The sequence below is a fragment of the Nomascus leucogenys genome, chromosome 19 (genome assembly GCF_006542625.1).
Source record: "Nomascus leucogenys isolate Asia chromosome 19, Asia_NLE_v1, whole genome shotgun sequence".
Taxonomy (NCBI): Eukaryota; Metazoa; Chordata; class Mammalia; order Primates; family Hylobatidae; genus Nomascus; species Nomascus leucogenys.
This window is the reverse complement of record NC_044399.1, coordinates 33,680,094-33,734,070: the sequence shown is the minus strand read 5'-3', so window position 1 is coordinate 33,734,070 and position 53,977 is coordinate 33,680,094. Positions and strand designations below refer to the sequence as shown.

Genomic DNA, 53,977 nt, shown 5'->3' with positions numbered 1-53,977 from the left:
CAGGAGATCGAGACCATCCTGGCCAACATGCTGAAACCACGTCTCTACTAAAAATACAAAAATTACCTGGGCGTGGGGCCAAGCTCACACCTGTAATCCCAGCACTTTGGGAGGCAGAGGCGGCGGATCACTTGAGGTCAGGAGTTTTTGAGAACAGCCTGACCAACACGGAGAAACCCTGTCTCAACTAAAATACAAAATTGGCCGGGCATGGTGGCGGGCCCTGTAATCCCAGCTACTTGGGAGGCTGAAGCAGGAGAATTGCTTGAACCCGGGAGGCGGAGGTTGCAGTGAGCTGAGATCATGCCACTGCACACCAGCCTGGGCAACAAGAGCAAAACTCCCATCTCTTAAAAAAAAAAAAAAATTACCTGGGCGTGGTGGTGCGTGCCTGTAATCCAGCTACTCGGGAAGCTGAGGCAGGAGAATCACTTGAACCAGGGAGTTGGAGGTTGCACTGAACCGAAATCGCACCACTGCACTCCACTCCAGCCTGGCAACGGAGCGAGACCCTGTCTCAAGAAAAAAAAAAAAAGAGCCAGGCGCGGTGGCTCACACCTATAATCCCAGCACTTTGGGAGGCCAAGGTGGGCAGATCATGTCAGGAGATTGAGACCATCCTGGCTAACACGGTGAAACCCCGTCTCTACTAAAATACAAAAAAAAAAAAATTAGCTGAGCGTGGTGGCGGTTGCCTGTAGTCCCAGCTACTCAGGAGGCTGAGGCAGGAGAACGGCGTGAACCCGGGAAGCGGAGCTTGCAGTGAGCCGACATCCCGCCCCTGCAGTCCAACCTGGGCGACAGAGTGAGACTCCGTCTCAAAAAAAAAAAAAAAAGGAAAAGAAGGAAAAGGATGTAAGGCATGTCATGTCTTTCTCAGAGAGACTAGGGTAGTAGAAGTGGTTGAATTGAAAGTTTCCATTTTTTTAATAAATGCTTAGTACTTATTGGAGAAGTAGGGTAGTATTATATTAAGCCAAATGTAAACCCATGTAGGTTGTCCTAACATAAACTGGAAAAGGTAATTTCTTGTGCCCGATGGTCAGAATCATTGCCAGACTTCTCCGGGGAGGCTGGCTGGAGAATGAAGGGAATGAATGAAGTGTCAGGTATTTATGTCGTATATGTAGAAAGGACTACATGTAAATTCTTGGCAACTTAATTTTAGTACTTTTCTTTCTTTTTTTTTTGAGACGGAGTCTTGCTGTCACCTAGGTTGGAGTGCAATGGTGGGATCTTGGCTCATTGCAACCTCCACCTCCCGGGCTCAAGCGATTCTCCTGCCTCAGCCTCCTGAGCAGCTGGGATTACAGGTGCCCACCAGCATGCCTGGCTAATTTTTGTATTTTTAGTAGAGACGGGGTTTCACTGTGTTGGCCAGGCTGGTCTTGAACTCCTGACCTCAAGTGATCTGCCCGCCTCGGCCTCCCAAAGTGCTGGGGTTACAGGCATGAGCCACTACGCCCGGCCCTTAGATGTGTCTTGTGCTTTGCATGCAAGTGTGTGTTAGTAATGGACTTCTTTTGTAAAATAATTTTATTATACTAGAAAAGTGTGTGTGTGTGTGTGTGTATATATATATATATATATAATTGTGTGTGTGTGTGTACATATATATATACTTTTTTTTTCTTTTTCTGGACAGCGTCTCCTCTCAGGCTGGAGTGCAGTGGTGCGATTCCAACTCATGGCAACCTCCACCTCCTGGGTCAAGTGATTCTCCTGCTTCAGCCTCCTGAGTAGCTGGGGTTACAGGCACCTGCCACCACACCCAGCTAATTTTTGTATTTTTAGTAGAGAGGGGGTTTCACCATGTTGGCCGGCTGGTCTTGAACTCCTAAACTCAGGTGTTCCACCCACCTTGGCTCCCCAAGATGCTGGGATTACAGGCGTGAGCCACCACCTCAGACCAAGTATATTCTTTTGATTTTAAAAATTGAAATCAAATTAAAACCCAAACCACAATGAGATGCCACTTCACATTCACTAGCATGGCTGTAATTGTTTAAAAAATAAAAATAAAAATAAAAAATGTTGGGGAGGATTTGGAGAGATTGGAACCATTATATATCGTTAGCGGAAAGTAAAACGGTGTAACACTGTGGAAAATACTTTGGCAGTTACTCAAAAAGTTAAACTTAGAGCTACTGTATGACCCAGTAATTCTATTCATACATACATAGTCAAAAGAATTGCAAACAAATGGTCATGCAGAAACGCATACACGTATGTATACAGCAGCATTATTCTCAATGACCAAAAGGTGGAAACAACCTACATGTGCATTAATTGATGAATGGATAACGCAAATGTCATTGATCTATAGAACAGATATATTATTCAGCCTTGAAGGAAATTCTGACGCATGTTACAACATGGAGAACCCTTGAGGGTATTATGCTAAGTGAAATAAACCAGTCACCAAAGGACAAATACTGTGTGATTCCACTCATATGAGGTACTTAGTTAGAGTGGTCAGATTCATAAAGACAGAAAGTAGAGGGCGGTTACTGTGGGCTGGGAGAAGGAGAGAATGGGGAGCTAGTGTTTAATAGGTACAGAGTTTCAATTTGGGAAGATGAAAAAGTTCTGGAGATTTGTTGTACAACAGTGTGAGTATACTTAACACTACAGGATTGTACACTTAAAAGTGGTTAGAGACAGTCAGGTGTGGTAGCTCATGCTGGTAATACCAGCACTTTGGCAGGCCGAGGTGGGAGGATCACTTGAGTCCAGGAGTTCGAGACCAGCCTGGGCAACATAGCGAAATCCTGTCTCTACAAACAATGCAAAAATTAGCCCGATTTGGTGTGTGCCTGTGGTCCCAGTTACTTGTGAGACTGAGGTGGGAGGATCACCTGAGCCCGGGGAGGTTGAGGTTGCAGTGAGTCATGATCACATCACTGCACTCCAGCCAGGAAGACAGAGTGAGACCCTGTCTCAAAAAAAAGGTGGGAGCTAACATGGTGAAACCCTGTCTCTACGAAAAATACAAAAAAAAAATTAGCTGGGTGTGGTGGCGGGCAACTGTAGTCCCAGCTACTCGGGAGGCTGAGGCAGGAGAATGGCGTGAACCCAGGAGGTGGAGCTTGCAGGGAGCCAAGGTCACACCACTGCACTCCAGCCTGGGCGACTGAGCAAGACTCGGTCTCAAAAAAAAAAAAAAATGTGGGGAGAGGGGACAGTGGTTAGAGTGTAAATCTTATGTTATTCCTACTTTACCTCAATTTTTAAAAATTGTTTGAAGCCATACACAAAAGTCTTATTTAGTGAAATCATGTACTGTATGATTTCATTTATATGAAATGTCCCAAATGGGCAAATTCATAGGAAGTAACTAAATACTTGCCAGGAAATAGGAGAGGAAATGGGGAGTAGGGCCAGTGATTCTGGGACTTCTTTCTGGGGTGCTGAAAATGTTCTGGAATTAAATAGTGGTGATGGCTGTACAGCCTTGTGAATACTATACTAAAACCCACTAAATTCTGCACTTATTTAACAGGGTGAATTTATGGTGTATAAATTATATCTCAATAAAAATTAATAACAAGGGGTGGTATGAGGAATTGGGAAAATATATACACATATATATACACACACACATATATATATATACACATATATATGTACCTTAACTCTAATCAGTTCCCTTTGTCCTTTCTGCAACAAAGTTATAACCAACTGATAGTATAAGGTGTCTAGTCCAGATATCTTTCTCTCTCTCTCTCTCTCTATGTGTGTGTGTGTGTGTGTGTATGTATCTGTATCTTTCCAGAAAAATATGCAAAATGGCTTGGTGAATTTTCTTTTTGATTTTAACACTTAACTTCTTTTGGCCAGTCTTGGTGACTCACACCTGTAATCCCAGCACTTTGGGAGGCTGAGGTGTGTGGATCACTGTAACCCAGGAATTCAAGACCAGCCTGGGCAGCGTATCAAGACCCCTTCTTTACAAAAAATACAAAAATTAGCCACGCTTGGTGGCACATGCCTGTAGTTCCAACCACTTGAGAAGCTGAGGCAGGAGGATCGCTTGCGCCTGGGAGGCAGAGGTTGCACTGAGCCAAGATTGCACCACTGCACTCCAGCCTGGGTGACAGAGCCAAACCTTGCTTCAAAAAAAAAATCTAGCCTGACAGTGGCTTATGCCTTTAATCCCAACACTTTGGGAGGCCTTTATGGCAGGAGGATGCCTTGAGCCCGGGAGTTTGAGGCTGCAGTGGGCTATGATTATGCCATTGCACTCCAGCTTGGGAGACAGAAAGAGACCTTGTCACAAAAAGAAATTTTTTTTTTCTTTGCTTTCTTCCTTTTTTTTTTTTTTTTTGACAGGGCCTCATCTTTCAACCTGTCACCCAGGTTGGGGTGTAACAGCTCAACCTCAGCTCACTGCAACCTCCACCTCCCAGGTTCAAGTGATACTCCCACCTCAGCCTACCAAGTAGCTAGGACTACAAGTGCACACCACCACGCCTGGCTCATGTTTTTTGTGTATTTTTTGTACACATTGGGGGTTTTGTCATGTTGACCTTTTTTTTTGTAGAGATGGGGGTTTTGTCATGTTGCCCAAACTCCTGGCTCAAGCGATCCACCCACCTCAGCCTCCCAAAGTGCTGGGATTACAGTTGGGAGCCATTGCGCCTGGCCAATTTTTTCCTTTTACTGTGTCTGTGGTTCCACAACTTCCTTTTTGCCCATTCTCTATGGACTTTCTACTTCATTTGGACTCTGCTTAGATTGGCCTAGTTTTCTCTTTAGTCAAATCTTCAGGAACCAATTAATTACCATTAAAAATGATTTAACAAGCTATTTTTATTGTTAAAAAATCCTCGTTTTGAGGAACACAACCACAAAGTAATCGTTGATTTAAGTAAAAAAAAAAAAAATACTTAATAATAAAATTTTAAAAACGTGGCTCCAGGCCATCCAGATGCCTTAACTTGGGCTCAGGGGTCTCACACTGATGAGTCTTCTTCATGTTTCTTTGATGCCCTTTTGTGGGCAAGAATCTATTTTGGGAGAAAACAGAATTAAGGTTATCTATCACAACAACCACTATCTCCAAATGCGTATTCATTCCTTTTATTCATTTTAAGTCTCATCTACCTGATGAGATAACTTATTTGAAGACAGGAATTGTATGCTGTTTAACAGTGCTTTGATTCTTCCACAGTTCAGTCATCCTTGCTACCTTGCAGGGGACTGGTTCTAGGATATCGCCCCCACACCATACCAGAATCTGTGGATGCTCAATCCCTTACATATAATGGTGCAGTATTTGCATATAACCAACACACACACCTCCCATATACTTTATTTACTTAGAGACAGGATCACCCTTTGTCACTCAGGCTGGAGTGCAGTGTCACAATCACAGCTCACTGCAGCCTCAACCTCCTGGGCTCCAGTGATCTGCCCACCTCAGCCTCTTGAGTAGCTGGGACTAAAGGTGTATACCACTACACCTGGCTGATTTTTCTATTTTTATTTTTATTAAAGACAAAGTCTCACTATGCTGCTCAGGTTGTTCTCCCAAAGTGTTGGGATTACAAGTGTGAGTCACCGTGCCTGGTCCCATGTACTTTAGGTCATCACTAATAAAATGTATAGATATTGTATAACAGGCAACAGTTGTTATACTGTACTATTTGTATTTTTATTGTTTCTTTTTTCAAATATTCAGCCTCATCTAGTTGAATCTGAAGATGTGGACTTGCTGATGAAGAGGGCTGACTGTATCTAACTTCGGGTCTTGCATGCAGCTGGCACTTACTGCATTTTATTGACTGTTTTAGCTAACATTCAACGGACAATTCCTAATTTAAAAAACTCTTAAAAGTATGAAAAAAAAAGAAACCTGCTCTAAAGTGGCAGGAAAACCAGCCTGGGCAACATAGCGAGATCTTGTCTCTAGAACAAAAGTTTTAAAATTCTCTGCCTGTCTGTAGTCCCAGCCACTCTGGAAGCTGAGGCAGGAGGATCCCTTAAGCCCAGGAGTTTGAGGTTACAGTGAGCTAGATCACACCATTGCTCTCCAGTCTGGGTGACAACAAGGCCCTGAGGAAGAAAAAAAAAAGAAAGGAAAGGAAGGAAAGAGTGTAAGTATTGAAAAGGAAGAGACAAAACTATCATTATTTGCATATAAAATAATAAATGTTAGCCAAAGAAGACTAAGAGAATCAACTAAGATTTTACTGGAAGTGATATGAGAATTCAGTATGGTGGCTAGATACAAAATCAAGAGAGCAGCACACAAACCTCAAATACTTTTCAGATGTGCCACCAATAACTAACTAGAAAATGGAAGAAAGATCCCATTTACAATGGCAATACAAATGTCTGAAGTATTTAGGAACAAAAATACAAATATCTGTTATCTAACAAAAGACGTGTGAGATCTATATGATGAAAACCCTAAAACTCTTCATAAAGACATTAACAAGAAATGAATACATGACATGAAATACGGTGTTCCTAGAATGTCGTACAGATGTCAATTCTCAAATTAATCTACAAATTTAAGGTAATCCTATTCAAATCCCAAGATAGTTTTCAGTGGTGGCTGTTTTTGAGACCGGGTCTCACTCTGTTCCCCAGGCTGGAGTGCAGCGGCCTGATCTTGGCTCACTGCATGCTCCACCTCCCAGGTTCACGCCATTCTCCTGCCTCAGCCTCACAAGTAGCTGTCACTACACGAGCCTGCCACCACACCCAGCTAATTTTTTTGTATTTTTAGTAGAGACAGGCTTTCACTGTGTTAGCCAGGATGGTCTCGATCTCCTGACCTCGTGATCTGCCCGCCTTGGCCTCCCAAAGTGCTGGGATTACAGGCGTGAGCCACTGCACCTGGTCTATTCAGGGAAGGTTTCAAGCAGAAAGATGAACTGAGTTGGCTTTGGAGAGATTCACAGGACTCCCACAGGCAGAGTGAAATAAGGGAATTTTAGATGGACAAAGGCACAGACGAGCAGAAATGGGGATGGTGTGACTGGAGTATGGTGAGGGGCTGCTCTGGCTGGAATGGAGGGCTACCACAATAATGGAAATAGTAAATGAGGCAAATAAGGTTGGATTAGGAGCATAGCATCAAGGTTGCCACCTTATTAAGTCACTCTTCCAATATGCTAGCACTGGCCTGTTGGGAAAAGTAATATATCATGTAGTCAAACAAAAGGCAAAAAGAGGCAAGCTCCAGGAATGGGCACTGTAAACAGGACTCGCCCCAGAGTAGCCAGATGCAGGCTTTAGATATGTTGATGCAGGTTGAGCATCTCTAATCTGAGGGGGAATGTCTCATATGGTGTCCAAGAAATGGTGACACGTCTCACAGAGGGTCTAAGCTCAGGAGGGCTGGAGTATGAGACATTCCCCCTCCCCCATGAATTTAAAGATATGGCCAAAAATTTTTTTAAAAAATGGCTACCGTGTAGTGCTTTAACTGGACCTATTTAGACAACGCCTTACACACTGGAGAAGGACGATACTATGTGAATCTAATAAGTCCACAAGACAATACTTCTCTCTTTTTGCTGCCTTCTTCCTCTCCAGGGTGATGACAACTCCGTGAGGGTGGAGATTATATGTCTCTCATCATTTAAGCAACAAGGAAATAAATTAGTGGCAGAGTAAGGGGTGACTCGGTGAGTACAACCAATTGTTGACATAGTTTTGGGTGGGAGAAAGTTTGCCATTATGTCAACTTAACTTCTTAAAATAGTCTAGTGGAATTAACTTGGTTTCATTTCACAGAGATCTCCTGGAAGCGAGGATCCTTTAAAAATCCTGGAATATACATTGCAGTAAAAGAACAAAGCATACCTCAGCCTTAAACGACAGAAGAAGAATGTCAAGTGGGAAAGTGACATTGGTTTTCAGTTTGTGGGTTCTGAATCCACACAAAGACAGGATTGTATTCTGAAAACCTGAATTAATTATTGTCCTTACCTCAATCAGACAAATCATTATAATCCAAAGTGTTAGTATTACAGTCACAGATATTGCCAAGATGACTTCGTTGTTATGGCCGTATCGTGGAACTTCTTTCATGAGCTTAAAAAAAAAAAAAAGAAAAAAGAAAGAACAATTAAAAAAAGAGAGAGAGAGAATGGAAGCTAACTTTTCAAAACCCCAGTATTCCAGTTGAGTAGCTTACAGGTTCTTTTGTTCTTTTTTATTTTTTTTGAGACAGGATCTCACCCTGTCACCCAGGCGGGAGTACAGTGGTGCGATCACAGTTCACTACAGACTTGACCTCCCTGGGCTCAGGTGATCCTCCCACCTCAGCCTCCCAAGTAGCTGGGACTACAGGCATGTGTCACCACACCCAGCTAATTTTTGTATTTTTTGTGAAGACAGGGTTTCACTATATTGGCCAAGCTGGCCTCAAACTCCTGACCTCAAGTGATCCACCCACCTCGGCCTCCCAAAGTGCTGGGATTACAGGCGTGAGCCACCACCCCCGGGCTACAGTTCATCTTGTGCCGTAATCTATTTCACTGTCTACATGAGCAAAGTGGGAGATCACTGTCATGGCCTAAGTTACATGGCCAAGACAAGCTGTGGCCTGGGAGTCCCAGGTTCTCCTATGTGGGCACTGTCCTGGGATATGCTAAATGATCGGAAATCTGGGTCTCATGTTTCTGTGTGGTCCTCACCTCAGACGACTTCTGCTCTTTCTGTCCACTCTCAATATAGTTATCAGTTTTCCATTGGTCCGTATCCCATTCTGCCTTGGATGCCTTTGCTTCCTGCTGCTTGCTGAGAAGCTTCATCAGGAGGCCTGTTCGCAACATGAGCTTGGCACAGGTCATTTGCACATACGTTTCTGAACATTCCATTTTCAGGGTCCGGATAACATGAGACATGAACCTTCTCACATCCTCGTTGGGGATGAGGGACCGTAGCTGCTGGGTTAGCTGAATTTCAAACTGGTCACCTGGGGAGGAGAGCAATGGGTCATTGAAGCTTTTGGGCTCAGGGGACAGGTCAGTCCCCATGTTGTTGTGTTTCCATTTTGTGTCAGTTTGTGTAACAGTTGGCTCTAAGTTGAACGCAGTCCCAGCGGAAGCTGCCGCAGGAGGATGATTGTAGTTTGTGTTTTCAGAGATGGTGCCTTCTGGCATAACAGTGTTTTCCATAAAAATGTTTTCTTCAGAGGCATCTCTTGCAGCTGTGTCTTCTACATGAGTGTTTTCTATAAAACGTTCTGAAGGAGCAAATACTTCCAGAAGAGGGTTTTCTTGAGGACTCAGGTCTCCTAAGGATGAAAAAACCCCTTGTGAATTTATGAGGCTCTTCTCTGCAGACAACGGCGGCCTATTTGGGAGCATGAGTCTATTGGAATGTGCGATTGGTTTAGCAGCCTCCATATTTTTAACCCTAGCCATTGCCGTTTCTAACATTAAAATGGTGTAGGCTAAGTCTTTTGATCTGTCTCTGACCTGAGGTAGAGCTTTTGCAGGGCTAGAGGCAGAAGGCATGACCATGGAGAAGGGTTTCAGCGTAGAGGAGACTGCTGCCTTATGCTCTTGGGTGAACGAAGGCTTAGTGTAGATGGTGTTTCCCGCTACCTTCTCAGGACCCTGCACTATGTGAGGCTGTTCCAGCTCCCTTGGGGCTGGACTCTCAAGCCTTTTCTCTTTGGCAGCATTGTCCACAAGTGCCTGGGCATCCTGTTCTTTCCTAGTGCTGTGCTTTCCCACCTCTTTGTAGTGTCTTTTCTGGATGCTCCTTGGGCCTGTGAGGACTCTGTTCACTCTCTGCAGGTTTTTGCCTACACTGTGAATCTTTACCAGGCTGTTTTCCTGTGGTTCAACAGTTTCTAGTTTATTGGGGAATATTTGATGTTTAAATTTGTTACCTAGAAGGTTGGACTGTGAGGGGCTCTTTCTGTTGTTTTTCAAAATACTCCAGAGCCTATCTCCACCTTGTACATTTGAAAAAAGCAGTTTAGCGAATGGTAATGTGGATTCTGCATCTAGATTTCCTTCTGAGAAATAAGGGAAGATGTGTCTTAGTGCACTGATATCATCACTCTTGTCATTGGTGTCTAGCTGCTCACCCCCAAAGCCTGACAACTTGATGCTGCTGCTGTCTGAGGGCGCCTCCGACTCAATAGTCAGCTCAGTGCTTGTGTGCTGCTTCCGGGCTTGTAACACCTTCATGAACGCTCCTTCTGGATTCCCTACAGATGCTTCTTCAGCTGTCAGAAAAGAAGAGACTGTTTTCATCATGAAAGATCTTTGATCATCTTTCATACTCAGTCCATAGCTGTACGCCCCAGTCACACAGAGTAAGAGTCAGCAAACATTCGATTGCCATTCAGAGAGGAGAAACATACACCCAAACCTAAACCTATGAAATGGCAACAATGAAAGGAGGAAAAGACATCTTTTGAAAACATGGCCATCTACTTGGAACATTCCATAGTGTGACATAGAGTCACTCTGCTTAGGATTATTCCGTTGATCCCCAGGGGCCAATTGCCCAGTGCTCGGTCAAAGCCCAAGGTGGAAGACAAGTGCTTCCCTGATGAGCTGATGAGCTGGCCTCTCTGCAGACTGCTCCGTACCCTGTGCTGTCCTGCCTCATATGCAGAGAGAGCACAAGGCTCCCGCTCTCCTCATCCTCAGTGTGCCCGTGTTCTTGCTACCATCACAGCTGAATGCAATGAAAGGCGGTCCTCTGAGAGGAGCAGGGTGGAGATGCTAAAGTGGATGCTCCCTCCCACTGCTGATAGATCCTCATCTGCCATGTGCTCCACCCACCCACCCCATTCTCTGCTCCCACATATCATAGCCCCCATCACAAAAGATGCGACATGGAAAAAAACACTGTGTCCACCTTAGTTCTCCTCTTAAATTTGGGCAAGGATCCAGGGTGTAGGTTAAGAGATTTTTAATTTGCCAGATTGTATGCCTATGTTGTTAAATATACAGTGAATCTATGGTATGATAGCAGTTTCTGGATAAACATTACTTGAGGTCCTAAATGCAGAAGGGAAAAAGCAACTTTTGTCAGATGCCTCCTTTGCTTTCATTTCATCTCTAATATTTTGGATGGGGAATCATCCAAAGCTTCTGACTGCATGAAGGTCAAGTGTGCCAGTGTGCAGCTGGGCTTCTTTTCCAGAACTAAAAGTATTTTGGGTGGTGCTGAAGGCCAGCAGAAGTAAAGATTGCAAGAAAAGAGAAACATGGGCTTGGGGAAAACCCAGAATTGGGGACAGAAGACCTGGCACTAGGCTACAGCACTCAGCACCTGTGATCTTGTTTTTCCTCATCTGTAAAAGGAGATTAACAATGCTTTTCTGCCCACTTCTTGGGGAGAAGGGAAGAATATAATTGTTAAAAAAAAATGTTTTGAAAAATAAGCAACACTGTCTTTATAGAAGTAGCTAAGCATTATTAATTATCCACCCCATATCACTGGTAGATACCTGTATTCAAGAAGTCACATTTTAGAAGTCATGAAGTTGGTGCTAATAAACCTAATCTACAGAAAAACTCTTGAAAGCACTTGAGCATTTGTTCTGTGAATAGAAAGGTTTGAGATTCGGAGCAAATTCAGAGTTGGATGGACTAAGAATGGAAAAGCCCTCCATTCCATTAGAAGAGCCAGGTAGCAATTTCTGGTTATGGAACCAGAAGCTCTCAGGCTTCAAATAAAACAGCATCTCTTCTACTCTTATAAAATTGTAAAAACAAAAACAAAACCGGATCTACATCTGCCCTAAAAGGCAGAGAGTAGTTGAGACCTCATGGATATAAAACCAGCTTATCAACTACATTGCACTATATGAAGAAATTATCACTGGGGGCAAAGCACCAAGCAGAGAGCACAGTACACAGTGGGTGGATGTTCATGTTATTCCCTAGCCTTCCCATTCCTTTCTCTTGGTCCTGTATGCATATGGAACTCTTCCATGATTAAATTTTGTAATAATAACTGAGAACCTGACTCCCAGCAAGGGAGTAGTTCAGAAGTTGAGGGAGTTTAAATCTGACTGAGTAAATTAAACAATTATATCATTAGCTTAAAATTTCATCAATAAAAAATAAAAATTTAAAACAAATACTTAAAATAATGTAACAATTTATCACCAGGCAATTTGGACTCACGACAATGTACGGTGTTAATCAGACATTCAATGTTGCAATGCAGCTTGACTGTCTCGCAGACAGCCTCAATGCTATTTTTAAATTGGCAGAGGCAGCAGGCCACATGGCTAGGTAAGATCCTATAGATGAAAACACAAAACGATAAATTAGTGGTAAAGCAGTTACTTGAGTAGGTAAAGGAGGCAGCCAACGCTACCACAGGGCTGGGCAAAAAGGCGTTACGGAGGCCTGTGGACTGGACAGTTGGGTACGAACCAGAAGGCCAATGGGAAGGAGGACACAGGTGCCCAACCGAAGGGTAAGCATGGCAGTGAGAATGGTATGCCTAGAATAAAGGTGGTTGGGATTAGAATTGGGTGACACTGATCAGTAGTTTAATTCAGAGTCATCTCTTCCCGACTCAAAAGTCTCACTTTGGGCTGAAAGTACACCGAAAGAAGGTAGACTTCTAAGAAGAGTCTGAATAAGCCCCCAACTTCTGGAGGCCCTTTCTCAATTCCTGTTGGGAGTGGGAAATATTAGAAATTACTCTTGGCATTAAAAATAGCTCAGTGTAACCTGGATTGTGGGGTTAAAAAAAAATGGAGATTGCATTGGCTAAATCTGGACAATCTGAGCACTCAAAAGAATAACAACAATAAGCTACAACATAATCTATAAAAAATCCATGAGGAATGATATTAAAAAAGAGGGGGAGTTTTTCTTTAATGAAATCATGCTAGCTAATAAATGTAGAAGGAATGACAGAATTTTAAAAAGTGTCACTTTGCAACCACCAATGTAATAAAAATTCATTCAGACAAAGATTATCACTGATGGACAGTTGGGTGAAAAGACATTTGAGAACAGGATCTTCACTGATCTCAAAGTACCACCCCACAAATTTTGTATTAATTACCAAAGGGAAAAGTTATTTTTTATTTTTTTATGAGACAAGGTCTCACTCTGTCACCTAGGCTGAAGTACAGTGGCAAAATCATAGCTAACTGCAGCCTCGACCCCCTGGGCTCAAGTGACCCTCCAAATTCAGCCCCCCAGGTAGATGGGACTATAGGCTTGCACCACCATCCCAGCTAATTTTATTTTTTTTATTTTTGTTATTTTTAGTAGAGACAGTGTTTCACCTTGTTGTTCAGGCTGGTCTAAAACTGGACTCAAGTGATTTGCCCATCTCGGCCTTCCAAAGTGCTGGGATTACAAGTGTGAGCCACCGCACCCAGCAAAATAACCACAGTGGAGAGATCTGGAAGATCACCTTAAACAAGTGATCAAACTTAGCATTATGAGCCACCTGGGGTCACGGGGCAGGAAAGATACGTCACCTGTGCAGTATTCTTCCCAAAGATGCTTAACTTGAATTTCATGTGGAAACAGAGAAATCCAGATTGTGGGACAACTTACAAGACAACTATCTTTGACTCTTAAAAAATGCCAATGTCATGAAAGATCAAAAAAAGTAGAGGCATGTTTTAGATTAAAGGAAATGAAGACATGACATGCAGTGCCTGATCTCTGACTGGATTCTGTAGTATTCTTTCATCTTTCCGGCGTGTTTGAATTTTTTTCAAAATATAAATTTGGGCAAAAGAGATAACCAAGATAATTGATTAATTTATTGTTATGGCTTCTTGGGGGCAGTTTCAGAGAAATAAAAACAATCTCTGTAACTGGAATAAATTCTCAAGGTTAATCTTATGCAGTATAGCATGGTCATTAAGAATACAGATTCCACAGCCAGACTAGGCTTAAATCCAAGCTCTGTGAATAATGTAAATTTGGGCAAATCGCTTAATCTCTGTTCCTTGTCCTTGTCATTATAATAGTACCTACCTCGAATGAGTTTTGAGGATTAAATGAATCTATACCTGAAAGATGTCTGGCACACACTGAGTGATCAGTAAATGTTAACTACTATAATTATTACATTACAGAAGTTGTAGGGGGGCCTTTTCTGAGTCCTCTAAAAGGATGACTTTGTTAGGGCCACATTAAGACTGTGGAAACAGAAGAGTATTCAATGGATACATGAAGTCTGTGAGTTAGGGGTACAATGTATAGAGTTTTAGATTAAAACTGCATCCAATAAGTTGGCCTGATACATCTTTCAAACCTATAGAGGAATAATCACAAGTGACTAGTATTCCTTTGGGTCCAATAGAAGCCTCTGATCTTCATATAGATTGAATGTATCCAGAACCATAACCTAGCATTTTACTTATATAGCAACCTTAACTCTGACACAAAGATGTTTCTTTTGTTTTGAGGCTGAGTCTCGCTCTGTTACACAGGCTGAGTGCAGTGGTGCAATCTCGGCTCACTGCAGCCTCTGTCTCCTGGGCTCAAGTGATCCTCCCGCCTCAGCCTCCTGAGTAGCTAGAACTGCAGGTGCGTGCCACCACGCTTGGCTCATTTTTATATTTTTTGTAGAGATGGGGTTTCACCATGTTGCCCAGGCTGGTCTCAAACTCCGGAGCTCAAGCAACCCCCTCTCCCTGGCCTCCCAAAGTGCTGGGATTACAGGCATGAGCCCAAATGTCCCATTGGGACATTTTCACAATTGTCCCAATCATAACATGGCTTAAAAAATTCAGAATCCAATCAAACATCAGACATTGCATTTAGTGTTCATGATTTTTTTTTTTTTTTGTAGAAAGACCTTTAATACTTCTGTTTACAAAACTCAGGCATACATTTCAGTTTGTCCTGAACCATGCCCAAGGCTGTGTGCTCATCCCTGCCAGGGTGTCTGTGCCCTTCATGTACTGCTGACCACGAGGGTGCAGAGCAGAGCCTGGGGTCCGGAGGCTTCGCTGGGCCTCAGTGGGAGGGGAATCTTAATGTGGCCCAGCCCAGAGGACCCTCCATTTCGTCGATTTTGGATTGGGCGACAGAGGAAGCAGATGTCAGGGATGCAGACATGCTGGCCTGGGCTCACTGGGCCTTTGTTCTTGGCCCTTAGCAGCACGGCTGGGGCTGTGGTCCCGTGCGAGGTGTGTTGGGGGGGTGTGTAGGTGGCTGGTGGTGGCAGCTTGTGCCAGAGTGACACAGGCTTCTGTGGGCCTGGCTGGGGGCAGTTAAAAAGCTGAAAAGGTACTTGGCTTTGTGAGGGTGAGGCTTGGGAGGCAGGGCCCTACCGGAGGCCATGTTCTCTGTCCTGCTTGCGGGGGAGGTAGAGGGGGAAGGTGGGGCAGATCCCAGCTGGCCTCTGTCTCCTGGCTGCAAGCTGACAGCAGGCCAGGGAAACAGTGAGGCCCTCTGCCCTGGCCCTGGGGAGACGGAGTGCATGTGTGAGGCTGGGGTACCGTGGCCCTGGAGTGGGGCTAGGGTTCATCGCCAGCAGCAGGCTTGTGGGGGGATTTAAAACCAGGGTCCTGTCTCTGAGCCACCCCACAGGGACAGTCGATCCAAGCCTGTTAAGGCCGTGGAACTCGAGGGTAGGCTGTGGGCTGGGCCCCCGTGGGGTCAGGACGGAGGTGGGGGCTGCCCTGGAGGAACATTAGTGTTTCTGAGAGCACCTTAGTGTTGCCCCGCCTGGGCCAGCTGGGTGAGGAGTTGGGAGTGGGGAGGAGGCCGGTGCCAAGGAGTGGGGAAGGGAGCCGTCACCATTGGGGGTCAGCGCTAGTGTAAACAAGCGTCCTCACCCACCCAGGTAAGCCTCCCACCCAAGTGTGGTTCCCTGCTGAGGGAGTACCTCAAGGGCCTGGCCCTGGGTGGCGCCGGCAGGCTTGGACACCACCCTGGCAGCAGGAGCCCATGGAAGGCAGGAGACCTGGCAGGGGGTGCCACCCAGTGTCGATGGAGGGGCTGGGCGGGGACACCAGTGAGTCACTGGGCAGAGGCACGAGCACATCCACGTAGCTGAGCAGGGAGAAGCCCGACTGGACGTCCAGCAGGCCCTGGTACCAGTTCTCGTTGATCTGGTTGATCAGCATGAAGACACTGCCCTCATGGAAGCCCAGCTCCCCATCGTTCTCAGGCTGGAAGTCGTACAGCACCTTGCAGCTTGGCTGTTCTCGGGGCGGCACGCTCCTGCTAGGAGTCCAGATGGGCTTGTCGGAAGATCGGAAAGAGGATGAAGCTGCGATCTTGGGGAGTGTGGTGCAGGGGAAGCCCCTGTTGGACTGCTCAGGCTCTCCGAGGTCAAAGGGCTCCCAGGACTTGGGCTTATACTCCCGCTTGAGGTGTGAGGAAGCTTCCCGCATCTGTGCTGGAGCTTCTCTGCCAGCTCGTCCAGGATCTGCATGGCCTGCCAGTGGTAGTCCGGCTGCGCCTCCACCAGGGCCGGGAGTTGACTCACCTGCTCAGTGTCGGTCTCCAGGAGGTTGTGCATGCTGGTTTCTGCTACCTCCTTGGAGTCCTCAAGCTTCTCCAGTGCCTGGCGCAGCTCCTCATCGGGGATCTCGCCCTGCTGCTTCTTTTAGTCAAAGTCCAGGGGGCGGCCCTCCAGCTTCTGCACGTGGTGCTGGATCCCCTTCAGGTCTTTCTCACACAGGTTCTGGAGGAAGTCAATGAAGTTCTGCTTGACCTCTATGTCCAGGGAGTTCTTCACCTCTGCCGGGTGCTTCATGGACTCGCCGGCATCCAGCAGTGCGTCACTGAAGTTGGACTCATTGCCCAGCTCCTTCTGGTGGCGGATCAGGCACTGGCTCAGGAGCCCCTCCAACTGCAGGTAGCCGGGGTTCTTCACCTGGCCCCGGATCTTGCACACCGTGTTGAGCATGGTCAGCTTAGCCTGCGAGGCTGGGTTGGGCTGCAGGTACTTGATGGTCCTTGCCAGCATTTCTGTCAATGCCTTGCCTTGCTGATGACATCTCCATCTCTTTGAAGTCATCGTCCAGCTTGGTCCCCTCAGCCCCTCCAACCTTCTCACTGACCAGCTGGCTCGCCTTGTAGAACTGCTTCTTCAGCCCTGCAACCGACATGCTGCCTCCCGCCGCTGAACCTCCCTCCCGGACCGTGCCAGCGACAGGCTCCCAGGCGTGCGACCCTCTGTGTGCCTCAGGAGCCCCACCACGTGCTTGCCAGCTCTGCGCCTGCCCCGGCGCCGCCTCCAGTTCATGATTCTTAAGTCTCCTTCAATCTAGATCTGTTCGCAGGATTGTTTCAAAGTATACTGACAAACCTTTGAGACTGTAAATGACCTGAGATATACGTTATCCTTATTTGAGAATAGTAATTTTTCAATACGCATGAAAGATCGTTACACATGAGCCAAGACAAATGAGCTGGCCTACTTACTTTGTATATAAATGTGTAAACTCCTCAAGACTTCCAATAATGAACTCCAATGAAGAAATTTGTTCAATGTCTTTATGTCCTTGGTGACAAATGGTTACAGACAATCAGAGCATTTTTCCTATCCACTAATGGTCAAGAAAAAAGCAGACAGATCCTCACTATCTTAGAGAACTAAGTGAGAAAGTTGTTCGATGAAGAGGACTTCATCCAGAGAGGAAGGGATCTAGCTCACAGGGAAGATGCTGCAGGAGGCTGAGGAAAGTGAGGCTAGAGCAGTAAAACAGATCTGACAACCTGGTGAAGATAAGAAAGTGACCTGACAAAAATGAACAGAGCAGAGCACTAAATGAAGGGCCCTTTCCATGCTAATCTTGCATAATGCCCTCAACCAGCCTTAGCATAACTGAGTTTCTATTTAGCTTGCCATACTGTGGGGGGTGGTGGTGGCACAATTTAAGTTGCAGTAAGTTGTGTAACAAACTCACAATAGGGCCCTGCAGAAATATATATATACATATATATACACATATACATAAAATATATATATAATATATATACATATATAATATATATAAAATACATATACATATATATGAATATATATAAAATATATATACATATATATAAGATATATATGTATATATATGTATATGTATTTTTTAGGCAGGGTCTTTCTCTGTCACCCAGGCCGGAGTGCAGTGGTGTCATCTTGGCTCACTGCAACCTCTACCTCCTGGGTTCAAGCGATACCCCCGCCTCAGCATCCCTAGTAGCGGGGACTACAGGCATGTGCCATCACACCTGGTGAAGATATATATATAGATAGATAGATAGATAGATAGATAGATAGATAGATAGATAGATAGACCTATATCTACAAAGAAGGCCAGGCATGATGCCTCATGCCTATAATTCCAGTACTCTGGGAGAATGAGGCAGGAGGATCACTTGAGGCCAGGAGTTCGAAACAAGCCTGGGCAACACAGTGAGACCTCATTTCTCCAAAAAATAAAAATAAAATTGCAAAAAAAAACAACAAAAATAAACCTCACACCATATATGCGAATTAACTCAAAATGGATCATAGATATAAATGTAACTATACAATTTCTGGGAGAAGACATAGAGAGTAAATCTTTTCCACTTTGGATTAAACAACAGGTTCTTAAAGATTTCTTAGGTAAGAAACAAAAAAGCACAAGCCATATAAGAAAAAATTGCTAACTTAAAGCTGATCAAAATTAAAAACTTCTGCTCTTCAGAAAACTTTACTTATTTATTTATTTATTTATTTTTTTGACACAGAGTCACTCTTTTGCCCAGGCTGGAGTGCAGTGGTGCAATCTTGGCTCATTGCAACCTCCACCTCCCAGGTTCAAGCACTTCTTGTGCCTCAGCCTCCTGAGTAGCTGGGATTACAGGAATGGGCCACCACACGTGGCTAATTTGTGTATTTTTAGTAGAGATTGGGGTTTTGCCACATCTGCCAGCATGGTCTCGAACTCCTGACTTCAAGTGATCCACCTGCCTCGGCCTCCCAAAGTGCTGTGATTACAGGTGTGAGTCACTATGCCCAGCCAGAGAACACTTTGAACAGAATAAAAAGACAAACCACAACCTGAGAGAAGATATTTACCAAACACATATCTATAAGGCCTTGTTTTTTGTTTTTATTTATTATTTAATTTTTGAGATAGTATCTCACTCTGTGACCCAGGCTGGAGTGCAGTGGCGATCACAGCTCACTGCAGCCTCGACCTCCCAGGCTCAAGCAATCCTCCCATCTCAGCTTCCTGAGTAGCTGGGACCACAGGTGAGCACCACCACACCTGCCTAATTTTTATGTTTTTGGTAGAGACAAGGTTTCACCATATTGCCCAGGTGGTCTAAAACTCCTGGCCTCAAGCAATCCTCCTGCCTCAGCCTCCCAATGTGCTGGGATTATAGGCATGAGCCACTGTACCTGGTCCCTGAAAAGACTTGTATCTAGAATGTATAAAGCACTCTTTTTGTTTGTTTGTTTGAGACGGAGTCTCACTGTGTCGCCCAGGCTGGAGTGCAGTGGCGTGATCTCTGCTCACTGCAAGCTCCACCCCCTGGGTTAACGCCATTCTCCTGCTTCAGCCTCCCGAGTAGCTGGGACTAAAGGTGCCCGCCACTACGCCCGGCTAATTTTGTGTGTGTGTGTGTGTGTCTGTGTGTGTGTGTGTGTGTGTATTTAGTAGAGACTGGGTTTCACCATGTTAGCCAGGATGGTCTCGATCTCCTGACCTCGTGATCCACCCGCCTTGGCCTCCCAAAGTGCTGGGATTACAGGTGTGAGCCACCACGCCTGGCCTAAAGCACTCTTAAAACTCAATAATAACGAATCTCCAATGGGATTACAGGAGGAAAAAAAACCCAATAAAAATACTAATATCCAATTAAAATATGGGAGTAGATTTGAACAGTATAGTAAAGAAGATATTTGCACATGAACATTCAACATCACTAGCTATTAAAGAAATGCAAATTAAAGCCACAATGAGATTCCACTACATATCTAGCAGTAGAAAGGTGAACATTTCTTTAAAAACTCAAATGTAAGAATCTGCTGGGCTGGGCCATGCATGGTGGCTCATGCCTGTAATCCCAGCACTTTGGGAAGCCAAGGCAGGTGGATCAAGTGAGGCCAGGAGTTTGAGACCAGCCTGGCTGACAAGACGAAACCCTATCTCTACTAAAAATATAAAAATTAGCTGGGCATGGTGGTGTGTGGCTATAATCCCAGTTACTCAGGAGGCTGAGGGAGGAGCATCGCTTGAACCTGGGAGGCCGAGGTTGCAGTGAGCTGAGATCTTGCTGCTGCACTCCAGCAACAACTCTGTCTCAAAAAAACATCTGCTGGGCCGGACATGGTGGCTCACGCCTGTAACCACAGCACTTTGGGAGGCCAGGGGGTGTGGATCAGTTGAGGTCAGGAGTTCAAGACCAGCCTGGCCAACATGGTGAAACCCTGCCTCTACTAAAAATATAAAAATTGGCTGGGTGTGGTGGCGGGTGCCTACAGCTACTTGGGAGGCTGAGGCAGAAGAACTGTTTGAACTCGGGAGGTAGAGGTTGCAGTGAGCCGAGATGGCACCACTGCACTCTAGCCTGGGGATACAGCAAGACTGTGTTGCAAAAAAAAAAAAAAAAATGCTGAAGATGTGGAACAACTGTGACTCTCACACAATGCTGGTGGAAATGTAAAATGGCACAGCCACTTTAGGAAACAGTTTAGCAGTTTCTTAAAAAGTTAAATATACACTAAGCATGTGAACAATCCAACTCCTCGGTATTTACCCAAAGAAACGAAAACATAGGTTCACACAAAGACCTGTATATGAGTGTTTTTAGGAGTTTTATTCATAATTGCAAAAAATTGGAAGCTACCCAAATGTCCATACACTGATGAATGGATAAACAAACTGATACATCCACACAACTGGAATACTACTGAGCAATAGAAAGGAGTGAAGAGTTGTCCCTCGGTGTCTGCAGGGGATTGGCTCCAGTACCCCCCCGGCAGATACCAAAGTCCACAGACGCTGAAGTATTTTATATGGAATGACATAATACTTGATACAATAAATGACATAAGCCTCGGGTATACTTTAAATACCTAATACAGTGTAAATGGTATGTAAATAATTATACTGTGTTTTAAATTTTCTACTGTTTTTATTGTTGTATTATTTTATTTTTTCCAAATATTCTCCATCCATGGTTAGTTGAATCTATGGATGAGGAACCTGCAGTTATGGAGGGCCAGCTGTACTGATAGGGGCAACAACATGGATGGTGGCATAATCTCAAAAAAATTATGCTGAGTGAGGCCGGGCAAGGTGGCTCACACCTAGCAGTTTGGGAGGCCGAAACGGGCAGATCACTTGAGGTCAGGAGTTCGAAACCAGTCTGGCCAGCATGGTGAAACTTCATCTCTACTAAAAATACAAAAATTGGCTGGGCATGGTGGCACACGCCTGTAATCCCAGCTACTTGGGAGGCTGAGGCAGGAGAATCACTTGAACGTGGGAGGCGGAGGTTGTAGTGAGCTGAGGTCATGCCTCTGCACTGCAGCCTGAGCGACAGTGAGACTCCGTCTCAAAAAAAAAATAAAAAACAATATTAAGTGAAGGAAGTCAAACACAAGAGGCTGCATCCTACATGATTTCATTTATAAGACATTCTGAAAAAGACAAAACTATAGGAACAGAAATCAGATTAGTAGCTAACAGGGGCTGATGGTGGGAGGAAGGGATTGCCTACAAAGGGAAATGAGGGGGCTTTCTGAGGTGACAGAAATGCTTTATACTGGGAATGTGGTGGTGGTTATGTAACTATACATTTGTCAAAACTCATCAAACTATACACTTATAATGGGTGAATGTTATATGAAAGTTATATCTCAATAAACCTGACTTAAGAAAATAATAAAACAAACCTAAAAAAACAACTAAGTAAAAATAAATCTAAGAAAAAAATAACTTACAGTTTTTCCAGTTCAACAGTCATCGTGAGAATGTTCTTGAGCGTTGTAAGTGTGATGTGCGTTGTTCCCATGTCTCTGAAGAAGAAAGCCGAAACATTCATGATATGAACCCATTACAAAATTCTGTACTTCATAAGATAATTCAAGGACATGTGATTACTTCAATTTTGGCTTCTCTACAAAACAAGCCACTTCAACAGTTTATTTGCTGTAAAATTCCAGAGAGATCTTATTAAAGAAATTTAAGTTGATCTACATCATCAAATTAATAATATTTAAGAGAACTTACACTTTTTTTTTTACCATTATCTTACTTCTCATTTCATATTGCATTCACCCATCTTGATTTACTCTTTTCTTCCTTTTTAGAATAATGAACACCTATTCCTCTTTGCTTTCTTGGTTAAGTAATATTCCACCATGTGTCTACATGTTCCAAATATATACAGGTTCTTCAACACTATTCCTTCCCCTGCTGGCTGTCATGACCATTATACATCCTTTCTTAATCCTTTTCTTTGCCAATAACTTTTTTCAATAACTCAGTTAAAATTTAAATTATGACTTTGTAGCCTAAATGCAAAATACTTTATCTTTGATGACAAATTTAAAAAGCATAAGTCATCTCATGACTCATGAGAGTACTATAGTACTTACAGATATTTTAATGCCGGCAGTTCAAAGAGATATGGATCTTCGACAGCAGTCAGAGGATTGCGATTGAGAATTCTGAAAAATGCAATGAAATTAAAATTACCTGCATTTTCAATGTGTGAAACTGCATAAAAAGTCTATATTCATTTTTTGGTATGGAACTTTTAGTTAAAAAAAAATAATTTTCTGCTTTTACATAATAAATCACCATTAGACTCGGTAAAGCACTATTCCTTTGGGAACTACCTAGGGCTCTAGAAGATAAAGTAGAGGAGAGAAAGCAGGAAAGAAATAGAAAAAAAAAAAAAAGAAGTGGATAGCACAGAAAAAATATGCCACAGAACTTTTCAGGTCAAAAACCCAAGAAATGACTATGTTGGTAGGAAGCCCTGACTCTGTAGGAAACACTATTTCTAGTGTCCTCCATAATTCAAGTTGTTCATCCAAAATTCAAGTTCCTTTTTTTTTTTTTTTTTTTGAGATGGAGTCTTGCTGTCACCCAGGCTGCACAGCAATGGCTCCATCTTGGCTCACTGCAACCTCCACCTCCTGGGTTCAAGCAATTCTCTTGCCTCAGCCTCCTGAGTAGCTGGGATTACAGGTGCCCGCCACCACGCCCAGCTAATTTTTGTATTTTTAGCAGAGACGGGGTTTCATCATGTTGGACAGGCTGGTCACCAACTCCTAACCTGGGTGATCCACCCCCCTCGGCCTACCAAAGTGTTAGGATTACAGGCGTGAGACACTGCGCCTGACTGCTTGCCTTTCATCTTTATAAAGCTTTTTAAATTTATGGTTTAATTTGCACAGTTAAAGAAAAAAAAGGACCAATTCTTTTGCTTTATAGCCAAAGAAAAAGGGATAAATCTAAGAGGAGGAACTGGTCAAAACCATACTCCCATCACATACTCCCACTTGTCTTCTTGTATGACATCACAGCCTTTGTTACACTGCATGTAACCACCTATCTACTTGTCAGTCTCCTGGGCTACCAGCTCCTTGAGGGCAGAGACCACATCGTATTGTCATTGTCATCCCTGTGCCTGGCATGATGTCTGAAATTTACTAGGGATTTAATAAATGTTCATTGAATAAACAAATGACATTTTGTTTATCTGTCAATAAAATGAATAAATTCATTTTGATGTGAATTTTTATTCCAAAATGCTGGAATCTATTTTCTTTTTAATTCTTTAAAGTGAACAAGAAAAAGAAAAGAAACAGGAAGAAATAAAAATCACCCTTTAGGTTAACCCAAGAATCATCACTGTACTTTTGCAGAAATTATAAAAATAATAATTATTACAGTGAGTATCTATTAGGCTGCTACGTATTTGTGATCAGAATTTCACATTTCATCCTCACAATAACCTTATGTGGTAGATATTATTATTGCCCTATTTTATAAATGAGGAAACTGAGGCACAGAGAGGTTACATAACTTGTCCGAGGTCACCAAGCTATGAAGAAGCAAAGCTGTAATCTGAACTCATGTGTTTAATCTGTATGAAGAAAAAAGGTTTACTTTAACCTTATGGTTTTACAATTTTTTCTTTTCTTTCTTTCTCTCTCTTTCTTTCTTTCTCTTTCTTCATTTCCCTCCCTCCCTCCTTCTTTCACTTCCTTCCCTTCCCTCCCTTCATCCCTTCCTTCCTTCCTTCTTTTGAGTTAAAGTTTCCATTTATTGGCTGGGCCTGGTGGCTTAGGCCTATAATCCCAGCACTTTGGGAAGCCAGGCAGGTGGATCATCTGAGGTCAGGAGTTCCGGACCCACCTGACCAATGTGGTAAAACCCCATCTCTGTCGCAGCCTAGCTCTGCCGCCCAGGCTTGAGTGTAATGGCATGACCTTGGCTCACTGCAAACTCTGCCTCCTGGGTTCAAGTGATTCTCCTGCCTCAGCCTCCTGAGTAGCTAGGATTACATGTGCCCACCACCACACCCAGCTAATTTTTGTATTTTTAGTAGAGACAGGGTTTCACCATGTTGGTCAGGCTGGTCTCAAACTCCTGACTTCAGGTGATCCACCCACCTCAGCCTTCAGAAGTGCTGGAATTACAGGCATGAGCCACCGCTCCTGGCCGCCAGATTCTTATGTGGGACTCCCACTGTTATAAAGTGCTTAGTAAAGGTGGTGAGTTTAAGACATTTGTATTGATGCTACCCAAACCTCTTGGTGGAGGGACCTAATGAGCCTGTTCTCTGGTGTGAGGGCAAAAGAAAAACAGACCCTCAGTGTCTCTTCCCTAAGTTAAGCATCAGCAAATTAATGAAGACAGAGAGGAGCATCTGCAGAAACTGCTGCTCTAATCCAGACACATCCTGAACACCTCCCTCTACCTCAAAATGAACTGTGTGAAACTAGATTTCTGAACCACAAGAAAGAAAGGTGGAAAGTATTTTCTAAAGTCAGATGTAGAGGAGAATCTTCACCTTGAGTCTAAAGTCCCCTTCAGGCCATTGAATATACCCACTCTGATTTGCTGGGTATGTTATACAGAGAAATCATAGAATTTTTTCACTTACGGCAGAAGAGTAGTCAGGAAAGTATATGGAATTAAAATAGAGCGATGTATTTTCTTTACAAAATTTTTTTTTTGCACAATAGCTTAACATAAACACCATTTTGGCCAGGCATGGTGGCTCACACCTGTAACCCCAGCACTTTGGGAGGCTAAGGTGGGCAGATCACCTGAGGTCACAGGAGTTCGAGACCAGCCTGGAGGGGAGGTTGGAGTGCAGTGGCACAATCTCGGCTCATTGCAACTTCCACCTCCCGAGTTCAAGCCATTCTCGACCCTCAGCCTCCCGATAGCTGGGATCACAGGCACCTGCCACCACGACCTGCTAATTTTTGTATCTTTAGTAGATAGAGATGGGGTTTCACCATGTTGGCCAGGCTGGTCTCAAACTCCTGACCTCAAGTGATCCTCCCACCGCGGCCTCCCAAGGTGCTGGGATTATAGGCATGAGCCACTATGCCAGCCCTACACTTTGGATTTAACTTTGATTCCTGCTCATATGCAGAGTTTCAAACTGCTTAAATGTCTGCAACATTTAGCTGCAAGGAAGAAAGCTTAACACAAAGTCCTCCAGGGAGCAAAAAACTGCACCACTACGCCCAGCTAATTTTTTTGTGTTTTAGTAGGGATGGGGATTCACTATGTTGGCCAAGCTGGTGTTGAACTCCTGACCTCAGGTGATCCACCCCCCTCAGCTCCTAAAGTTCTGGAATTACAGGCCTGAGCCACCCCGCCCAGCAACAAGGCTAATTTGAGGGTCACTTGTTTGATGCCTTTTCTTGCCCATGCCATAGGTCAGAACTAGGACAAGCAGAGCACGTCATATATAAGCTGCGTAAGTCTCTTGGCCTCTTTGTACCTTAGTTTCCCCATTTGAGAAAAACAAATGGATCTTAAGACACGCTTTTCAGAGTTCATAATGGGCTTATATCCAGCTAACCAATAATTGTATGAGTTTTTATACAAAATAGTTGTTTACACGTATTCATCTTCTATTTCACTTACAAGTTGTGTAAAAACTGCATTCCGTGCCAGGCCTGAAATGTTCCGTGGCTCAGTTCCGTAATTAAATTGCAGCCCAGATTTCTACAAAAAAAGACATAAGCCAAAGGAAAAAAAATTATTTCAGAACATTTATCATTTGCTGTGAGTCTAATTTATATAGGATGGAACATAACCTCAGTCCTTTCTCTGTGCACTAAGGAAATCTCACTGTGGAAGATACTGGCTTATGATTTATACTTTAACATTGCACATGTGGTGCATTAGCTACAAAACAGTGAACGCTCAGTAAGTACCTGTGTTAAGTGGTCTTTATTTCTCTAGAACAGGATTTCACGACTTCAGTACCATCGACATTTTGGACTATATAACTCTTTGCCGTGGGGGTTTGTCTTATACTTTGCAGGATGTTTAGCAGCATCTCTGGCCTCTGCCCACCAGATGCCAGGAGCCACAACCACAGTTTTGTCAACCAAAACTGTCTCTGGACATTACCAAATGGCACCTGAGTACAAAATCACACCAGTTGAGAACCACTGCTCTCTGATGATTCACTATGATCTGTGTAATAATTCTCACACTAATCTTTGCTAGAGACAAAAAGGAATTGCTATATAATTTTAGTACCTTTCTACTGGTCAAATTTTAATCATATTTCAAAATGAATAGCAAAGAGGTTTATAATTAAGTTTTATAAAAATTCCAAATGTAATAAAGTTATATTTGTAACTTACATATACTGCAAAAATGGTAGTGATTCAAATGTACGTCTTTCAATATACTGTATTTTATTGCAGGATAAATCTCTAGGAAAAATAAAATGAAAATATTGCCTTATAAGTTATCAGTGTTGACTAGTATGAATAATAGCAAGAGTTTAGAATAATATTGAATACACATTTTTCATCTCGACTGTAAACGTTTGGACCTGTATTTGAACTTTCCAGAGCCCCTAACCCTGCCTGTACCTCTCCTAGAGTCTCACCTTCATACTTTTAATAAATAAAATATACAATAGACTTTGGAATTAATTTTTCCTGAGAGCAGTAGACTTGATTAGATGCCCTTTTGTAGTCTCATCAAATCCTAGATTATAAGCTCAAAGCTTTTATCTCTATATATAGTTTCTAATATTAAAATTAATAGCCTCACATTTATACACCTTCCTAGTTTAGGTTTGTTTTCCTATGCCACTTCAGTATCAGAAGAAATAAAAGACATCCTTTCACAGCATTTGAAAGGAAGTTACTTAATACATAACTTTGAACTAATATTCAAATCATATTAATACAATTAATTTCTATCATATTAATAGAAATTAATTTTTGGTTTTATATTGCTTTAATATTTCATGAAAGCAATTTCTTCAGTTATACAGTGATGGGGCTTTTCCCTCCCTCTTTACCTGGATGGTGTAACATTGGCTGATGTCTCCATCTCTAGTCTCTCCATTCCTAAACTATCCTGCACACAGTCATCATATAAACTCTCTAGAAGTGGCTTGCAAAGACCAGCACCTCCTGGGAAATTATTGAAGATGCAAATTCTTGGTCCCACTCTAGACCAACTGAATCAATAACTAGGAGGGTGGAGTCCAGAACTGAGTTCTAATGTGCCCCTCAATGACTGTGATGCAGAGCCATCTTACAGCACTGCTGTGATAACACGGTTCCCCATGATGGCTCCTCAGCTTGGCATTCAAAGCCCTAGAAGATCTGGCTCCAATTTCCTACTCTCCCTCCTTGTAATCTACAGGTACTCATGGCATTCCTCGAATACTTTCCTGTGTTTTGCCCTTCTCCCATTTCCCTTTTGCAAGTTTAGAATATTGTCCCCAAGATGTCTGTCCGATGCTACACAATGGCCCTTCAAAGTCCTATTCAAATGGGATTGTTCTAGTAACATCTTCCTGGGTCCAAACTGAAGTCATTTTCCCCTATTCTATGCTTCAGAAACAATTTATCCTTCCTAGTGCCCACATCCATTTCTTCTTCTTCTTTTTTTTTTTTTTTTTTTGAGACGGAGTCTCGCTCTGTCGCCCAGGCTGGAGTGCAGTGGTGCAATCTCGGCTCACTGCAAGCTCCGCCTCCCGGGTTCACGCCATTCTCCTACCTCAGCCTCTCCGAGTAGCTGGGACTACAGGTGCCCGACACCACGCCCGGCTAATTTTTTTGTATTTTTAGTAGATTCGGGGTTTCACCGTGGTCTCGATCTCCTGACCTCGTGATCCGCCCGCCTCGGCCTCCCAAAGTGCTGGGATTACAAGCGTGAGAATGTAGTTATTTTTCATCCCATTTTTTCTGAGCATAAACTCCTTGAAAGCATGGGCTAGGCAATGCTCATCTGCATTGCCCACCATGTTTAAAACTGACACATGGAAATAAAGTAAATTCAAATATTTGTAAAACAAATGAATAGCTGGCCGGGTGTGGTGGCTCATGCCTGTAATCCCAGCACTTTGGGAGGCTGAGGCGGGTGGATTACAAGGCCAGGATATCGAGACCATCCTGGCTAACAAGGTGAAACCCTGTCTCTACTAAAAATACAATAAATTAGCTGGGTGTGGCGGCATGTGCCTGTAGTCCCAGCTACTCGGGAGGCTGAGGCAGGAGAATGGAGTGAACCTGGGAGGCAGAGCTTGCGGTGAGCCGAGATCGCGCCACAGCACTGCAGCCTGGGTGATAGAGTGAGACGCCGTCTCAAATAAATAAATAAATAAATAAATAAATAAATAAATAGCTGGGGGAGTGAGTAGAAGGAAAATGATTATTTTAAAGCAAATGTCGTTTTATTACTTCATGGCCTCTGTAGCACTTTGGCATCCACTTGAGGGTCTTTTCACCCACTTTCCTTAAGCCTTTCACATTTGAAAGAATCTGTTTGCAAAAGAGCATCACTAATAAGGATGAATGACATACACACCTCTATGGACAGAGGATAAGAATCAAGCTTTCATAGCAATTGAACATAGTATCTTCTTGTCTCTTAACAGACAGAAGTACTATGCAGGTATCCCTTTCTTGGTAACAGGGCTCGGGAGATAGTTACTGTATAATTAGTGAAGAGTTAGGGGCATTTCTGATATGCTTCTTACTGTAAACATTTCTAGCTCTACCACTTAACCATCATTTTAAACATCTGTTTTAATATAACAATTCCCAAAATGAAATCCTTAATACTAGTCTATTTTCTTGGTAGCTTAATATTCTTGATAATATTATTTCTATAATTCAGCTGATTTCAAATATTTAAATGTTAATTTAATTCCGATTAAATTACTAAAAAATTCTGGATTAATGATGCTCAAATGAATGTAGGTGGTCCATATTTTCTTCTCCTTTAGGCAACAATCTGAAGTTAACTTTAATTCCTTTCATCCTACTAAACCAACTTTTTCAAATCTTTTTTTGTGAAGGTCAGACAGTAAACATTTTAAGGCTTTGTGGGCCACATATGATCTCTCTCGCATATTTCTCTTTCTTTTTTCTTTCACAGTCCTTTAAAAATGCAAAAACCATTCTTAACTTAATAGGCTATTAAAAAATAGACCCTAAGTTAGATTTGATCTATTGGCTGTAGATTGAATAGAAGATGGTATGTAAATCCTTATAAAACAAGGTTCATATGGGTGTCAGTCACTGCTCAGATCTTCTTACCATGTGAAATTTTTTCCGTCTGTGTTTTGTCTATACAATTTAAAAACTGAAAATGCATAGGACGTAGCTAATGCTAGAGATGGGCGGAGACCCTATACAAACTTACAGAATTGCAGAATTTTTTTGCTGGAAGAAATCTTAGAGATTATCTAATTTGAACCCCTTATTCATTTTAAAAATAATATGACTAAAAACTCAAAAATATGATTAACTAACTTACAAATACTGGAGGGATAGCAGGCCTTCAAATGAATCGTTATGTAATTCAGTCAAATAATTTTCACTGAGAATTCTGGAAAATGAAAAAGTTATTTCTAGATTAAAATGCAAACTACAACTATTTGCTACACAGGACTATCTCCTGCATGTGGAGGAAAGCTGGGTCATGGTCATTTCTAGATGGTGGTATCTGCTCTGCTTTCATTCAAACCTTTTCTTACATTTTCCTTTTTGTGTCCATCTCTCTCCACCACCATCACCACACACACAGGCAAGCACAGACACACACATGCAAGCACACACACACAGGCAAGCACAGACACATATGCAAGCACACACACACACGCAAGCACACACACACACGCAAGCACACACACATACGCAAGCACACACACACACGCAAGCACACACACATATGCAAGCACATACACACAAGCAAGCACACACACACAAGCACACAGCTCCACTCTTCCCACCAAATTGTATCTTTAATGACTCCTCTCTAGATCATAATATACCTTTCAGAATCCAACTCTGGGTGGCACCAAGATCAGCAGAACCTCCATTTCCTCCTCTCTTTTCCCAAACCTTATTATGAAAGCCCCACATGGGACCATGTCAGGGCTGCAAGTGAAGCCATTCAACTTTTTTCTCCCATCAAAAAAATGTGAGAACTACAATGTGCATAAAGTGCACATAATATAAATGTTGTTTATATTTAATTTAATTTAATTTAATTTCTGAGACAGGGTCTCATTCTGTTATCCACACTGGTCTCAGACTGCTGGCTCAAGTGATCCTCCTGTCTCCGCCTCCCAAAGTCTTGGGATTGCAGACATGAGCCACCTCACCTGGCCAAATATTCAGTTTAATAATTGTAAAGCAGATACCCATGCAAACGTTGTTACAAAAGATTATTGCTAGCATCCCAGAAGCCCCAGTGTGCCCCTTTCCAATCACATTCCTCTCTCTAACCCTAATAGGTAACCACTACCCTGACTTTCGTAATGATTTTCTTGCTTTTAAAATGTAGTCCTGGCCTGGCGTGGTGGCTCATGCCTGTAATCCCAGCATTCTGGAAAGCCAAGGCACATGAATCACCTGAGGTCCTGAGCTCGAGACCAGCCTGTCCAACATGGTGAAACTCTGTCTCTACTAAAAATATAAAAATTAGCTGGGCATGGTGGCGGGCACCTGTAATTCCAGCTACCCAGGAGGCTGAGGCAGGAGAATCCCTTGTACCCAGGAGGTGGAACTTGCAGTGAGCCAAGATCGCACCATTGAACCCCAGCCTGGGCAACAAGAACAAAATTCCGTCTCAAAAAATAAATAAAGCAATTCTCCTGCCTCAGCTTCCCAAGTAGATGGGATTATAGGCACCCACCACCATGTCTGGCTAATTTTTGTATTTTCAGTACAGATGGGGTTTCGCCATATTGGCCAGGCTGGTGTGAAACTCCTGACCTCAGGTGATCCACCTGCCTCGACCTCCCGAGGTGCTGGGGTTACAGGTGTGAGCCACTGTACCTAGCATGTGTTTTATTTTTAATTTAGAACTCATGTATGTCTTGTCTATATAAGTCAAACTAATGATGTGACACAAACTGTTGTGAAAAATGTTACTTTGAATGTAAGCATTTTTTCCAAAATCATTTATGTGTCTAAACTAATTCCTTCTATAAATCAGGAAGAAAACGATAAAACAATTCAACAGGAAAATGAACAAAGGACAGAAAACTCAGAGAAGAAACACAAATGTTCAATAAACGTATGAAGATATTTAATTAAATTCATGAGGGATCAGAAAAATTCAAATTTGGATGGAATCCCTTTTATTCATCCATAACTTCAACAAAAAGTTGGCGAGTACCCAGCAGTGAAAAGGTGTGGGGAAATGAATGCTGTCATATTCTGCTGACAATAGAGTCAGTTGGCACAACGTTTTTGAGGACAATTAAAATTTTGTGTCTACATAGTCTTCACCCCAACTCTTCCATTTCTAGATATCTATGCTACAGGAATACTTGCCCACTAAGCATAATCTAAACATTCATCAATGGGGAAATTATTAAATAAACTATGATGCATCCATACTATGGATTATGCAGGAGTTTAAATGAATGGGGTGACCCTCTAAGTCCTAGAAAGGAAAGAAATTATGAAGTGAAAGAATATCATATGATATAAGTGATACCATGAAGTGAAAGAATCAAGTTGCAAGATGTTACCCTTTATGTAAAGAAAAAAGATTTTAAAAACCACACAACAAATCTATTTTGCTTTATGTAAATATATATGTAGGAAAGTGGGGAAAAGTCTGGAAGCACGTATACTAAACAGAGTAGCATTACCTCAGGAATGAGGGAGTAGGGCACAAGGAGGGTTTTTGTTATACCTGTTATTGCATTTTTGTGCATTAAAAATAGAATCATGGGCTGGGTGTGGTGGCTCATGCCTATAATATGAGCACTTTAGGAGGCCAAGGTGGGAGGATCACTTGAGCCCAGGAGCTCAAGACCAGCCTAAGCAGCATAGGAAGACCCTGTCTCTACAAAAAATACAAAATTAGGTGGGCATGCTGGCATGCACCTCTGGTCCCAGCTACTTGGGAGGCTGAGGTGGGAGGATCACTTGTGCCTGGGAGGTGAAGGCTGCAGTGAGATGTGATTGTGCCACTGCACTCCAGCCCAGGGCACAAAGTAAGACCCTGTCTCTGAAAAAAAAAAAAGAGGAAAAAAAAGAATATAACCATGTATTATTTGTATGATAAAAAATTTAAATTGCCACTTATTTTAGAGAGAGCCTATCAAATTTAATTTTAAAATAACCATAGGATTGCAATCCACAGAGGTTGATTTGGGGTATGGAGGGGAAATATCTTTTCTCAGAGGTATGGACCTCAAAATTCTGGACCAAGAAGGATCTTACAATGCAGTTAGTTTTTTGTCATATTTGGAGAGAATATACTCACAGTTTCTCGGTCCAACTGTATGCTTTCCATACATTTCCATCAATGTATGAAATATAGTTTCCTTGGAAATTTCTGTGAAGAAAGACAGTTTATATCCTTGAATAGGCAGGAAAAGAATGAACAGAATAAATAAAAGAATCATGGCAACATTGTCGGGGATATTCAGAAACAGAAAATAGCACCTGCTTTCTCATTTCCAGAGCTATCAGCTTCCCAGTTTGCACAATTCATCAAGAAATAATGCGGGGCCACTGGCACAAATGATGAGGCATCTCCCGGAAGCTTAACTTCCTATCCATCCCATCTCTTGGACAGACGATGCCAGTTAATTACTTTGAATGTAAGTATTTTATCCAAAAGCACTTATGTGTCTAAACAAAATCCTACAAATCAACACAAAAATGGTAAATAATTCAACAGAAAAATGGGCATAAGCTTATCTTTATCGATAAATAAGTAGAAAGAAACCCTATGCCAGGTAACACCAAAGCTTTGCCTTCTGTTGAAACATCCTAGGCTTTTTCTTTCCACTCTTATTACAACTGATCTGATTTAGCCCCTTCACACTTTACTCCTACATTTTGCTAGACCTTTCTATTTTGTCTCCCTGAAATAAGCTTTTCCTTTTGGGCACTCTACATACGGATTCTAAAATAATCCTTTGCATGTCTATACTTGAACATAAAGCAAAAAAGCAAAATAAAATAAAATAATCTTCCTGTTTTCATCATTTAATCTCTCTTGCTTGGAAACTTTCAATGGCTTTCCATACTTCATTGTGTACTCTTTAAGACCCAAGTAAACTTTTAGCTTATCCATGTAGCTTTCCCTGATCTCCACACCTCAAGGACCACAGATTCTGGTAAATTCTAGCACTGATGGTATGCATTATCTTTTAGTAATTAATTCTATATACCTCCCTTTTTATGCCTATTCTCTTTCTTCCCTCCTATCATTTTCATGTTCTGCAGACAATAGCATACTTGCTCCTGGGTTTGACACAAAATGAGTGCTACATATAAAAAGCCAGGGACAAAAATGAGTTCTGGACATAACTAGAGGACTGAGTAATCATGTTAACAGCCAACACTCCTACATATGCTAGGCACTGATGAAGTGTTTCAGATATTCACTCACCTAAATTTCACAACAATCCTATGAAGTGGTAACTAGCATAATCCCCAGTTTAAAGGTGAGGAAATTGAGTCACAGAGCAGAATAACTTGCTCTGGATCACCAAGCTAATAAACAGACCTGGGTTCAAACCCAGGCAGCCTGGCTCCAGAATCAACTCTTAACCACTTAGAGCATCATCGCTGAGATCGGGAGAGTGACAGGCTGCTGTAAGGAGGGTGAAGCGGGCCAGGTGCGGTGGCTCACGCCTGTAATCCCAGCACTCTGGGAGGCTAAGGTGGGTGGATCACCTGAGGTCAGGAGTTCAAGACCAGCCTGACCATGGAGAAACCCCGTCTCTACTAAAAACACAAAAAATTAGCCAGGTGTGGTGGCGCATGCCTGTAATCCCAGCAACTCAGGAGGCTGAGGCAGGAGAATCACTTGAACCCAGGAGATGGAGGTTGCGGTGAGCCAAGATCGTGCCATTGCACTCCAGCCTGTGCAAGAAGAGTGAAACTCTGTCTCAAAAAAAAAAAAAAAAAAAAAAAAAAAAAAGAGGGTGAAGCGAAAATAGGAGCAGAGCAGCAGGTAAGCAATGATGTGATGGCGCTAAATAAGAATGGATAAGAAAATGAGTAAGAGTAAAAGACTGGGGTAAAAGTAAAAGACTGGAGAATGGGTCTAACATTAAAGGAGAATGAGGAGAAGGGAGAGTTGACAAGCAAAGGTGAAAGCAGAAAGTCAGTTGTCAGTACGGCTTGGGGAGATAAAGAAGGCCCAGGAAGGCCTACAGGAAAAGGCTGCCATGTCAGGCAAGACACAGAGGACGATTGAGGAAAGGTGATTCTTACAAGGTGGTGAAGATGCCATTGTAGGGTTGGGCTCTGGCACAGGCACTTGGTGGAGCCTCTGCTTTGGGCTGAGATCAACACATGACAGAGTCTCATCTCCGCAGGTACAGAGCTCACATATGTTGGTGCTTGTGGAGGCCTTCTGTCCTCTGGTGCAGTTTCAGACTGCACCAATGAATCCTGCGAAGATTCTAACTTTGTAGGTGGACCTGTGACCTCAGTCAGGCTTCGATGCAGAGTCTGAACCTGGTCTGGATGAGGAGCTGTAGTCTTCTCCAGGACTGTGGAATGTCCAATCTCTGTAGTGGGTTCTGGAGTTATGGCAAGTCCCGGGTCTGGAGGCTGAGCTGAGGTTTCCTGCGTGGTTGGAGATGGTTTAACCTCTGTAGTAGGCTCTGTAGTTATGCTAAGCTCCAGGTCCAGAGGTTGAACTGTGGCTTCAGTCAGGTGTGAATGCTGAGTCTGAATCTGATCTGGATGTGGAATTGTCACCTTAAGGTGCTTTGGAGGAACTATAGTCCTCTTCAGGGGTGTAGAATGTTCAACATCCATAGTGGGTTCTGCAGTGACGGTAAGTCCCAGGTCCAAAGGTTGAACGGGTGACATTGGATGCTGAGCTCGATCCTGACCTGGTGTTGGAATTGTTACCTCTTGATATATTTCAAGTTGGGGTACAACTTTCTTAGGAGGCTGAGTTGGGGTCTCCTGCATGGTTGGAGAAAGTTCAACCTCTGTCGTGGATTCTAGAATGATGGTAAGTCCCAGGTCCAAAGGTTGAACAGTGACACTGGGCAATGTTGAATGCTGAGCTGGATCCTGGCCTGGTGTTGGGACTGTCACCTCATAATGAGCTGGAGGTTGAGCAGCAAATCCTTAGGTGGCTCTGGAAGCTGAACTGGGACCATTTGCTGCCTTGAATGTTCTACCTCCTTAGGGGACTCTGGAGCCTGAACTGTGGCCTCCTGCTGGGTCAGAGAAGGTTCTGCCTCCATAGAGAGCTCTGGAATCTCAGCTGGAACCTCCTGCTGAGTTACAGATGGTTCTATCTCCTGAGGAACTCTGGAGGCAAAGGTGGGGCCATCTGCTGGGTCAGAGAGGGTTCTATCACCATAGCAGGGTCTGAAGGCTGAGCAGGGACCGCCTGCTGGACTGGAGAGGACTCTACCTCTTTAGGTGGCTTTAAAAGCCGAGTTGGGGCCTGCTGTAGGACTGGAGATGGTTTGACCTTCTCAGGTGGCTCTGATGGCTGAGCTGGTATCTCCCACTGTGGTGGAGGACTGACCTCTTCAGTGGACTTCCGAGGATGACCCGAGGCTTCCTGCTGGGTTGCAGATGGTTCAACTTCCTTAGGGGGCTCTGGTGGCTCAGCTGGGAACCCTTGCTGGACTGGAGAAGGTTCTGCCTCCTTAGGGGGATCTAGAGTCTGAGCTGTGGCCTCTTGGTGGACTGGAGATTCAATCTTTTCAGGAGAATGCAGAGGCGGGGAAGGGAGATCAGGCTGGGCTGGAGAAAAGTCAGCCTGTTCAATGGGAATAGGAGGGTTGTCCTGCTGGACTGGAGAAGGTTCTACCCCCATAGTGACTGCTGTAGGTTTGGTAAGCTCCCTATCTAGATCTAGATATGACACATCTAGAGGTGAACCTATTGCTTCATCATTCAGTGAACTTCCAAAGTCTGAGGAGAGCTGAGTTGGAGGCTGAGTTGTGGTCTCTTTATGGACTGGAAGTTGTTCATAATTTTCAGGTCTACTTAGCTGCTGAATTATGTCTTGCTGGTCTTTCAAACGTTGAAACTGCTCAGGGGACATTAAGGGCTGAGCTGGGGCCTCCTGCTGGGCTGGAGAAGATTCAACCTCCCAGAAGACTCAGAAGGCTGAGCTGGCTGCTCCTGCTCACTGGGGGAAAGTTCAGCTCCATGGGAGGACCTGGCGGCGCAGTTGGGGCCTCCTGTTGGGTTGCAGAAGGTTCCACCTCCTCTGGAGGCTGATTTGGGGCCTCCTTCTGGGCTTGGGAAGATTCTGCCTCATTTTTGGGCTCTGATGTCATGGTAACCTCCACATCTGCAGGTTTAATGGTAATGTTGGGCAAGTTATAATGAGCTTGATCCTCACCTGGAGGTTGAACTGTCACTTCATGATTCAGTGGAGTTTGAGCTAGACTCTCCATAGAGGACTCTGGAGGCAGAGCTGGGGACTCCTGCTGGGTTGAAGGTTCTACCTCCTGAGGGAGCCGTGGAAGCTGTGCTGGGGCTTCTTCCTGGAGTGAAGAGGACTGGATGTCTTCCAGGGTCTCTGGATTTTGAGTTTCGGGCTCTCGATGGAATTGAGAAAGTCCAACTTGCTCAGGTGGCCCTGGAGGCTCATCTGCGTTCACCCGGAGTTCTGGAGGCAGGCTGCCAGGATACAGTGTGTCCATACTCGAATATTCATCCTGAAAAGTCTGTTTCTGACGCTGAGGTTTGGATAATTGGTGTGGAATCCCAGTAATCTCAGCAAGGCTCCAACGCTCAGCTAGATGTTTCTTCAGGTTCTTGGGCGAAACCACAAATTTGGTTGGTTTTGAAACCTTATTCTCTAGTGGAACAAGTATATCATCTGCCTGATGACCTGCAGCCCGATCTAGATCTGCAGTTTGAACCTTATTTTTGAGGCGAGGAAGCTGAACTGGCGTCTGGTTCTGATCCCCATCCAGCAGTGGAACCATCTCTGGGAGCCCTTCTTGCGGAGTCAGCTTGTCATATAAATCTTGCTGGGCAGCCGAGAACTGCTCTGGCCCCAGGGGCAGCTCTCCAGCTGAATCGGTGTCCAGGAATGGAGCCAAATTTTCAGTCGATTCCTGGGGCGGGGATGACATCTGCAAAGAAGCAGAGGGCCCAGGTATTCAAAGTCCCCGGGGCTGCTAGGGGACAGGTGCATGGGGAGATCCCACGGGAGATGGGAGGAGCGGGAAGACCAGGGCTCAGGTGGCCCCATGGGTTAGAGGTCAGCTGGAACGGGTCCTTGACCCACACCAGAGGCTGAGCCTCCTTCACTAGCAGACACAATAGTTGCCACGTGAGGGGCCATGGGCCCCAGAAACGCAGCCAAGACATGACACACGCTGGTGCTGCGCACTCAACGGGAGCCATTCTGGCAGCCCGGAGATGCTCATGCCCTTCATGAGCGTGCACCCCGCCCTGTCTTTATGACACCTTTAGTTATGTCACCTTTATTAGGCTGGGGTCCAGATCTGCTCCATGTTACCAGAGCAATCTTACGTCACAATCCCACCCAAGCACCCCTTCCCACCCTGCCCGGCCGGAACACCCTCCCCTCCCCTTAGTGAGGAAGGATTTGGGCTGCAGGCTGGGGTGGTCCCAGGACTCCAGTGGCCTGCTGTGGTGTGGTGGGGTGGGGTCGGGTGGGGGCGCAGCAGAGCTTCCCAAGGAAGTCACGGGATCTCGCCTTGGGATCTTCAGAAGTGCTAGTTCACAGGCCGGGCACAGTGGCTCACGCTTGTAATCCCAGCACTTTGGGAGGCCAAGGCGGGTGGATCATGAGGTCAGGAGATCGAGACCACGATGAAACCCCGTCTCTACTAAAAATACAAAATTAGCCGGGCGTGGTGGCGGGCGCCGGGTACTCCTCTGAGACAAAACTTCCAGAGGAACTATCAGACAGCTGAATTTGTGGTCTCACGAAAATCCGCTGTTCTGCAGCCACCGCTGCTGACACCCAGCCAAACAGGGTCTGGAGTGGACCTCTAGTAAACTCCAACAGACCTGCAGCTGAGGGTCCTGTCTGGTAGAAGGAAAACTAACAAACAGAAAGGACATCCACACCAAAAACCCATCTGTACATCACCATCATCAAAGACCAAAAGTAGATAAAACCACAAAGATGGGGAAAAAACAGAGCAGAAAAACTGGAAACTCTAAAAAGCAGAGCACCTCTCCTCCTCCAAAGGAACGCAGTTCCTCACCAGCAACGGAACAAAGCTGGACGGACGAAGACTTTGACGAGTTGAGAGAAGAAGGCTTCAGACGATCAAACTACTCTGAGCTACCGGAGGAAATTCAAAACAATAGCAAAGAAGTTAAAAACTTTGAAAAAAAATTAGAAGAATGGATAACTAGAATAACCAATGGAGAGAAGGGCTTAAAGGAGCTGATGGAGCTGAAAGCCAAGTTTCGAGAACTACGCGAAGATTGCAGAAGCCTCAGTAGCAGATGCGATCAACTGGAAGAAACGGTATCGCTGATACAAGATGAAATGAATGAAATGGAGCGAGAAGGGAAGTTTAGAGAAAAAAGAATAAAAAGAAATGAACAAAGCCTCCAAGAAATTTGGGACTATGTGAAAAGACCAAACCTACGTCTGATTGGTGTACCTGAAAATGACGAGGAGAATGGAACCAAGTTGGAAAACACTCTGCAAGACATTATCCAGGAGAACTTCCCCAATCTAGCAAGGCAGGCCAACATTCAGATTCAGGAAATACAGAGAACGCCACAAAGATACTCCTCGAGAAGAGCAACTCCAAGACACATAATTGTCAGATTCACCAAAGTTGAAATGAAGGAAAAATGTTAAGGGCAGCCAGAGAGAAAGGTCGGGTTACCCACAAAGGGAAGCCCATCAGACTAAGAGATGATCTCTCGGCAGAAACTCTACAAGCCAGAAGAGAGTGGGGGCCAATATTCAACATTCTTAAAGAAAAGAATTTTCAACCCAGAATTTCATATCCAGCCAAACTAAGCTTCATAAGTGAAGGACAAATAAAATCCTTTACAGACAAGCAAACGCTGAGTGATTTTGTCACCACCAGGCCTGCCCTAAAAGAGCTCCTGAAGGAAGCACTAAACATGGAAAGGAACAACCAGTACCAGCCACTGCAAAAACATGCCAAATTGTAAAGACCATCGAGGCTAGGAAGAAACTGCATCAACTAATGAGCAAAATAACCAACTAACATCATAAGGACAAGATCAGATTCACACATAACAATATTAACATTAAATGTAAATGGGCTAAACGCTCCAATTAAAAGACACAGACTGGCAAACTAGATAAGGACTCAGGACCCGTCAGTGTGCTGTATTCAGGAACCCATCTCACGTGCAGAGACACACAGACTCAAAATAAAGGGATGGAGGAAGATCTATCAAGCAAATGGAAAACAAAAAAAGGCAGGGGTTGCAATCCTAGTCTGATAAATAGACTTTAAACCAACAAAGATCAAAAGAGACAAAGAAGGCCATTACATAATGGTAAAGGGATCAATTCAACAAGAGCTAACTATCCTAAATATATATGCACCCAACACAGGAGCACCCAGATTCATAATGCAAGTCCTGAGTGACCTACAAAGGGACTTAAACTCCCACACAATAATAATGGGAGATTTTAACACCTCACTGTCAACATTGGACAGATCAACGAGACAGAAAGTTAACAAGGATATCCAGGAATTGAACTCAGCTCTGCACAGAGTGGACCTAATAGACATCTACAGAACTCTCCACCCCAAATCAACAGAATATAATTTTTTTCAGCACCACACCACACCTATTCCAAAATTGACCACATAGTTGGAAGCAAAGCTCTCCTCAGCAAATGTAAAAGAACAGAAATTATAACAAACTGTCTCTCAGACCACAGTGCAATCAAACTAGAACTCAGGATTAAGAAACTCACTCAAACCGCCAACTACATGGAAACTGAACAACCTGCTCCTGAATGACTATTGGGTACATAATGAAATGAAGGCAGAAGTAAAGATGTTCTTTGAAACCAATGAGAACAAAGACACAACATACCAGAATCTCTGGGACATGTTCAAAGCAGTGTGTAGAGGGAAATTTATAGTACTAAATGCCCACAAGAGAAAGCAGGAAAGATCCAAAATGACCCCTAACATCACAATTAAAGAACTAGAAAAGCAAGAGCAAACACATTCAAAAGCTAGCAGAAGGCTAGAAATAACTAAAATCAGAGCAGAACTGAAGGAAATAGAGACACAAAAACCCTTCAAAAAATTAATGAATCCAGGAGCTGGTTTTTGAAAAGATCAACAAAATTGATAGACCCAACAAGACTAATAAGAAGAAAAGAGAGAAGAATCAAATAGACGCAATAAAAAATGAAAAAGGGGATATCACCACCGATCCCAAAGAAATACAATCTACCATCAGAGATACTACAAACACTCTATGCAAATAAACCAGAAAATCTAGAAGAAATGGATAAATTCCTCGACAAATACACCCTCCCAAGACTAAACCGGGAAGAAGTTGAATCTCTGAATAGACCATAACAGGTTCTGAAATTGTGGCAATAATCAATAGCTTACCAACCAAAGAGTCCAGGACCTGATGGATTCACAGCCGAATTCTACCAGAGGTACAAGGAGGAACTGGTACCATTCCTTCTGAAACTATTCCAATCGATAGAAAAAGAGGGAATCCTCCCTAACACATTTTATGAAGCCAGCATCGTCCTGATACCAAAGCCTGGCAGAGACATAACCAAAAAAAAGAATTTCAGACCAATATCCTTGATGAACATTGATGCAAAAATCCTCAATAAAATACTGGCAAACCGAATCCAGCAGCACATCAAAAGCTTATCCACCATAATCAAGTGGGCTTCATCCCTGGGATGCAAGGCTGGTTCAACATATGCAAATCAATAAATGTAATCCAGCATATAAACAGAACCAAAGACAAAACCACATGATTATCTCAATAGATGCAGAAAAGGCCTTTGACAAAATTCAACAACCCTTCATGCTAAAAACTCTCAATAAATTAGGTATTGATGGGACGTATCTCAAAATAATAAGAGCTATCTATGACAAACCCACAGCCAATATCATACTGAATGGGCAAAACTGGAAGCATTCCCTCTGAAAACTGGCACAAGACAGGGATGCCCTCTCTCACCGCTCCTATTCAACATAGTGCTGGAAGTTCTGGCCAGAGCAATCAGGCAGGAGAAGGAAATAAAGGGTATTCAATTAGGAAAGAGGAAGTCAAATTGTCCCTGTTTGCAGATGACATGATTGTATATCTAGAAAACCCCACTGTCTCAGCCCAAAATCTCCTTAAGCTGATTAGCAACTTCAGCAAAGTCTCAGGATACAAAATCAATGTACAAAAACCACAAGCATTCTTGTATACCAATCACAGACAGAGAGCCAAATCATGAGTGAACTCCCATTCACAATTGCTTCAAAGAGAATAAAATACCTAGGAATCCAACTTACAAGGGATGTGAAGGACCTCTTCAAGGAGAACTACAAACCACTGCTCAATGAAATAAAGAGGATACAAACAAATGGAAGAACATTCCATGCTCATGGGTTGGAAGAATCAAGATCGTGAAAATGGCCATACTGCCCAAGGTAATTTATAGATTCAATGCCATCCCCATCAAGCTACCAATGACTTTCTTCACAGAATTGGAAAAAACTACTTTAAAGTTCATATGGAACAAAAAGAGCCCGCATCACCAAGTCAATCCTAAGCCAAAAGAACAAAGCTGGAGGCATCACGCTACCTGACTTCAAACTATACTACAAGGCTACAGTAACCAAACAGCATGGTACTGGTACCACAACAGAGACATAGATCAATGGAACAGAACAGAGCCCTCAGAAATGATGCGGCGTATCTACAACTATCTGATCTTTGACAAACCTGACAAAAACAAGAAATGGGGAAAGGATTCACTATTTAATAAATGGGTGCTGGGAAAACTGGCTAGCCATATGTAGAAAGCTGAAACTGGATCCCTTCCTTACACTTTATACAAAAATTAATTCAAATGGATTAAAGACTTAAATGTTAGACCTAAAACCATTAAAATCCTACAAGAAAGCCTAGGCAATACCATTCAGGACATAGGCATGGGCAGGACTTCATGTCTAAACACCAAAAGCAATGGCAACAAAAGCCAAAATTGACAAATGGGATCTAATGAAACTAAAGAGCTTCTGCACAGCAAAAGAAACTACCATCAGAGTGAACAGACAACCTACAAATGGGAGAAAATTTTTGCAACCTAGTCATCTGACAAAGGGCTAATATCCAGAATCTACAATGAACTCAAACAAATTTACAAGAAAAAAACAAACAACCCCATCAAAAAGTGGGCAAAGGACATGAACAGACACTTCTCAAAAGAAGACATTTATGCAGCCAAAAAACACATGAAGAAACGCTCATCATCACTGTCCATCACAGAAATGCAAATCAAAACCACAGTGAGATACCATCTCACACCAGTTTAGAATGGCATCATTAAAAATCAGGAAACAACAGGTGCTGGAGAGGATGTGGAGAAATAGGAACACTTTTACACTGTTGGTGGGACTGTAAACTAGTTAACCATTGTGGAAGTCAGTGTGGCGATTCCTCAGGAATCTAGAACTAGAAATACCATTTGACCCAGCCATCCCATTACTGGGTATATACCCAAAGGACTATAAATCATGCTGCTATAAAGACACATGCACACGTATGCTTATTGCGGCACTATTCACAATAGCAAAGAGTTGGAACCAACCCAAATGTCCAACAAGGATAGACTGGATTAAGAAAATGTGGCACATATACACCATGGAATACTATGCAGCCATAAAAAATGGTGAGTTCATGTCCTTTGTAGGGACATGGATGAAATGGGAAAACATCATTCTCAGTAAACTATCGCAAGGACAAAAAACCAAACACCGCATGTTCTCACTCACAGGTGGGAACTGAACAATGAGAACTCATGGACACAGGAAGGGGAACATCACACTCAGGGGACTGTTGTGGGGTTGGGGAGGGGGGAGGGATAGCATTAGGAGATATACCTAATGCTAAATGACGAGTTAATGGGTGCAGGAAATCAACATGGCACATGTATACATATGTAACAAACCTGCACATTGTGCACATGTACCCTAAACATAAAGTATAATAATAAAATAAAAATAAATAAAAAAAAAAAATAAAAAAAAAATAAAAAAAAATCCTTGTTGAAATCATTTATTTCATCTAACATGCTGTTGCCTGATTAAAACAAAACGGCCGGGCGCGGTGGCTCACGCTTGTAATCCCAGCACTTTGGGAGGCCGAGGCGGGCGGATCACGAGGTCAGGAGTTCGAGACCACAGTGAAACCCGTCTCTACTAAAATACAAAAATTAGCCGGGCGTGGTGGCAGGCGCTGTAGTCCAGCTACTTGGAGAGGCTGAGGCAGGAGAATGGCGTGAACCCGGGAGGTGGAGCCTGCAGTGAGCTGAGATCGTGCTACTGCACTCCAGCCTGGGCGACAGAGCGAGACTCTGTCTCAAAAAAAAAAAAAAAACAAAAAAAAAACGTAATTCTTCTTAGAGGATGAATTCCCTAAATGTAATTTCAGTGTTTGTCCATAACATGGGGTTAGATCTTTTCAGAGTTTTTTGTTTTTTGCTGTTTTGAAACCCCTGAGACGCTTTGTTTCCAAAGCTTTCTCTTTTGAGTTAATTTCACTAAATCCATTTGCTGTCTCATTTTGTTCTTCAGTTATTTCTTCGTTTGCAGGGGAAGCAGATTCCTCCTTTTCTAATTTTTGCTGCATTTCACGGAGCTTGGTAACAGCTTTATCTATTGACATTATGCTAATAAGATTAAAGTTATGCATGCTGACTAGATGAAGCATGAAGTTTCGACAAAAATTCTTCTTATTTTCTGTCCATAATTTTCTACAAACAGCATACAGGCATGATTCATTTGATTGTCAGCAATAAACCTATTTAATAAAACAGAATATCAATAGCAATACAAAGCATTTTTGTCAAATGCAATAGTGATAACCATTATAAGACTATATCCAATTCCAGTAAATAAAAGATGATTAAAGAAGTGATAAAACTATAGAGAAACTGAGATTCAATCATCTGAATGAGCTTACCATTTTAGAAATTTCAAGAGATTTAATCTAACTTAAGCTTAAACAGTGCCATTAGAACAGTAGATATAATTTCTGTTCTTCAATTTCATAAGCAGTCTTAAAAGCATAAAATATTTGGGCCAGGTAATTATGCCTGTAATTCCAGTGCTTTGGGAGGCCGAGGCAGGTGGATCACAAGGTCAGGAGATCGAGACCATCCTGGCTAACACAGTGAAACCCCGTCTCTACTAAAAATGCAAAAAATTAGCTGGGCGTGGTGGTGGGTGCCTGTAGTCCCAGCTGCTTGGGAGGCTGAGGCAGGAGAATGGCGTGAACCTGGGAGGTGGAGCTTACAGTGAGTCAAGATCGCACCGCTGCACTCCAGCCTGGGCGACAGAGGGAGACTCCATCTGGAAAAAAAAAAAAAAAAAAAAAAACAAAAGTAGTACAGACAAGGTCTCACTATGTTGCCCAGGTTGGTCTTGAATTCCTCAACTCAAGTGATCCTCCTGCCTTGGCATCCTAAAGTGCCAGCATTGTAAGTGTGAGCCACCACACCAAGCCGGGAACGTACTTTTAGCCACAAAGGAATAAGAAAATTGTTCTCCTTTCACCTCTATGAAATGGTAAACAAATCCAAAAGCCACGTTTTATTCTGAAAAATTAACCAATTGTTAACAATTGTGGTAATAACTGTGGTAATTTTCAGGATTTCCAGACATGTAACACGTGGCAATAAAAGGCATGAAAATTGGGTCATTAAATGAACCTACAGCTCTGTCTTGCCTTCTGCTGCTCCCTGGTCATGGTCCCACAAAGGTGGCTTTTTTTTTTTTTTTTTGGAGATAGGGTCTCATTCTGTTGCCCAGGCTGGAGTGCAGTGGTGCAATCTTGGCTCACTGCAATTTCCATTTCCCGGGTTCTTCAAGTGATTCTAGTACCTCAGCCTCTCAAGTAACTGGGATTACAGGTGTGTGACACTGCACCCGGCTAAGTTTTGTACACTTAGTGGAGACAGGGTTTCACCATGTTGGCCAGGCTGGTCTCGAACTTCTGACCTCAAGTGATCCACCCGCCTTGGCCTCCCAAAGTGCTGGGATTACAGGCATGAGCCACTGTGCCCAGCTCTATAAAATGTTTTGAGTGTGAACGAGTCAACCCTGACAGAGTTTGCAAGCATGGGAGAAACACTACTACAAGAGTTAGGATGGGCACCAGTGATTTCTGAGGAGGGTCTATGATGATGACACCCTTTCCTACGGACACCAGGGTTGCAGCAGCCTGTTTCCTCTTGAAAGCTGACGGAATCACAACCCTGATATATAATGCTGCAATGACTCACATCTCTGCAACAAGTTCTAAAGACAAGGTCTGGTTTTTGCCCTGATTTTATTAATACTAATGAATATAATATTAATTCATTGTTATAAATAATACCAAAAGGAATGTCTTTGTACCTAAAAAACACCTGCCAAACCAAAAAAACATTGGACTAGAATAAAATTTGGGACAAATATACATTAATGGAATTTTAAATAAGATTCTAACACACGCAGATTTCTAGGATGTGAAACAGCAAAAGACCATAAATAATAAAATATTTAAATTAATTTAGAAATACCCTACCCATGCTTTATGACATAGAGATTCCACAGTTTCATCACTTCTTTCTCTCCTTAACATCAGAAAATTCTTCAATTTGCTGGGAAAAAGAAAAATACCTATTAAACACATATTTTAAGAAAAATTTGTGAGAATATCAAAACAGAATGGAACTAAAAATACCACAACATATTTATACAGCAAAGTTGCAACATTTCTTAAAATTAACTTCTATTTAAGCAGTCATTTCATTAAATTAATTAATTTATTTATTTAGAGACAGAGTCTTGCTCTATCACCCAGGCTGAAGCACAGTGGCACGATCTCAGCTCACTGAAACCTTGACCTCCCGGGTTCAAGCGATTCTCCTGTCTCAGCCTCCTGAGTAGCTGGGATCTCAAGCACGCGCTACCATGCCCAGTTAACTGTTGTATTTTCTTTTAGTAGACAGGGTTTTGCCATGTTGGCCAGGCTGGCCTCAAACTCCTGACCTCAGGTGATCAGCCCAACTCACCCTACCAAAGTGTTGGGATTACAGGCGTGAGCCAGCACACCCGCCGTCATTTAAAAAGGGAAAGCCTAAATTACGATTACCTAGAAATATAAAAATGAAAACACACAATACAAATTTACTTAAAGAAAATCCATCTTCCCTTTAACTTGGTAACTTTTTTGTTTGTTTTGATACAGGCTCTCGCTCTGTCACCCAGGCTGGAGTGCAGTGGTGCAATCTTGGCTCACTGCAACCTCCATCTCCTGGGGTTAAGAGACTCTCCTGCCTCAGCCAACTGAATAGCTGGGATTACAAGTGCGTGCCACCATGCCCGGCTAATTTTTTGTATTTTTAGTAGAGACCGGGTTTTGCCATGCTGTCCAGACTGGTCTTGAACTCCTGAACTCAGGCAATGCTCCTGCCTCGCAAAGTGCGGGGATTACAGGTGTGAGCGACCGCCACCAGCCTTACTTGGTTAAGTTTTAAAGTGACATAATTTTAAAAACCGTACATTTCTGGATTCCTTAATTTTTTTTAAAAAAAAGTTCCTTTACACTAAAAGTCTAGTTCATAGTAAGCAATTTTCAAAACAAATTAATAATATTCCAAGATAACTGCCGATAAAGATAATAATAATTACTGTAATGGTTTTTTCTCTTAGCCATTCAGGATCCTTTTCATCTTCACTACTTCCATTTCTTGTGGGTGGAGAGGTAAGCAAGTATCACCATGGAAATACAGATGATTGTGGCCACTACTCTGTTCTTTGCTGCTCTACCTCCCCATCTTCAGATTCAAGAAATTCAGACATGCTTGCTTTTGTTTGTTTTGGCCTAATGAAAGAAATAAATGTTGATTTATGGCCTCTACATATATACCATCTAAGCTCACGACTAGGAGTTGAGATCTGTGATAATCTGCATCACCATTTTATAAAAACTAAACATAAAACAACAGTATTAGAGGCACACCCCCACTAGTTATTTTCTTTCGGTACATAATGTAAATCAAACCTATTACATATTAATTCAAACACAGTTTTAAAACTTTCTGGGTGTGAAAAGTTACAGTTAAAAAGGAGGAAAAAGAAATGAAGTGCTGGCTGGGCACGGTGGCTCACACTTGTAATCCCAGCACTTTGGGAGGCCGAGGCGGGCGGATCACGAGGTCAGGAGATTGAGACCACGATGAAACCCCGTCTCTACTAAAAATACAGAAATTAGCCGGGCGTGGTGGCGGGCGCCTGTAGTCCCAGCTACTCGGAGAGGCTGAGGCAGGAGAATGGCGTGAACCCGGGAGGCGGAGCTTGCAGTGAGCCGAGATTGCGCCACTGCACTCCAGCCTGGGTGACAGAGCGAGACTCTGTCTCAAAAAAAAAAAAAAAAAAAAAAAAAAGAAATGAAGTGCTAGTTAGGGCACATTCAGATAGGAATATGCATATAAAATCCTACATGTCAAAACTGTGTATTCTAACTCATGTATATTCACAAAGCGGAAAAGCTGTAACACTGGTTACATACGCATACACCTGCCTTAAAATTTTTTTCAGTTTTACTAAGATTTAAAATTCCCTCTTTGTAATTTTATTTATTACTATTATTATTATTTGAGACGAAGTTTCGCTCTTGTTGCCCAGGCCGGAGTGCAATGGCACGACCTTGGCTCACGGCAACCTCGACCTCCCAGGTTCAAGCAATTATCCAGAAACTTCTACTGACAGAATTCTTTAATCCCAATAACCACTGCAGCAGTAGTGACATTAACATCATTAAAACTTAAGTATAAAGTTCAAAGAAAAAGTGAGAAAACTTCTCTGTAGAAATCGGAGCTATCAAGTGTTATAAAGCAGTTAACAACCCCATAGACACCTAATACTGAAAAATAATAATTTCCACCTAACTAACTAGTAGCTTCGTCTGGCTCCTTTGTTCCTCCAACATCAGTAAAAATCAGAGCTTAAACTTTTGTTATATGCCCTTTTTACCCACCTGCACACAAGAATGTGTGTGATAGGATTTCTCTTAACTGGTCCATTGTGACTAAAAGCAAATCTAGGTTGGCGATGAATATCCTGAGGATTTCCTGCATAGGAGCCATCATAACACTCATTGATAGAAACATCTATCCTAGCACCTTTTGGATGACACTGCAACAAAAATGTCCAAAAAAAATTAATTATCCTATCCTAAAATATCCCTCCAATTTAATTAAAGAATTTGTGGGCTCTTAATATTTAGAAAACGAAAATAGGCCAGGCACACCAGCATGGTAAACAAGCAATCAGAAGACCTGGGGTCAACAAAATGTGTTAAAATCTTAACTATGTCATTTATTGTTTGGTGACTTTGTACAAATTATTTCTTGGTTGAGCAAGAATAAGAAAATTATCACTTAATTCAAAGAGTTGGTTGAGGATTTTGTGAGTCTATTAGAGACACTACACAAACATTAATTATAATTCCAAATATATATCAACTGAATCATTCACTGTAATCCATATATACAGCAACCTATCAAATACAGAAATTTGTTATTTTTATACAAAGTACAATTTTTGAAAGTCACGCTATCTTGTACTTAATGCATATTTTTTCCCTTTTTTAATTAAAAAAATTTTTGTGGGTACATAGGTGTATGTATTTATGGGGTACAAGAGATTTCTTAACACAAATTGAGAAAACATGAAAAATTACTCACAACATAGTTGAAGATAAATCTGCTATGGCAGAGTTTAAGATGCTTGAGTAAACTATAAAGTTTGCGGCAGTTCAGAGTACACCAAGGGCAATGCAGGTCATCTCTTGCTTCAGTTTGTTGCCTTGTATTGTTGTTATAGAGAAACTAAAAACAATAAAAAAAAAAAAAAGCAAATCTCCAATTTATGCTTAACAAGATATTTTGCTTAAATATCACTTCTAAAAATAGTTTAAAAAAATTTAAAAGGAAAATCAAATTAGAGATATTCTCATTAAATATGCCCAGCGAGGCGAGGTCACTCACGCCTGTTAATCCCAGCATTTTGGGAGGCCAAGACAGACACTGTCAAATGTATCGCTTGGAGCTCAAGACAAGCCTGGGCAACATGGTAAAACCTCGTCTACACAAAAACTACAAAAATTAGCCGGGAGTGGTGGCGTGTGCTTGTAATTAGTTACTCGGGAGGCTGAGGCGTGAGAATCCGGTTGAACCCAGGAGGCAGAGGTTGCAGTGAGCCAAGACTGCACCACTGCACTCCAGCCTGGGCAACAAAGTGAGATCCTGTCTCAAATAAATAAATAAAATAAAAATGAACAAAAAAATTTTCATGTTTGACATACAAAAAACAAATACATTTCATAATTACTTTAAGAAGAAGGGTTAGCTATGTTTACCTGATAAAATATTCTTAATTTTTGTCGGTTTTCATTTGGAGTATCCTTTTGTTTGTAGATCTGTAGTCAATGATTCTTTAACAGATGAAAATATAACTTTTATATTCAATAAAAACATTGCTTTTGAAAAGCAAAATACATACCTCACAAAAACTATTAGATATTAAAGGTTTCACAGAATTCTACTTGTGGTATTTAAATACATTTCTGTTATCTCCCTCAACTGATGATTGCGGGAACAATACCCATAATCAGCATCCCTAATCTGATATTAAGGTCTATTGGCAGGACATTTTTTTTTTCTTAAAAAGCACCTCTGGCTGGGCATGGTGGCTCACGCCTGTAATCCCAGCACATTGGGAGGCCAAGGCAGGAGAATCACGAGGTCAGGAGTTAGAGACCAGCCTGCCCAAAATGGCAAACCCCGTCTCTAATTAAAAATATAAGAAATTAGCAGGGCATGGTGGTGGGCACCTGCAATCCCAGCTACTCAGGAGGCGGAAACAGGAGAATAGCTTGAACCGGGAGGCAGAGGTTGCAGTGAGCCAAGACCACACCACTGCACTTCCGCCTGGGTGAAAAGAGCGAAACTTGGTCTCAAAAAACAAAAACAGGGCCGGGCGCGGTGGCTCACGCCTGTAATCCCAGCACTTTGGGAGGCCAAGGCGGGCAGATCACCTGAGGTGTCAGGAGTTTGTGACCCACCTGGCCAACATGGCAAAACCCCATCTCTACTAAAAATACAAAAATTAGCCAGGAATGTTGGTGGGCACTTTTAGTACCAGCTACTCGGGAGGCTGAAGGACGAGAATCACTTGAACCCGGGAGGTTGCAGTGAGCCAAGATTGCACAATTGCACTCTAGCCTGGGTGTCAAGAGAAGACTGTCTCCAAAAAAAAAAAAAAAAGGAAGATTTTATGCTCAGCTCTCTTCCTGAAGGTTTACTTTGCTCATGACTTTAGGTATAGCTCATACAAAACATACACCGTAAAAGGTTGTCTCCAACTTACAATCCCTTTAAACAACATTTCAAAAGCTTGTTTCTAAGTCAACTGTATTTACCCCAAGTTCTTCATCCTATATAAAAATATGGCAGTTGGCCGGGCACGGTGGCTCATGCCTGTAATCCCGGCACTTTGGGGGGCCAAGGCAGGTGGATCACGAGGGTCAGGAGATCGAGGCCATCCTGCCCAACATGGTGAAACCCCGTCTCTACTAAAAATACAAAAATTAGCCAGGCATGGTGGCATGCGCCTGTAGTCCCAGCTACTCAGGAGGCTGAGGCAGGAGAATCGCTTGAGGAGGTTGCAGTGAGCCAAGACTGCGCCACTGCACTCCAGCCCGGGTGACAGAGCAACACTCCGTCTCAAAAAAAAAAATAATAAATAAATAAATACAGTAAAAATGGTAGTTACTGATTCGGTGTGGCAATCAAATTCATAATGAGTACTATCATTTCTCTTGTAACCAAATACTCCTGTTAACTGTCAATGCTGCAAAATGAAGGAACCTCTCTAGATCAATTACTCTCTACAGAGAAAGTAGAGAAATTACACGATATTCAGATTTCAGCTGTAAACTGAACAATTCTAAGGTAGGTGGAATCTGCATTTCCTCCTCTATGTTTAAACAAACCAATCAATCAATCATGGGATTCTTTTTTTTTTTTTGAGACGAGTTTCACCCTTGTTGTCCAGGCTGGAGTGCAATGGCACAGTCTCAGCTCACTGCATCCTCTGTGCCCCAGGTTGAAGCAATTCCCCTGCCTCAGCCTCCCGAGTAGCTAGGACTACAGGCATGCGCCAGCACAGCCGGCTAATTTTTTGTATTTTTAGAAGAGACGGGGTTTCACCATGTTGGCCAGACTGCTTTCGAACTCCTGACCTCAGGTGATCCAGCCGCCTTGCCTCCCAAAGTGCTGGGAATATAGGCGTGAGCCACCATGCCCAGCGGCTTTCTTTTAATTCCTCTAGAGAAGGTAGAGTCTTGTCCTGTCTCACTATGCTTCTATGATTAAGCTAGATATCCTCCATACAGAAGGCAATAGAACTTGGATGCAAAGACGTCACTCATTTCTGTGAAATATCAGTTACCTGTCTGTAGTCTCTAGGAGCTTCTGAACTATGAGTTCAAATGAAGAAGATAAGCAGTAAGTAGCTGGTTCTTCCTGATCATCAGCAACATCTGCGGCTTCATAAGCAGCTTCAGCCAGACTAGAGAAAGCCTGAAATGCAGATAGGTTCAATGTTAATCCTGAAAGAACCCCACACCTTAGGATTATCTCATTTTTCATTAAGATACTTTGGGCTGTGTCAGTGAACTTCCAACTTTTTCTGCCAAGGTCATCTCAAGACAGCATTTTACAGGTATCTTTTAAACTAACTATTTATTTATTTGTACTTTCTGTTCACCCTGTCTGATAATCTGACAACTCTCTAAGCAGCAGACTACCAATACCTGCCATTTCTTCTGTTTCCAATCACAGAAATCCTGTCTGATAATCTGACATCTCTCATCATCCTGTTTGATAATCTGACAACTTTCTAAGCAGCAGAGTACTTTCAACAATACCTGCCATTTCATTTGTTTCCTTTCACAGAAAGACTTTTAGCCCCATTCCTTCCTTATTTGAACTTCCTCCCCTTAACCAATTACATTAGCCTATACTGACTCAGCATTTAGGCCGCCTACCTTCCTTCCCTTTTGCCCTCTTCTCAGCAATGATACTTCTTGTAGCCAAAAACTCTCTACCTTAATGAAAACTTCTTGTCCCCAAGCAATTCAAGAAAGTAACCCAAGTCCAGATAGTTTCCCCACTGGGTTACCATGACTGTTCTAAGTGGTTCAGGAACCAGTAACCGTAAGTCAACTGTTCCCACTGGCTCTTGCATTTGGAATCTCCCCCACATTTTAACTGAATAAATTAGAAAGAAAATGCTACTCAGAAAAAGCTTTCCAGTGAGGCAGATTGATTTCTCTCCCACACCTTCTACTTTCTTGCCAGTGGCACAGGCAAGCTCTTTTTCTCACCAGGAAGAAAATCCCTTACCCAGCACACATTTGAAGCCACTCTGGGTTCAGCACTGAGACCCTCAATCAGACACTGTAGCAGGGGAGCCAAGTAGACATCATTGATGGCAGCTTCAGGAAGCAGCTCACAAATTCTGGCTATAGTCCATGCAGCCGTATCTCGAACAACTACACTGGGGTCTTTCATTAATTCTATTAGGGTGGGCATAGGCTGAAAATATAAGTTATTAGCAAAGCAAAGCAAAGATTAAAATTCATGTTAACTACTACCCCAGAAAAAGAAATACTGATGGATGGCTTAACTCAAAAAAGTCACCAAGATACTTTTGTAATTTTACAGGACATGGTGTGAAACATCTTTCAAAATATTTGAAAATATCTTTCAAAACTCCAGTTTAGAGTTTTATAATAAGAATTTGGTATAAATGCTTTTAGTAGTCTGCAATAAATTACTCAGAGGCCAGGCATGACGATGGCTCATGCCTGTAATCCCAGCACTCTGGGAGGCTGAGGCAGGCAGATCACTTGAGGTCAGGAGTCACTTGAGGTCAGGAGTTCAAGACCAGCCTGGCCGACATGATGAAACCCGGTCTCTCTACTAAGAACACAAAAATTAGCTGGGCATGGTGGCACATAGTCCCAACTACTCAGGGGGCTGAGGCACGAGAATTGCTTGAGCTAGGGAGCTGGAGGTTGCAGTCAGCCTAGATTGCACCACTGCACT

The 53,977-nt window shown here is 42.9% G+C and overlaps 1 protein-coding gene and 2 pseudogenes across 2 annotated transcripts in view; all 3 read right to left on the bottom strand.

Annotated features, from left to right (window-relative positions):
- Positions 1 to 7,763: 7,763 nt before the first annotated feature.
- LOC100582689 (leucine-rich repeat-containing protein 37A3-like) lies at positions 7,764 to 37,414 on the bottom strand. Its single transcript, XM_030800137.1, is given in 18 exon segments — positions 7,764 to 8,049; positions 8,655 to 9,803; positions 9,933 to 10,201; positions 12,120 to 12,238; positions 21,871 to 21,945; positions 22,528 to 22,599; positions 26,051 to 26,131; positions 26,782 to 26,853; positions 29,924 to 29,995; positions 32,894 to 32,965; positions 34,861 to 34,885; positions 34,888 to 35,007; positions 35,010 to 35,729; positions 35,732 to 35,786; positions 36,203 to 36,283; positions 36,680 to 36,714; positions 36,717 to 36,770; positions 36,773 to 37,414. Coding segments are annotated over 18 exon segments (3,849 nt in total). The 5' UTR covers positions 37,275 to 37,414; the 3' UTR covers positions 7,764 to 7,773.
- LOC101178025 lies at positions 15,812 to 17,651 on the bottom strand (annotated as a pseudogene).
- Positions 37,415 to 52,312: 14,898 nt separating the features above from the next.
- The window catches only part of LOC100594325, an 18,967-nt pseudogene continuing 17,302 nt past the window's right edge, over positions 52,313 to 53,977 (bottom strand). Inside the window, exons 9-10 of the transcript XR_004026979.1 lie at positions 53,273 to 53,464; positions 52,313 to 52,447 (exon numbers count right to left, since the gene is read on the bottom strand). The product of XR_004026979.1 is annotated as an importin subunit beta-1-like (transcript). The remainder of the gene's footprint in view (positions 52,448 to 53,272; positions 53,465 to 53,977) is intronic.